General features: G+C 37.7%; 3 protein-coding genes across 4 annotated transcripts; 1 reads left to right on the top strand and 2 right to left on the bottom strand.

Annotated features, from left to right (window-relative positions):
• The first annotated feature begins 13,249 nt into the window (after nucleotides 1–13,249).
• On the top strand, nucleotides 13,250–39,210 carry PCYOX1 (prenylcysteine oxidase 1). 2 transcript variants are annotated; one of them, XM_031950635.1, is made up of 6 exons: nucleotides 13,250–13,545; nucleotides 18,834–19,040; nucleotides 21,538–21,712; nucleotides 28,244–28,455; nucleotides 28,864–29,016; nucleotides 35,402–39,210. In XM_031950635.1, the coding sequence occupies exons 1-6, from the start codon at nucleotides 13,374–13,376 to the stop codon at nucleotides 36,061–36,063; spliced, it is 1,581 nt and encodes a 526-aa protein (XP_031806495.1). In that variant the 5' UTR covers nucleotides 13,250–13,373; the 3' UTR covers nucleotides 36,064–39,210. The 2 variants fall into 2 exon arrangements, with proteins under 2 accessions (XP_031806495.1, XP_031806496.1); XM_031950636.1 differs by lacking the exon at nucleotides 13,250–13,545 and adding an exon at nucleotides 13,772–14,056.
• SNRPG (small nuclear ribonucleoprotein polypeptide G) lies at nucleotides 39,207–48,148 on the bottom strand. Its single transcript, XM_003757954.4, has 4 exons — nucleotides 48,018–48,148; nucleotides 42,606–42,628; nucleotides 41,919–42,043; nucleotides 39,207–39,399 (listed from the first exon to the last, which is right to left on the bottom strand). The coding sequence occupies exons 1-4, from the start codon at nucleotides 48,047–48,049 to the stop codon at nucleotides 39,349–39,351; spliced, it is 231 nt and encodes a 76-aa protein (XP_003758002.1). The 5' UTR covers nucleotides 48,050–48,148; the 3' UTR covers nucleotides 39,207–39,348.
• A 2,491-nt stretch (nucleotides 48,149–50,639) lies between these two features.
• On the bottom strand, nucleotides 50,640–60,498 carry FAM136A (family with sequence similarity 136 member A). Its single transcript, XM_003757953.4, has 3 exons — nucleotides 60,295–60,498; nucleotides 57,468–57,608; nucleotides 50,640–52,158 (listed from the first exon to the last, which is right to left on the bottom strand). Exons 1-3 carry the CDS (start codon nucleotides 60,379–60,381, stop codon nucleotides 51,970–51,972), a joined length of 417 nt encoding a protein of 138 aa, XP_003758001.1. The 5' UTR covers nucleotides 60,382–60,498; the 3' UTR covers nucleotides 50,640–51,969.
• Between the last annotated feature and the right edge of the window lie 11,414 nt (nucleotides 60,499–71,912).

Genomic DNA, 71,912 nt, shown 5'->3' with positions numbered 1-71,912 from the left:
TATACTCAGATGAATTTTTGCCATTGGCTCCCAGAAAGACTAAGAGGTTGGATTCTCCTTGTCCTTTGTACCCAAATTCTTTGAGTCTAAAGTTAATCTTTCCAAGCTGTAGATTGATGAGTCTGTCTTGGTTTACCCCTAAGTTATTTTTTTTTCTTTTAAGGGAGTTAAGAAAATTATTTTAGCTGGCTGAAAAAGAAAAACTAGTGGTTTCAATGCTGATTTCCACTAGTCAATCCTTTTTAACAAAAAGAAAAAGAAAATAGAAGGGAAAAGAGCATTAGCTTCTGTTTCAAGCATTAAAATTATATATAATGTAATTTTTATAAAGAATAGAATTTCTGTGCTCCAGAGTTCATAATCCCATATGGATTAGATAAAAATTCAGATAGTTCCTCTTAACCCAACTGGGGAACTTCCTTAAGAGAAAAAAAATAATAATTTAGGGGTAAACCAAGACAATACCTGTTGGCAAAGTTAAAATAGATTTTTGTCTTTAAATTCTTTTAACAATAAATAATTGAATTATTCTTGTCATTAGTAGAGAAATTCTTTATATAGGTTCAGGGAGTACTCTGAGTGGCTCACAGCATAGCCAAGAATCTTATAACCTGTTCTGTTTCTTGGGTAGCGATTCCTCAACATGAGGACTCTGACATGACCTAGAGGGAGCAATAATTTGGGCCAAATCTGATAGTCTTAGGGGGAGACATTTCCCCCTTCAGTTATAAGCTATCAAGGCACATCACCATTGAAGAAAATTTCACCCTCCTATTTAAGAAAAGCTCTTTTTCAGTGAGTGAATGAGGTTATTTTGAAGTTCAAAAGTCACTACTCCAGTCATCTAACCTGGCCAATACTGGGGAAGCTATGCCCCATATGCAAAATGCTTTGGTTCCTTTTGGGAGGTGATTGAACAGATATTTACCATCTGACTAAATCGGTCACTGACAACCAAAACTAAGTTTTTAGGAAGTTTTAAAGGAAAGTATGTATAAATTTTGATAATCACTCATAAAAGATTTTTTGGGTCTTAGGGGATTGATCCTAGAATGAAATTAAAATTAAAGGAATTAGAGAATTTACCCCCCAAAAAAATAATAATCCTTGAATATTTGAGTGCTAGCTACAGGAAAGAACCCACTTTAGTGCAAAAGAAAATGACCTTTTAGAGAAGGTTAATTTTATTTGTTGGTTGGTTCTTTAAATAGGGAACCACTACATTAGTGGGGAAATTCCTAGTTGAAGATGGCCACAGGAGAAATAGTGTCAGACATAAAGCATTCCTACCAGGCTCTCCATTGGTTAAGTTAATAGCCTGAGATAAGGGCAGATTTCCTATCTAGCAGGGGATGACAAAAAACAGAGCTGTTAAATTATATAAAATCTGTTTTGAAAATACAAACTTCTCAGGAGAATTGTTTTGGCCAAAGTTTGGAACAGTTGATTACTTTTAAAAAGTACAGAATTTTATTGCACAATCTCCCAAAACTAATTTAGAACAAATGAATTATTGGTATTCTTGGGAGGTGCCGCCAGAAAGCAGCTAATTCTCATCTCTCTATCCATCTTTACCAGACCTTTTTCTTCCTCCTTCTTTCTCTGTCCCTCCTGCTTATGCACCTTCCTCTGAAACAGCCTCTCTTTTAACAAAATTCAGGAAACAGAGAAGTCTGCTGGTATTTTTCCTCTTATAAAGTGCATCAAGTAGCAGGAGGAGGTTTTGTGTATATTAAAAAAGATCATTCTTTTAGGTCATCAGACCTCTCTAATTAAAGGAAAGCCATACCTAGATTAGATGATGATCCTACTGCAATTATTAATCAATTTTAATCCAAGTTACATGGCAATAACTGGGAAGATGCGACTGATGGAGATTCTGTTATCCTCAAATGAAACGACAGGTGTTATTAAGATTATAAATAAACAAATTGTGGGTCCAATAGATCAGGGAAATTGGCTAATACAAAATCCCCATTGGGATTCTAACTAACCTGCATATCAAAATGAGGGAACTGAGTTGCAAAAGCTAGAGATATCTTACTTAGACATACAGGACTTTTTGCAGAATGAATAAATAATTCTCCTAGCAACTACCATTATGGACACAAAATCTCTAGATCAAAAGTACAGTGATACCAACCTAAGATAAAGTATCTTGGTTTTATTTTTAATCTGCTGGAAAGCATTCTATTTCTCAGAAATGCACTTAGATAATTCAGTAGTGGTCAGTTCCCAAGAGAAAAAAGCAGGTACCTGCCATTTTGGGAGCTGCAGGATATTGCCATTAGTGGATCTTATCATTCCATGAAATTATTAAACCTCTTGTTGCACTAACTAAAGGACAAATTCCTGAACATCTCTATATTTTGAGTCTGAACATTTCATTACTCTCATGGAGTTGAAGAAAGCACTAATGTCTGTTCAGCCTCTAGGGTATGAATGAAGGAGAGAAAGTAGTTTTTGGTGTTCTTACACAATCACTGGGACCTATAATGTGCCCTGTGGCTTATTAATCAGCTAATTGGGCAATATAGTTGGGAGTGTTCCATTCTATCTGTTAGTTGTTGCAGCCACTGCCTTCCTATTAGAGAAGGCTTCTGATCTTACAATAGGAATTTCATTAACTATTCAGTGCTCTCATGATTTTGAATCTTTGCAGTTGTATCACTGAACTCAAGCCTTTTCTGATCAAAGACTTGCTAAATAAGAAGTGATTTTACTTGGAAGAGCAGTTTCTTAATAAGACTTTTAGACATAAAGGAATTACCTCTGCCTTTATGACTGTGGGTAACTTTCATTCTAATGTACTCATTAGCCTATTATACTTTGGTTGTGCTTTTAATGTTGCTCCCTGGTGCTTGCTGTGATGACTCTACTCCAAATGCTGTCAGTGTTATTTGTTATTAGAGTAAAGAGACAGAAAATTTCTTTTGCCTCCCATATCTAATAGAACCGATTTCTCCATTTCTCTCAGATTAATTAAGGGAGTAGCTAGAGACTGTTTGCTATCTAGTAACCTCAATATTTCTAATTAAGATATGGGTAAGATATAGGCCTCCCTTTTACACAATTCCATGCTAATTGTGGCTACAATACTCTTGCTCTGTTCAGGTACCTATACTACTAATTGCAAGGCTAAGCAAATGGAAGCCTTTCTTGTGATCTTAACATGATATACTGGAAGCAGATGGATAGATCTCTTTTTTGTTACCCTGGAAAATCTTTCTCCTTTAAAGAGGGAAAGCACAGTCACCAGTGCTACTAAAACCTACCCATGAAAGTGCAAATTTTCAAGACAGGATTAGGAAGTGCATAACACATACTCATATTTCTTTCTTTTGGCAAATTGCATTCTATAGATGAGCCCATTAAATCCATGTCCAAGTCTATAAAGAATCCTAGTGGAAATACCCTCTTATTAAAAGGAGCACTTAGATACCTAGGTTTTAACGTAATCTCTAGCTATGAAATCAGCAGGGATCTTTTCACAATGACTCTTGGACCTACTATAACTTGGAACTTTTCTGACCCATTGACTTGCTATAACTTGACTCCTAACGAACCTTCCTATAATAAATTTGCTAATAATTTGCCTTGAAACAATTTTATTAGTAATCCTACCAATTTAGTGATTGATTTTGCTATAACTATCAAGGGAAACAAAAATTCTCATTCTTCAAATTGTTATTTTGGAGGATGGGGACTGTCTCTATCAATTGGAATGCTACTACCATTAATGGTAGTTATTGATTTAAGTGGTTTGGGAATTACTATTGCTATAAATGTTTTGTTGCTTGGGACAGCTAAGGATTCATCTTGAGACCTGATCCAGCTAAGAGTGATATGTTTCATGACTTGACACAATCCCATATAGTTTTTATTAAATACAACTGCACTAGCAAAAATCCTTTTATGATAGGTAAAATAGATTTTGAGACTAAAATTTCCAAGGATATAGATGCAGGTGATGTCTGATATTTTCTAATCCCTGAAGTTCAAAAGAGAACAGGTGATATAGAATACGTTGGAGGAACTAATAAGCTGAAAACTATAGAAAAGCTGCAACCTCATAGAATGGAGGGGCCTCCTCCAGGAGGAGCTGTTGAAGCTGTTTGACATTTTAATTCCGTGCTATATTGGACTGATTTTCTTATTTTTACCCCTTGTTCTGGAAAATAGGGAAATCTAGCCTCCTCAAAATATAACATGTGATCACTTTTTAGGGCATAAAGAGGCTACATTCCTATTTAGGGAAAAGGAAGAAATTGATGATCATAATGAAGAGTACATTGATGAACAAAATCTTTTTAATGACATCATACACAGTTGTGCCCCTAATAGTACTGGGAGCCTTATTTGTGCTAGTGTCAGGTCAAGACTTCAGCTAAATCCTAGTCCAAAGAGAACAAGAATTGTCTGGTAACTATTTGATTGAAGATGCTTATACATTCAAAAATAAATAGGTCCTAAATAATCATATTATTGAATGCTTAGTCAAATAGGCCATAAACTGCATTATGCTAAGGTTATTGGAACACATGGGTACTAGTTTTGTCAGTGTATCCATAGAAATTCACCTGAGCCTTGGGGGGTTGTCCCTGTTGAAGCAGGAGAAACTAAGCCACAAGTATGCAGCAACAACATTTCATTCACTGGGTCATTTATTCCTTTTACCTTTGCGCCAAGCATGTCATTAATGACAGCTCCTCTAACCTACAAAATGGAATAATCCTCTTTCTATGAGAATTAGAGCTCTTACATTTTTTTAAAGTGAAGTTTCACACATTGACCTATAGCAATGTGACCTGAGTTAGTTTAAAAGCTAAGTTTCCCCCAGTGACCATAGTTCATCCTATGCCAAATTCTACTCTTTGTGTAAACAAAAATAAGACTGCAAATTCTGGAATAAATGTGGGCAATTTAATGAGAAATAATTTCACTTTTGCTACTTCTGAACCTAAAATTGTTCCTTCTTTTGTATGTACCCTAACAAAGAACTTATGTGGGGCTACCATAATTTTTCTTTTGCAAATTACCTATAGTACACTTCATTTTACTGAGTTGTCAAACTTCCTGAGATATCATGGGGTTTAGTGACCCAGGTTAGTTTTTTTTTTTTTTTCCTCTGTGCTAGTTTTGCTTTTTCTTCCCTCTCTCAAATCCTAGTAGTATGAGACTTGTGGAAAAGCATATTTAGTCTTACTTGTGATTGTGACAAATCATTCCATAGGATTTATGGGAATAAGAACAAACAGAAATATGGAAGCATGTATCACTTCCTTGCGGGCTTTTCTTCCTACTTTAAATATGACTTAAGTAATGGACTGTCAGTAACCTAACTGTGGAACTAGAAAATCTTGTTTAGGACACCTCTGCTATTATTGAACATACTGCTGCAGCTATTTTAGGGTTGCAAGTCAAAACTGAATCTGTGGTTCATATGGCAGTAGAAAGTTAAGTGACTTTGAATATGCTGACTGCTACACGGGGAGTCAGGTACCTATGCTGTCATTAATCACCCTTATTGTTCTTATGTTAATCACTCAGGTGATATTATTGCTAACATTGAGAAATTCAAAAAATCCTAAATGGCAATGAGCAAATGGTACAACAGACTCACGGCATGTATCTGCAAGTAGTGTAGGATGTTGAGACCTTTCCTCATGGGGCTCCTGGAGAGAAGGAATTTTCTCTCATCTAAATACTGCTTTGTCTGTTTGGATATGTTATCTCAATATTGTAATTTCATCTAATGAAATTCATTGTTTGTGTGATTAGTTTTTGTTTTGCTTTTGCTATCCATTTTCTTAGGATTGTTATTTAGTACAACATAAATTTTAATCCTTTATTCAATGGCTCTTCACTAAATATATCATAGTTACTAAAGGATGTTTGTAATATTTCTGTTCTTATAAACTTAATTGTGAGGTTTTATGCCAAAATACATGATCAATTTTTGTAAATATATCATGAAATACTGAAAAAAACTTAGGCTTTTTTTCAGTTTCTATTCAGTAATCATCGATTGGAGTTCTATAATTTCTATTTTTTTCTCAAATTCTATGCTAGTTCTTAACTTCTTTCTTGTGAATTTTTTTTGGTTAGATGTGTCTACATCTGAAAGGAGTACATTGAAGTCCCAACTGTGTTTGCTATATATATTTTTCATTGCAATTCATTTAATTTTGTCTTTAAGTATTCAGATGATATATATTTTGATGTATATATGCTAAGAATTCATATTAATTTAATGTACATGGTATCCTTAAGCAAAATGTAGTTTCTTCATCGACCTTTATTCATAAAATCTATTTTTGTTTTTGCTAATTGGTACCATTTCTCACATTTGAGTTCGGCTGAAGTAAGTATAATATATTGTACTCCAAACCCTTATTTTAAATGTGTGAATCTTTATAATCCAGATGCTATTAATAATTCCCTGAAGTAGTTTAATTTACTCTACATATTTCTATTGTGCTTGAACTATTTACTCTATTATACATAAGTATAACTTTGAATTCATATACATGTGACTACTTCAGGGGATGTATTATTTGAACTAATAATAACCTGTCTGTACTTCAAATGTATTTTTTTTGTAAAGAGTATATTGTTTGATTCTACTTATATATTTCTATATATCTTATACTTTATATGTAGATTGTGTTACATCTAATAGATCTATGTGTCTACATAATAGGTTTCCACCTCTCTATATTGCATATATATCATATATATCTTTAAATTTTAAATATCTTAGAAATTAGATCTTTTTTTAATTTAATTTAATTTTTTTTTACAAGTGAATTCTCCCAAATATTTATTTATTTATTTTTTATTTAATAACCTTTTATTTACAGGATATATACATGGGTAACTTTACAGCATTAACAATTGCCAAACCTCTTGTTCCAATTTTTCACCTCTTACCCCCCCCACCCCCTCCCCTAGATGGCAGGATGACCAGTAGATGTTAAATATATTAAAATATAAATTAGATACACAATAAGTATACCTGACCAAAACGTTATTTTGCTGTAGAAAAAGAATCAGACTCTGAAATATTGTACAATTAGCTTGTGAAGGAAATCAAAAATGCAGGTGTGCATAAATATAGGGATTGGGAATTCAATGTAATGGTTTTTTAGTCATCTCCCAGAGTTCTTTTTCTGGGCATAGCTAGTTCAGTTCATTACTGCTCCATTAGAAATGATTTGGTTGATCTCGTTGCTGAGGATGGCCTGATCCATCAGAACTGGTCATCATCTAGTATTGTTGTTGAAGTATATAATGATCTCCTGGTCCTCCTCATAGAAATTAGATCTTTATCAGAGATATTTACTACCAAGGTAATTTTCCTCAGTTGCTTGTACTTCTTCTAATTTTAGCTGCATTGGGGTTTATGCAAAAAATTTTTTGTTTTATGCAATCAAAATCATTCATTTTACCACATATGAATCCATTCTCTATTTTGCTTGAACATAATCTCTTACTTTTCCATATGTATGACAGATAATTTACTTCTTGATCTCTAATTTATTTATCATGTAACTCTTTATGGAGGTTATTTTGGTATACCTTATGATATTTTGATCTATACCTAGTTTCTGCCAGAGTACTTTTCAGTTTTCTCAACAGTTTTTGTGGAATAATGAGTTCTTGCTTCAGTAGTTGGGATATTTATATTTATCAAAGACTAGGCTGCTATACTAATTTATTTCTGTACATTGAGTACCTAGTCTGTTCCATTAATAAATCTCCCCATTTCCTATCTGGTACCAAATTATTTTATTACAGCTTTGTAGTATAGTTTGAGATCTAGTACTTTTAGGGCTTTTTAAAAAAAATCTTTGAAAAAAAATTGATTCCTTTAACATTCTTGATGTTTTGCTTTACCAAGTGAATTTTGTTGGGTATAAAATTGCTTTGTTAGTTTGGCATGGCACTAAATAAGTAAATTAATTTAGGTAGCATTGCAACTTTTCTTGTTGTATTGGCTTGTGCTACAATGAACAATTAATATTCTAATTGTTTATATTTGCCTTTGTGTAAAGAACATTTTGTAATTCTGTTCATATAGTTCCTTTGTGTGTGTATGTGTGTGTGTGTGTGTGTGTGTGTGTGTGTGTGTGTGTCTGGAAGCAAACTCCCAAGTACTTCATGTTATTTGTAGTTATTTAAAATAGGATTTCTTTTTTCTATGTTTTCCTATTGGATTTTGTTGCCAAGAGGCAAAGATGATCATTTGTATGGCTTTATTTTATATCCTACTACTTTGCTGAAGTGGTTAGCTAGTTTCAACTACTTTTTAGCTGATTCCTTAGGACTCTATAAGTAAATCCATATGTTATCTGCAAAATGAGTTGTTTCTTTTTTGCCTATGTTTATTCTCTTATTTTTAACTCCTAGCATTCTAGCATTATATTAAATAATAATGGTGATAATGGACAACTTTACCCCTGATTTTATTGGAAACACCTTTACTTTATTTTCATTACAAATAATGCTGGCTTTTGGTTTTTAAATAGCTAATACATATCATTTTAAGGAAAATTATATTTCCATGCTTTCTATTTTTTAATAAGAGTGAATGCTATACCAGATCAAATATTTTTCTGCATCTATTAATATAAACATATAATTTTTGTAGGTTTTGATATCCATATGATTATTTATATTGACCATTTTCTTAATACTGAACTAGTCCTGCATTGTTGGTATAAATCCAGCCTGGTCATAGTTTATGATCGCTGTGCTATGTTGCAATAGTTTCTTTGCTAATATTTCATTTAATTTTTACATCAATATTTACTAGACATATTGATTTTTTAAAATTCTCCCTCTGTTTTAATTCTCCTTTGTTTTTAGGTATAATGACCAGATTTGTATCATATTGGGAATTTGGTAGGATTCTTTTTGTTCCTATTTCTTCAAGCAGTTTATATAATGTTGAACTTAACTATTCTTTATGTGTTGTTAGAATTTTCTTGTAAATGCATCTGGTGTCTCCTACCTCCCTCTCCTTTTGTAGTTCATTTATGGTTTGTTTAATTTCTTTTTTTTAAATAGGCATAATCAAGTATTCTATTTCCTATTCTATTAATCTGGGCATTTCTTATTTTTATAAATATTCATCATTTCATTTAGATTGTAAGTTTTATTAGCTTACAACTGAGTGGGATAGCTTCTAATAGTTTTTTTTATTGATTGTTAATTCACCTTTTTCATTTTTGACTCTGATTTTACTTTTCTTCTTGTTTTTAAAATAAAATTAGGAAATGGCTTATCTATTTTTTTTTTCAAAAAAGCTCCTACTTTTATTAATTCAATTTTTTTGTTTTCAATTTTAATTTCTCCTTTTCTTTTTTTAGTGCTTCTCTATTTTGTTTTTTTTTTCTGTTTAGTATTTCATTTCATCCCAGTTATATATAAAAGCAATTTTTAACATTTGTTTTTAAAATTCTTTTTTTCAAACTCTCTCCCTTCCTCTTCCCCTCCCCCTCATTGAGAAAGCAAACAATTAAACATATTATACATGTATAGTCATATAAAATATTTTCATATTAATCATGTTGTGAAAGAAAACATAGACCAAAAAAAACCCCAAGAAAAACAAAGCAAAAAAAAAAAGTATGCTTCAATTTGTGTTCAGATACCATCAGTTCTTTTTCTGGGTAAGTTTTGTACCTGTTGTGTTAAAGTTGTTAATTCCCCCTCCAAGTCTTTCCTCAGGCATTTTAATATAGTTTTTCTATTTTTTTCTTCTAAAGATCTTATTTTATTTATTTAAACCCCTTGCTTCATCTTTTCCAATACATTTTCATTGCCATCTGACCAAGTTGTGTTGTTCTTTGACATTTCACTTTTAGATGTTGTTATATAGGAGTAATTTAGGAGTGATTTTGTACTTGGATATCTCTTGCTCCACAACTTTTCATCATAGATTCCTCTCAATTTTTAGATCTTTTTCCAGTTGAACTATAGGATTATATGTTTGTCCCAGGTTCTGCACACTTCTAGGGGGAATGTCAGGAACTTTTCTGGAATATGATTTATATTCATGGGGGTCCTGCTGCTGCTTTCTTCATAAATCAAGACCTCTATTCTTCAAGGAATTCAGAGTGATTGAGTTCGGGGATTTTCAACACTTTTAGAATGCTTTATGTGGTGTAATCTAGCATGAAATCTAATAGCTTTCTTTTTCATTTGAATTTCTGATGTTAATCTTGGCAATACAACTACAAGTTTGCCTTCAGTTGGAGTTCCAGTAAACTGCCACTGTCTCCAATTCCTGTAAACTAGGTTAAAGGCTCCATAGGTTTAAGGTGATGAAGCTACAATTACTCCTCTTTCTGCCTGAAAGGTATAGCCTTATGTCCTACACCATTCCTCACCATAATCTAAGATTCAGTATTGGGGCCCCAACCTTGCTCTGAGGTCAGAGCAACCTACCTGCCACCTGGCTAATTTTCCTGCTTCCTACATAAGATAAAGAGTCATACTCTGTCCACACAGTGAACCTGCTCCTTGCTATGGGCCCCAGTCTTGGTCCAGCCTGGATCTTAGTCAAGCTCTGAAGCCAAAGCAACAAGGCTGGCTCCCTTCTGCTTGTTTCCTTGTACAGGACACAGTCTTAAAATCTCAGCTCTGCTATTCTCATCAGACTGTTCTGTGCCCTGCTGCAAACTTCAAGGAATTTTGGGAGTCTCAGTCTGACTTCCAATATTTCTAGCATGCCCTAAGTAATATGATCTAGCATGAAGTCTGATTGTTGCTCTCCACTTGCTGTCTTCAATCCATTCCCCTTAATTGGAGGGTCTGAATTGAAAATCTGAAAACAAAAGTGGATTGGGAAGATGGAGTGTATATAGTTTCTTGTGCCCAAGTCAGTACTACAAAACAAATATGTGAGACAGAGATGAAGACAGAGATAGTAGTTGGATGATGTCAGGGGTATGTAACATAAAAAAAGAAGTTCTGAGTGAATGACTTCAGTTTTAAAGGTAAAATACAAGATAAGGTTCTCAAATAAGGGAGTGGTGAAGATAGATATTCTTTAAGTTATTTGAAGAAAGGAGAAAAGGATTGGAATAGCAACTGTGTTTTAGTGAGGAATAGAAGGATTGTTTTGCCCCAGTGAGGGCCTACCTGAGGTTAGATAATACAAATTTATAGGGGACCCAGTCAGCATGATTTTTTTGACTTTCTAATAGTTTATTCTTAATGCTCATCTATTTAATACTTTATATGTACTTCTACTTGAACACCCACATTATATGAGACAATACGTTTCTCCATCCTTTCTCCCAATTTTCCTCAAATGCAATCTACTTTCTTCTCTTAGCATTATCGAAATATGGGAAAAAATAATTTATAAATTATTTTATAATAATATTATATATTAATATAAATATATAATAATAAATGAGGCACTTCTGCCTCATTTGACAACCTCTATGACCCTTTGTGACATTAATATTCCAAAGGAACATTTTTATCATATTCTCTATAAAAATATAAACAGTCTATTCAGTTCCTTTTGATTGTTCATTTGAATTTAAATTTTTCTTTGTATTTATATTTGTATTTCACAGCGGTACTTTCCACCCTGCTCTGGATCGCATAGATATCAAATACTTTCCCCATGTTGTCCACAATACCAAGTGCAGTCTGAACCAGATTAAATGTAGTTGGTAAGTATTTAACAAAATAAATAATGAGCATAGATAATGTTAATATGTAATTTTTCTAAGTCAATGCATGGCCATCATCTGACACACTTTTATAAAGTCATGCAAGTCTGCCTAAAGTCAAGAGAATCCTCTGTGCTGCTACTTGTCCATTTGATTACCTAAGAAAGAAGCAGTTTACTGGACTAGAAGTGAGAACATATAGGTTGGAATCTTTGCTCTGTCACTTCCTAGACATATATACTTAGGTAAGTGACTTAAAAACTAGCAGATATTTATCAAAGTGCTCCCTATATGCCAGACACTATGTGGGTGCAAAGCTTACAAAGACATAAAACAGATCTGAACTGCAAGAAGCTTGTAATCCACTGAGGGGAGAATCTACCTACATAAAGATATAAATATAAGCATATACAAACTAGATGCCAAAGAAATACAGAATAATTTTTTGACTATCATTGTCATTATAGAAATGAGATAACTGGGTTCCAAAGAGGGCAAATCTATGCCTTCTGCCTGTAAAGAGAAAAAAAAAAAAAAGCTGGCTAGGTGACATGGTGCATTGATGATTATTTTGCCTCAGATCTTCTTAGCTGTGTGACCCTGATCAATTCACTTGACCTGATTCCATTTCCTCACCACTGTAAAATGGAGATAACAATAGCATCTATGTCCCAGGGTTATTGTGTGTGTGTGTGTGGGAGGAGATGAGATAACATCTATAAAGTTCTTTGTAAACCTCAAAGTGTTATATAAATGTTAGTATCATATAGTAACACATTTGTGAACATGTGGCGTCCATATGACTATTCCAAGGTTCTGCTCTCTCAACTGTTGCTTCTTTGTTACTGTTACCCACACCCTACTTCCAACTCTAAGATGAATGAATGTCTTTCCGTGAGTACTTCCTGAGCCTTCTTTGACCTTAACTCAGGGAGTCCAAGTCCTGCGTGGGCCACTTTCTAGCTGCGGGGGCCTGGGGCAATGTACTTCACCTTTTCCAGCCTCAAGTTCCCATCTACAAAAGGTAGCCCTCCCTCCCGGGACTCTTGGGAGCCTCTAGTAAAGGACACAAGGCGCGTTGTGCGAAGGATGCACTGTGTGCGAAGGACGCACTGTGTGCGAGCGCTAGCGATTTCGCCATTTCTCTCCTTGCTGGTTCTACCACTGCGGGACCCTGCTTTTTCCCTCGCTCAGACGTGTTTAAGCGACGCTGGCATAGGAGGAGATAAAACAAATACACAAATCCGACACTGACTGATAAGAAGTCATTTCTGCCACGCCCACAGTGCTATCCGATCCCTTCCCGGACCGCGAGCCAGTTTAAGAAGCTTTGGGCCCGATGACCTTAGTGTTTCCTTGCGCCTCTTTGCAGAATGCGCGGGGAGTTGGGAACGATGCGCTCTGGTTTTTTGCTTACAGTTGCATTTCTCCCTCGGCCACCCTAACTTTTCCCGGGTTTCCCATTCCGCTCTCCCGCATGCGCAGCACACACACCCGGGGGGGGGAGGTTCCAGCGGGTGGGCGGGGCTGGCGGCTGCCGGGGCCCAAGGAAGAGGCGAGGGAGCGAAGAAAGGAAGGCCGGGGAAAGGGAGGGGCGGGGCGTTCAGGCTCCGCCTCCCCCCGGTCACCTGGCTGCACCCCCGGCACTTGTGCGCGAGCTAGCGAGCGTGTAAGGCCATGGAAGACGCGGGTGTTGGGCGCGCGCGTCGAGGCAGCCCGGCGCTCCTCGGGCGTGTGGCCGCCTTCCGGGGCCTCCCGGGGCCTCGCCTGACGCTGCTGCCGCCGCTGCCGCTGCTGCTGCTCTGCGGGCCGGTCCTGGGAGAACTGCGCGCCCCTCCGGAAAAGCTTGGTAGGAGAGCCGGGCACGCCGACTGCGGGAGGACGGGGGGGAGTGCATGCCCATCCCCCAGCCCCCGCCCCGTCCCCGGCGCAGCCCCCGCCCCGTCCCCGGCGCAGCCCCCGCCCCGTCCCCGGCGCAGCCCCCGCCCCGTCCCCGGCGCAGCCCCCGCCCCGTCCCCGGCGCAGCCCCCGCCCCGTCCCCGGCGCGGCCCCCTTTTGCATACCCAGAGCGGGAAGAAACGGGGCCCGTGCCGGGGCAGAGCGCTCCAGCTGCCCGAGGGGAAACAGTGATTAGAGCCGGCCAGCCCCGACCAATCGTGCATGGGCTCGGAGTACAGATGAGGAAACTGAGACCGCCGGGGAGTCAGTGGCCGAGTCGGGACTACTCCTGATTCTGGGGGTGGCGGCGGGAGAGAGGGAGGATCGTGGAAGGCGTGACTCCGGCCCTGCCCGTTGTATGATTTTAGGCGGATCTCTTGAGACGACTGGGCCTCAGTGGTCCTTCTCTGCCTGCTCTAAAGGTGATGGAGTGAGGGGCGGACGTTAATATCGCACTTTTTTTATTTCTTTAATTTGCATCCGAGTTGTGATTTCCCTAGCCGTGCGGAAAGGCGTCTTTCCACTGACACTGTTGCTCCCCATGCAATGCTCTTTTCTGCTTTACTGCGCTGGGGGCGGTCTGTGTCGGACGTCGGAGCTGACAGCCGAGGCTTAGGTGGTCCTAGGGTTGGAGCTGGAGGAGACCTGAAGCCGTCTAGTCCGAGCTCATTCCTGGACCTCAGTTTCTTGTTCTGTAAGGCAGCAGGGCATTTCTTCAAGTCCTAGACATTTATGTGCACCCCCACTTTACAGAAGGTGAACCAGACCTCTGTGGGTTCCTGAGTTGGGGAATATGAGAAGGAAGGAGAATAGGTTCTCCATAGGACCCTTGAGCATCCTGAATTCGGAGCAGAGAGGCGGCTTTGTGAGGATCTTTTCTGCAGGCAAACATGGTACTAACTCAGATTTATTCCATGCCATTCCTTGTTTCTCGGAAGGCCTCTCTCGGAAGTGGGACATGCAAAAGTCTATTTGTCCATTTTACAGATAAGGATGAGCCAGAGGCTGAAAGTTTTAGAGCTGGTATTGGAATCTCAATCTTCTGACTCCCAGTTGGACAGCTTCTTCCTCTCCTCCCTCTCCCCTCATTACTATAGTAGATTGCCTTTCTTCATGGCCCCAAACTCTAGCATTTGTAGTGAGCTCATGGGGCTGGAGTAGCACAAAGTAGGTCACTTGTTTTGACTCTTGGACCTCAGAAGCCTTTTCCCTAACCCTTTGGAGTAAACTCAGCCAGGAGCACAGATTGTTCTTTGGATACAGCTTGGATACTCCTGTGTATGGGTGATAACTAAATAGATCTGGAGTAACACTTAAGTAATTATTTTGATACAGAAGAAAGTGAGCCGGGGATTGTTTCTTCCTGGTTCTTGGTGGTAACAAGGTCTTCTAGAATCAGAGGTTTAGGAGGGTGGGAGAGAGGTATTGGACTGCTGAAGATGAAATGAGAAGAATAAGTGAAGTGAGTGGCATATTTTAATATTATTTTTTTAAAAATTAGATTTGTTCTTTCTTTAGTATAGATAATTTACCCTACCAACGTTGAGCCACACTTCTCTGTTTATAATAAAACTTATATTGTTTTAAGGGAGTAGCCTGATGCATGTTAAAGTTAAATGATTTGTTTAAGGCCAGATAGAAAACATAGTATAGGGGGAATAGAGAGGCCTTATAGAGAGCCATTGAGTGAGAAAACCTCCAAGTCTCTATTCTGATAAGTAATCCCTAAATATGCACACACAAAAAAAGTTCTTCTGGACACTAAGGTGTTTTACCATTTTTTTTTTTAAATTTTAATAGCCTTTTATTTACAGGTTATATGTATGGATAACTTTACAGCATTGACAATTGCCAAACCTCTTGTTCCAATTTTTCCCCTCCTTCCCCCCTACCCCCTCCCCCAGATGGCAGGATGACCAGTAGATGTTAAATATATTAAAGTATAAATTAGATACACAATAAGTATACATGACCAAACCGTTATTTTGCTGTACAAAAAGAATCAGACTCTGAAATATTGTACAATTAGCCTGTGAAGGAAATCAAAAATCAGGTGGGCAAAATATAGGGATTGGGAATTCAATGTAATGGTTTTTAGTCATCTCCCAGAGTTCTTTTGCTGGGCGTAGCTGGTTCAGTTCATTACTGCTCCATTGGAACTGATTTGGTTCATCTCATTGCTGAGAATGGCCAGGTCTATCAGAATTGATCATCATATAGTATTGTTGTTGAAGTATATAATGATCTCCTGGTCCTGCTCATTTCACTCAGCATCAGTTCGTGTAAGTCTCTCCAGGCCTTTCTGAAATCATCCTGCTGGTCATTTCTTACAGAACGATAATATTCCATAACATTCATATAAAAGGTGTTTTACTTTATGGAAAGTCTGATTAAATTTATTGCCTAAAAGACCTCTGCGCAGTTGGCAGGCCTTGCTCGGACTTTATTCTATTCAAAACTAAATCCTTAAGTTGCCTTAGATAAGTCTATTTTTGTCTTAGGTCACATTACCTTATTAGTTACCTCTCCAGTCTCTCCTGTGAAATGGTATCCTGTGGAGTCATTAACATATGTTTATCTGTATACTTATGTAAAGTCTTTCAATGCCTCATCACGTTGGAGTGTAACCCTAGTTTTCCCTAAGGGCTATGTCAGCAAATTCTGTCAGGACCTACCAAGCTGGAAAAGCTTGACTACAAAGCTCAGTGATGGAGCTCCATGTCTGTATAGAATGTCTATTGTTTGAGCATCAGACTGGCCAAGACTAGAGAAAGTTATCATCAGAACATAATGTGTTATATTCTACCACACATTCAAGGCCGTGCAGTCAGTGAAAACTTTCTTTGCCAAAGTTGTATTCAGTACCAGGTATTTCATTGTTTATTCTATTCTCATGGACTGACCTCAGGGAAAAGTTTGACAAATGCATAAAAAACAATATTGTTGCTGAATCTACTAGTATTTGATTCTTATCAGTTGATACATCTCTGCTTTTGTATAGGGTGGAGCATTTTATTTAAAAGTGTCAATTACTGTTCTTCCCCTATCCTTTTTGTCACAAAATTTGAAAATTACACAATTCCTTCTCCCTTCTTCTGTACCTCTTAAGAATTTTACTCTCATTCATGAAACTTTGAGCCTCTCTGATAAGTGAATATAACTTAGTACAAAATAAATCTCTATGGGCTGTGGTTGGGATTTTCTGTTATTAGAAATTATCTGTATCGCACATATTTAACTTATATCATATTTCTTGCTGGCTTGAGGAGGGAGGGAGAAAAATTTGGAACGAAGTTTTATAAAAATGAATGTTTGAAAATTATCTGTACATGTATTTGGAAAAATCAAATACTAACAAAAAAATTCACAAAAAAGAAATTATGTATATAAAGAATAATATTTAAAATTTTGTTTTAGTTAATAAGCATTTAATTTTTTTCCTTCCTGTCTCTCCTTTGGGCTTCCCATTGGAAAAAGAAAAACCAATCCATGTAAAAAATTATGCCTACTCAAACAAATTGGACATTTCTAGAAGTGTCATATTTTTCACATTTAGTCCATCACCTTTCTGTCAGGAGTAGAGTAGGGATGAGATTCATCATCACTGGTCATTTAGAATCTGGAAATTCCACTGGTTGTCTGGAAAGACTGAGAAGTGATACAAAGTGAAATGAACAGAACCCAGGAGAACAATTTATATTGTAAAAATTATAAACAATTTGAAAGATTTAAGAATTCTAATCAAAACAATGGATAATCCTCTGAAATCTTCCCTTTTATTAAATTTATGGCCTAACATTGTTATATCTATATTCTATAATTTGCTTAGCCATTCCTCAATTAATAAGCAACCTTTTTATTTATTTCCAGTTCTTTGCTAGTGGGCAAAGGGCTGATATATGTATATCTGTGTACTTATGAAAAATATGTTCAAAATAGATATAATAAAATACAAAATAAACTTAATAAGAGAGGAATTTTTCTTCTGTAATGAGTAATGTTAAAAAGTGTTCCAAGTTACACATTCCTACAAATACCACCTTCCTGAGCTTTTCTTACTTATTTGTAGTCTGGAATTCATAGGCTCATTCATAGAGCTGAAAGAGACTTAATAGAGTTTTGCCTTGATCAATTCCCTTTGTTTTATAGATGAGGAAAATTAAAACTGAAAACTAAATGATTTGTTGAATATCATAGTAACAGAATCACATTTTAAACCCAAGAGCTACTGGTTTTTTCATCTCCCTTCATGCTACCTGGTTCTGTTGCCAATATCAATATCTACTTACCAGTGTCTGTTTCAAGTCTCTGTTGCCACCATATTTCCTGCCTCTTAATTCCAGTTAATAATAACTGAAATTTAAAAGAAAAATTCAATATTTAATTTTCCTAATTATATGTAAAGGTAGTTTTCAATGTTAATTTTTGTAAGATTTTGAGTTCCAAATTTTTATTGTCCTCCCTTCTTTACCTCCTCCCTCCCCAAGCCAGCAAGCTATCTGATATAATAATAACTGAAATGTTAATAACACTTTTAATTTTATGAAGTGCTTTATCTCTCTCTTCACCTGTAATAACATGTGAGAGAAGTGATAGGAATATTCTCTAGTACTTAGCCCAGTGCTCATGTCTTAATTGCTTCATAAATATTTGCTTTATTTAATTTTTAAAGATGAGGAATGTAAAATTTATCCTAAGTGATTTGCCCAAGTCATACAGCTTGTAAGCAATAAATCTGGACTTCACAACATAGTCTCCTGACCCCAGATTCACTGTTTTATTTACTGCACTAGAAATGCCTCAACAACCACCTAATAAAGCTTAGGGAGAATGTGTAGTATAGTGGGGAGAGAACCTACCCCAGCATTAGGAAGAGCTGGATTCAGGTCCTGCCTCTAGCATATTCTGACTTCATGACATTTCCAAATCCCTATTTCTCAGGGTTTCAGGTGGCTTTCTTTAAAACAATAAGTTGGAGAAGACTTGCTCATCCATGTTGGTAGAAAGAGTTTCCTCACATTGAGGAAACTTTATTTAAAAAATTAAATTGCATAAATATATAAAATTCCCTATAAAAATAAAATCACAAGTTTGGACAAAAACAGTAATAACAATACAAAACTTGAAAACAAAAAGATAAACTACCTATTAACATTGGTTTCAGGAAGGAATATAATTCATTTTTTTTTTCCCTTTCAGCTGTTATTGGAGCTGGGATTGGGGGCACTTCAGCATCCTACTACCTGCGGCAGAAATTTGGGAAAGACGTGAAGATCCATGTATTTGAGAGAGGAAAGGTTGGAGGCCGCCTAGCTACTGTCAATGTTGAAGGGCAAGACTACGAGGCTGGGGGTTCTGTCATCCATCCCCTCAATCTGCACATGAAACGCTTTGTCAAGGAACTGGGTACATAGAGTTTTCTGTTCTTAGAGACAGGATGATGTTGTCTGATGACCTATGGCTATTTTTAACTCATTGGGACTGAAACTCTAACATTCTTGAGATTTTTCTATCTTTCTTTTTCTCTCAAAAGAAGTTAGTTGGGGAAAAAAACTATTTTATCATATTTTCCTTAACAACCAAGGGAAATATCTTTGCTATTTCAAGTATGGTGATAGTAGGGAGATTGTTTTGTTAATTTAAACCTGTTCTCAGAATGAATGAGAGCAGCCACAGGGAAATTGCTGTGGTGACTGTCGAGGATATGTTCATTAGCCACTGATTTTGCATCTTAAAATCATGATATTCTAAAGTGGGAAACCCCCTTATTTTTCTGATGGGGAAGTGACAGAGAATTAGAACAAGTAGTACAAAGGTATGTAGCAGAGACACTTCTAGTGCCAGTTCACTCTGGACCCTATATCTTGTGATTCCACATAGTGTTCCTTATAATAATAAAAACAACAGCAACAATAATAGTGACATAATAAAATTATAAATATTATTTATATATGTGTGCAAATGTATAAAATTATGTTTACTCATGATTACTTATATGATGATTATTAATAATTATAATAATGAATGATAATGCCTGGATTAGGGACTACATCTGTGATTTCATTGGCATAATGGACTCCTAGATGAGGAAATACCATTTAACACTGTTGGTCTGCAGCTTCTCTGCAATTTATAGTGTTACATGGTTTTACAGATGACTGAGAGGTTAAGAGACTTTACTACAGTCAAATATTAGAGACAGGACTTGAACCCATGTTTTAAGGCTTTATGGCTTGCTTTCTGTACACTATAATGATGCAGCTTCTATAGAAGCAAGAATAATTGCTAGCATTTAAATATAATTTTAAAATTTGCAAAATGCTTTATAATATTATCTTATTTGATCCTCCAAAGTTCTTTGTAAAGTGGTAGCTATTTTACAAATAAGGAAACTGAAGCAGAGAAATTTTTTTTTAATGACTTGGATCACACAGCTAATAAATATCTGAGGTGGGATTTTAATTCAGTTCTTCTGAATTTTCCACCACATTTTTAGTCTTCCTATTTAAAAGTGAGGGGTGGGGTAGACAAAGCTTGGAATTGAGAGATCTATCCAAGTAGTGAAGGGGATTTAGGGATACAGTGCAAGATGTTAGAGCTTTGTATTATATTTGGTCTTCATTCAGTTATCCAAAGGATTCATTTATGCAGATTTGTGGTGTGTGTGTTGTGAAAAAATGCTGTTAGTGACCCGCTGCCTTTAGACCTTGCCAAAAGTCATACAGTTAGTAAGAGATTTGAACCCAGGACCACTGGCTCCAGAACTGCTGTTATTTTTACCTACCTCATGTTGCTTGGCTTAGAACTGAACAAAATAGCACACCACTAGGTAAGCAAATATCAAATAGCAGATGTTCTAATCAGGGAGTGGATATATCTACTTTACAGATATAACTAGAGGAGACTATTTACAGATATATCTGTAAATTCAATTAAAGATTGATAGGAAAAGTTTTCAGGGAATTTAGTGTCTTAGACCCACAATATTGGCTACTTTTTGGGCAAATATTTATGACAGATTTAATGTTGAAATCTAAGAAAACATCAGTATAAATCATTCCAAAAAATTTGCTAAGCCTTTGGCTTTTAGCAAATTGTTTTATTTCTTGGACTTTTAATTTCCTTTCTCTGGATATTAGCTAATAGCAATCAAGAATCACAGTGTATCCACCTTGAAGCACCTTGGTGATCATCAAGCTTAATTAACTCTGTCCTGTTACAAATAAAGAAATTGAGACCTGCAAAGGTTTTATGGCTTACTAAGGGCACATACACAGGATTTTAGCCTCTGAGGATCCTTTTGTGTATCCTGGTTCTGTGATTTGGTGGATCCTGTCACCGTCACAGAGCATCTAGAGTTTTTGTAGCTGGTTCTCAATGTTCCATATTAGAAAGAACACTGATCAAGTGGAGCATATCTGAGGAGGGTGACTAGTTCCAAGAAAAGCCCACCAGCCATAATATAGGAAAGAGAGCGTAAGTAACTTGAAAGTATTGAGCCTGGAGGAGACTTAAGGGGGACTTGTTAGCTTATCTTTTGCAAGATATTTATTCATCTTGAAAAGAGATTAGAATGAAACTCTGTGGTTCCAGAGGTCAGGATTGGGATTAATAAGCAGATATACTAGGGAATACTTGATACTTGGGGCAGCTAGGTGGTACAGTGGATAGAGTGTTGGCCTGGAGTCAGGAAAACCTGAGTTCAAATGCAGTCTTAGACACTAGCTGTGTGACTTTGGGCAAGTCATTTAATTCTGTTCATCATTGTGGTCATTATGTACATTGTCCTTTTGGTCCTACTTATTGTGTTCTACCATCAATTTATGCAAATGTATTAAACTACTTTAAAGTGATCTCCAAGGTGCAGCAAAATCACTGGCTTTCCCTCTCTCCATTTTTGCAGATCTCTCCACTGTTCAGAGTGTTGATGGCCTCATGGGTATTTATAATGGAGAGGATCTTGTATTTGAAGAGAGCAGTTGGTTCATCATTAACATGATTAAGCTTGTCTGGCATTATGGATTTCAGTTTCTCCGGATGCATATGTGGATAGAAGATATCTTAGACAAATTTATGAGGTAATTGTTTTATCATAAGAAACATTTTTAAATTTTATGAACGTTAGGAATTCTAGTTTCTGGATTTTGCTTCCCAGAGACTTAATAGGATTGTCATAAAAATTGTAGGGACTACTGGAGGGATTTTTTTTATTCACAAAGCAGAGAGGGATTGTTCCAATTGAAGAAATGTTTTCAGGGAATATGGCAACCTTAAAGCCAGGCTAGCAGGGGTAGAAAGAGTTCAGGCTTTTTCTGGCTTGCCCATATTAAATGGTACCACCATATTGAGATGAGTCAGCAGCTATAACAGCTTGAAGAGTTTTGTAACCCTTTAAAGTTTCCAAAACAAAAGTTTCCAAAATACTTTTTCACCCAACCGTTTGAGATGGGAAATGTAGTCATCAGAAATGTAGTTATTGGTACTCTCATTTCTTAGAGAAAAGTGAGATGATGACCCAAAACCACATAACAAGGATCAAATCTGGATTCATATTCAAGTCTCCTGACTTCCAGGTCAGATGCTCTTTCTGTAATGCTCAGATACCTCTTTATGGGTTTTATGTAATTAAGAATTTTTATTAAGATATGATATTTATACACAACCTAATTTTCTTTCAAAACAAAGCCCAATTTGGGGTAAGGTTAGACTTAGGGATGGATGCTGGTTACATGCATATTGGAATGGCTAATTTTGAACTTTGTGGAGAAAGAGGCCTGTGCATACAAGATGGTGGCAGAAGTAATAATTTATTACCACAATTGTCCTGCCAACTGAATAAACTAAGTGCCATATTATCAAATTACATACCACTTAACATAACCCACTCCTTAGTTCAAGTGGGATAAACTTGCTGCTATTTCTTTTTTTTTTTAGATTAATAAAGGAGGTTTATTATTGAGTTTAGAAGTAGGAGATAGGTGAAGGTAGAGATAAGGAGGGCACTGGACAGAGGGTCCAGTGGACAGAGGGTCCTCACACGGTGACCATGTTTGGAATCTCTGCAAAGAGGGGTTCCCAGTGTGGTCTTTGGGGTGTAGCCCCAAAGTTGGCTCAGATCCGGGTGGGGCTGGGACAGGTCCGGACCTTCTATTGGAATTCAAAGGGACCAGGATTTGTGAGTCAAAGGGTAATTTACATTAGCTAGGGGGGTTGGGAATCAAAGAATGGAATCTTTCCCGCATCATTCCCCCCTCAAGCAGTTGGAACTTAAATTCATTTAAGGAAAAAGACATTGGGCAAAGTCAGTTATTGAGACAGAATTGAAGATTTTCTCCTTCCAGGATTTTCCAAGTTCAGGGGTCCCCTCTTCATCTCCCCCTCAAGCAGTAACCTCCAAAGGCATGTGGGAAAAGGGGCGCTGATCTCCTCTTAACTGCTTCGAGCTGGCAAGGGTCGTAGAGATTTGGGGTTCATGCCAGGAGGTGAGGCGTGAGGTATGGGATTTGGGGATGGCAGCAGGGCATTTAAGGGGTGCTTGTCCCGGTCAGTTGTTCCCAGTCAATTGTCCCATGTTCTCCAGGCTGAAGGGCTGCTATTTCTTTAACCTGCTAAGTCTCATAGATTTCTCTTTTCCTCAAATCTTAATTGCTGGGAAATTGAGCTTTGTTGTTTCTTTGGAGTCCATGAAGTCTCACAACAAGGGATTTTCTTTTGAAGTATCTTTTAGAGCCACTGAAATCATTAATTAGAAAGAACAAACGTTTGTAAATCATTCATCAACCCAGAGACAAACTTCTTTTAAAAGTCAGTAGTTAACTTGTTCCTACAAGCCCTGGAAGCTAGGCAGGAAGGGCTGGGCTGCTGTTCAGGTACCTTATCTCAGGTACTTTTTAGCAAGTAGAGAATTGCTTATTTGAGAAGGGTCACCTCTCTTGGGCTGCTGTAGCAGTGAATGTTGTTTGTCCTTCACTCTTGAAGTACATCAAAGAGGTGATGCCATGAGTTGTGAGTGAATTGGATTTAAGTGAGTTTGGACTGTGCAAAGTCATCTGCTTCACTTTCCCCTCCAGAACCATATGAGTCCAGTGGCAAGATATAAATCAGGGTGACTGAATAAGCTTTAAATAAAAGCCAGCAACAGCAATAGATAAACATGTTTCAAGAGGAGTTTCAGAGTTTTGCAAGTTGTGCAAATTCAGTTAAGCAGGACACATTTAGCTACTATATGTCACATAGCTAGTAGGAGTCTAAGGTTGGACTCAGGTCTTCTTGTCTTGAGGGCCAGTGCTCCATCTGTTGAGGTCAGGAACCGAATGTTGAGGTGTAGACCACATGTTGAGGTCTACATTTGGGGTACCTAAATGAAATTAGGGTTTAGTTAAGGTCTAGTGGCAGGTTTGGGGTACAGGGAGTCAAACAGAGTTCCCCTGCAACCCCCTTAGATTCGGCGCAAGGATACGGCGGTATATGAGGTCTAGAAGCGGGGTGGATTCCCAATAAAAGCATTTATTAGCCCAGAGAGCTAGATTAATAAAAGAGGTTTATTATTGAGTTTAGAAGTAGGAGATAGGTGAAGGTAGAGATAAAGAGGGCACTGGACAGAGGGTCCAGTGGATAGAGGGTCCTCACATGGCAACCATGTTTGGAATCTCTGCAAAGAGGGGTTCCCAGTGTGGTCCTTTTAAGTCGGAGACTTAGCTCGAGGGGCTTTGGGGTGTAGCCCCAAAGTTGGCTCAGATCTGGGTGGGGCTGGGATAGGTCCGGACCTTCTATTGGAATTCAAAGGGACCAGGATTTGTGAGTCAAAGGGTAATTTACATTAGCTAGGGGGGTTGGGAATCAAAGATTGGAATCTTTCCCGCATCACATCAACTTTACTGCCTAGCTGTCCCAAGATAATGTGTATTTTATATGTACCTATTTTCATTATGTTTCCTTCATTAAAATTTAATATTCTTGAAAGCAGGTACTATTTGCTTTTCATTGAATACCTAGCACTTGATATGGTACCTAACATTAGTAAATGCTTAATTTTGTTGCTTAATTTGTTGATAGGTTGAAAGGAACTGTATGGTATTTTTATTATTAAAGCAATTTTCTTTTCAGAATTCACAGTATTCCCTGGAATATCTGGGGAAATCTCATGTTAGGACACAGCTAGGGTTAGGAATTACCCAAGCAAATCTGGGGCCAGTGAAGAAGCTAGGCGCCTGATTCACCTGCATTTCATCTCATCATAATTCTTGCCAAACCTGAATATCATATAATTGCAAAATATTTTCTCCACTTTCAGTTTCTTTGAGTAGGACAGAAACTTAAAGCTGTTCACATTGTTTTGAATGGAAATGGTGATAGTAGAAGAAGTGTTAGAAAATTTGGCCACAAAAGAATCCATTAGCATCCCCTGAAACTGGCCTGGTTAATCTATTTTCCTTCAGGATGTCTTTTTGTCTCATTGATAGTCTTTAAGAGGGAGTATTTGTTCCCTTGATTTCATAAAGGGCGTATGGGGGGGGGAGAAGGGAAGAGAGAGGGAAAGAGAGGGAGAGAAACAGATAGATACTATTAAGGAAGTTAGAGAAGCACAGGAATCTGTGTTCAAAATTAATTTATAGTCCTAGAATGTACCATGGAGCAGCGTCTGCCAACTCATTGATAAAGTCAGCAAGGAAGACTAGTGAACTACATTTAGCATTGGGCTGACTCATTTTGTGGGAAAGTCTGGTGTTAGCTTACTGGTTTTCCAGGTCCTCCATAGGCTGGTTCACCCTTCTTCTCTTTCTTTCCTCCTCACTGTTACACAATTTTCCACTACATATTTTATTGGGCCTTTCACTTCTCTCAAACTATCCAAATCCCAATACCTACCTATTTCATGAAATTTTTCTTTCTTCCTTCCTTCCTTCCTTCTTTTCTTTCCTTCCTTCCTTCCTTCCTTCCTTCCTTCCTTCCTTCCTTCCTTCCTTCCTTCCTTCCTTCCTTCCTTTCCTTCCTTCCTTCCTTCCTTCCTTCCTTCCTTTTTCTCTCTTTCTTCTCTTTCTTTTCCTTTTCTTCCCCCTTTCCCTCCCTCTCTCCCTCCCTTCTCCCTTCCCTCTCCTTATTTCCCTCCCTTTCCAAACGACAAGGTCTAGATTTAGGGAACCAAAATGAGATTAGTGTTCCTTGTGGTCAGAGAGTTAAATGATAAAGTCTAGTGGCAGGTTCAGTGTTCAGGGAACCAAATGGAGAGATTTGGCTCCCCTGTACCCCCTTGGGATTCAGCACAAGGGTAGGGAGTTTTGGGGAACCCCCCTTCTGGTGGCACAGAGATTCTCTGTAAAGGAATTTACAGACCCAAAAACCTAGATTGATAAAAGAAGTTAATTATAGGAATTGGGAAGTAAGGTTAGAAATCCTGACAGAAAGGCATAAAGTCTCGTTAGGGATATAGGTGAGGGTAAAGAAAGGGTAGTACTGGAAAAGACTATTATTCCAGTGGGCAGAAGCCTCCTTGGCATAGCATGACATGTTTAGAACCTCTGCAAAGAAATGAGTTTTTAATTGCCATTTTTATAAGGAGGTCTTTGGCTGCAATCGAGGCCTGCTCCCCCCCCCCCCCCAATGAAGCCTATGGGTGGAGTTTGAATTGAATAGAAGATCTTTAATTGAATAGGGTTGGAATTCTTTTAGCTCAGGACTGAACCAACCCCATCTAGGTAACAGAATGAAACTGTTTTGTTTCCCTCATTGGGGGTGGGGGAATGGGGTTGAAGGAGATTTTGGAGTTTCCGGATCCCTTCTTCATTCCCCCCTCAAGCCTCCAAATGCATTTGGGATAAAGGAACATAGATCTCTTCTTCAATAGCTGCTTTGAGCTGGCAAGGGTCATAGAGATTTGGGGGGAGGTTCATGCCAGGAAGGTGAGGCATGAGATGTGAAAATGGCAGTAGGGTATCTAAGGGATGTTTGTCCCAGTCAGTTATCCCATGTTCTCCTGGCTGAAGGGCAGTTGAAAATCCAAAGCTTGAGGCTTAGAGAAAACAGATATCAGGAGCAGATTAAAAGTGGGGTGTCATCCAGGGTTAAAATGGTGACATTTAATGGGGCCTTTTGCAGGAAATGCATCACTTCCTTCCTTTCCTCCCTCTCTTCTTTCTTTCCTTTCTCCTTCCTTCCTTTCCTTCCTCCCTCCCTCTCTTCCTTTCTCCCTCCCTTTTTTCCTCCCTCCCTCCTTTCCTTCCTCTCTTCCTCTTTCCCTCCTTTCCTCCTTTCCTTCTTTCCTTTTTTCTTTCCTTCCTCCCTTCCTCCTTCCCTCCCTCCTTTCTTTGCTCCATTCTTCCCCCATTATCTCCCTTTATTTCTTCTTTCCTTTCCTTTCCCCGTTCCCCTTCCCTTTCCCTTTCTCTTTCCGTTTCCCCTTCTCCTTTCCTTTTCTTTCTCTCTTCCTGTCTTCCTCTCCTTCCCTTCCTCTCTTTTCTCTACCCCTCTACCTCTCCCTCCTTTCTTTGTCTCTGCCTCTTTATCTTTTTCCCTCTCTGCAGAGGAATATGAACTTGATTTTGACGAGGGGAGCCTGAAACTGAAGGGAGGACCTCAAAACTTTCTGAAAACTCCTTCAAGGAGAAATTCTCCTTGAACCCTGCCTCTCTGTGAAACCTGCCCCAAGGAACCAAGATAAAGTGGTTTATCTTGGTGGGACTAGTTGAAGTTGGACATCTAGATTTCTATTGACCCCTATTGTTGGCTCAAAACCATTCCCAGTAAGTGATCTCATCTAGGCTTGGGGGCAGTGACACATTGAGGGAATCTCATTCAATTGAAACTTCTGTCTCAGATTTCCTTATAAAAATGGTAACTTGGGGCTCCATCCTTGCAGAGGACCTAGAAGAGAACCAAGAAAGAGAGCATCTTCTGTTCTTCATGGACCTTGCTATGCATGGCATGGCAGCAACCTCTGTCTGCTGGAATGATATTCTCTTTCAGCGTTACCCTCTCTTTATCTTCTCCTATTTCCCTAATGAGACTTTTATATCTCTCTGTTGGGATTTCTCTGCTAGAAACTTTACTTCTCTGTTGGGACCTTGCCACTAAGGAATTGCATAGCAAAGGCTGACTTCCCAATGCCAATGATAAACTTCTTTTTATCAGTCTAGCTTTTCAGGTTCATAAATTCCTTTACAAAAGACCTCTGCACCACCAGAAGGGGTTCCCACAACTCCCTGCCCTGTGCCGAATCCTAGGGGAATCTGGGGGAGCCAAACCTCTTCATTTGTTTCTCTGAACCCCAAACTTGCCACTAACTTCATCATTTAACTCTCTGAGCACCAGGAATCCTAATCTCACCACTTTTGGAAACATATTGGATGTATAGTGATTGTAGAACCAAAAAAGGGTAGATATAGCCAGCAAGCAGTAGATACCAGGGAATGAAACCCAGGAGAGGCCCTAGGACTAGAAATATTCAACCCTCTATTGGTTTTGATTGCATAATACCATTTCTTCCTTCTTTCTTTTACCTCTACTTATCCTTTCCTCACCTTCTCACATTGACAGCTTCTGGAGCACAAGCTGTGGGGCCAGGAATTATTTTTTTTGGTGCTTAATGACTCTTTCCCCTCTTTTCAATAAAGGATTTACCGCTATCAGTCCCATGACTACTCTTTTAGTAGTGTGGAAGGCTTGCTACATGCCCTAGGAGGGGACGAATTCACTGGAATGCTCAACCGGACCATTCTCCAGTCCCTTCAGAAAGCAGGTTTCTCAGAGAAATTCCTCAATGAAATTGTTACTCCCGCCATGAGGGTCAATTATGGCCAGAGCACAAGCATCAATGGCTTTGTAGGTAAGTCAGCATATTCTGTTTGCTTTGGATCTACTCAAAGAAATATGTTTTCTCAAAGGGTCGTGCTGTGGTTGGAACAGCCTTGACCTCTCTGTACCATCTCCATGTTAGAATGATTCTTATTCCACAAGGTCCATGAAGAACAGAAAATGCTCTTTCTTGACTCTCTGTTTAGAGAAGATCTAGCAAATATCTAATGGAAATAAAGATGAAACTTACATAGAATCAGTCTTCTCCTACTCTTAGTCGTTATATGAAGACCCATGAAAGATCTAAACATAACTTCATCCACTCCATTGCTATTCTGAGCTGTGGAACAATGTTGACCAATTTGGGGAAAGTGGATGGAGGGAAGCCTTCTTGTGTGGCCTGTCTTCTTTTTTAAACACTTTTTTCTCCCTCTGACAGGTGCAGTGTCCTTGTCAGGTACAGATTCTGGACTGTGGTCTGTGGAAGGTGGAAATAAACGTGTTTGTGAAGAGCTCCTTCAGTTTTCCAAAGCTTTGCTTATCTCTGGCTCAGTCATGCACATAGAGGAGAAAGCAAGGATGACACAGACAGGTAAGCTTCTTTGCAAGTTTTTCAGTTTTTTTCCTCCTAAACTTTTCCAGAAGATGATTATTTAGTGTTTGGGGGACCAGGGGTAAGGTAGTCAGAGAAATCTTTCTTTTCCTTTCTACCCCATCATCCCAAATTTACCATTTATGTGTTCATTTCAGTTTGACAGACATTGGTCAAGCATTGACTATATGCAGGACACTAGACACTCAGAATACAGAACCAAAATTTAAGCAGTCAGTCCCTACCCTAAAAGAAGGAGACACAATTATGGTATAAAACCCGTGCTCAGATAGGTAAATTCAAAACAATTTGAAAGCACAAGAAATATTAACAACTAGAGGCTGAAGGATGAGGTGGAATGACCTAAGGCATCAAAAAGGAAGTGGCTACTAACCTGAGTCTTGAAGGAAGATAACCTTTCTGAGAATTAGAGAAGTTGTTGTTGTTGAGTCTTTTCCATTCTGTGACTTCATTTGGTTTTTTGTTTTGTTTTGTTTTGTTTTGGCAGAGATACTGGAGTGGTTTGCCATTTCCTCCTCCAACTCATTTTATGGATGAGGAAATAGGTTTAATATTTAACAGGGTTAAATGATTTGCTCAGGACAAGCGCTGAGTAAGTGTCTTGAGGTTGGATTTGAATTCATGAAAATGAATCTTCTTGTGACTCAAGGGCCAGCATTCTATCCAGTTTGCCATCTAGCTACTCTGGAGATGAGGTATATTTTAGCTGTGGGGGGAACACTTTAGGTAAGTGCCCATAGAAGGGAGTTGAACTGTCAGTTTTAGACCATAGTTCCTGGGCTAATATGATTAAAACATAGAGAATGTAAAGATGAATTAATGAAAAAATTATCCTGCTTACTCTTGAAGAGCCCTATTCTCCCAATCACAAAAATTCTTAAAATTGATAATCTTCCTTTCCCTCTCCCTCACCACCCTCATCCATATCTAACCTATTGACAAGTCTTATTGAGTTTATATCTGCATCTTTTTCATCAATAGTTAATCTCCATGTATACCCCCCCTTATTTAGGCCTTCAGAATTTCTTGTCTCACCTATAATAATTTGTTAAATAGTCCTCTTCAATTCACCCTCCAGATAACTCACAATATTCTTTTTCTATGGCACATGTTTGACCATATCATCATATCAGATAAATTCAAAACTAGATAACCTTTAAGATGTTACTTATTCAGTGATTATTTTGAATTTAGCACTGTGATAAGCTTTGTAGATTCATGGACAAAGGTAGTTCTTGCCCTTAGGGAATTTACATTCTAATAGAAGGAGACAACACTTTGATAGTAAATTAGAAATGGGGGAGGGATGTTTTGGTTTTGATTGTCTTACCTAAGGCAAATAGAGCAAGAGGGGAGTAGATTAACATCCTTTTCCATTGGAAATAGTGATTTGACTTAGTTCCAGATAAAAGGAGATGATGATGATTGAAGAGTAAAGTAAAGCATAATTGGAGATGGGCCTAGGTATAATTGGGTGACTGAGATAAAAATGAAAAGAGGATGAAAATGTAGGTTGGAACAGATTGTAGTGGGCCTTAAATATGAGACTAAGATATAAAGTATTTGTGTATTTTTTTCTCTAAAGGCAATAGAGAACCTCTAAAGATTCTTCTTAAAAATATTTTTATTATAATAATAATTGTCAACAAAAACAAGTAGTATAATAAACATTCAAAGTAAAACAAAGATTAGAACATTCTATTTAAAAACTCCTTAAAAGTCAGAACTAAATGAATTATAAACAAAAAAGCTTTTGTCTTATGTCTTCTTTGTTTGATCTGAAATTCTGTAATTTATGCTTTTGCTTTCTTTTGAAAAAATATAATTGGCTTGTGTATACACAGTTCTGGATCTGCCATTCTTCTCTGATTTGTGGAATTCTTTAAAAATTTCCTTGTATGCTTCAGATGTAATGTTTTTATGGCACTATAATATTTTGTTAGATTAGTAAACCATAATTTATTCAGCCACTCATCAGTTGTATATATAGATTGCTGTAGTTTTTGTTGTTGTTAATGTTATCATTTTAGTAGATAATAAGGTAACATCTTAAAGGTTGTCTCAATTTGAATTTTTCTGATTGTTAGAGTGATATGGTCAAACATGTGCTTTAGGAAGAGAATATTGGGAGCTATCTGGAAGGTGAATTGAAGAAAACTATTTAACAAATTATTATAATAATTGAGGCAAGAAATTTTGAGAGCCTGAACTAAGTGGAATGTACATGGAGATAATAGTATTGATGAAAGAGATGCAGAAGTAGACTCAATAAGACTTGTCAGTAGGTTGGATATGGATGAGGGTGGTGAGGAAAAAGTCTTTAAGATGATAATCTGGTTAAGAATTTTCATAATTGGGGGAATGAGACTCCTTAAAGGTGAGCAGAATTTTTGGTTTGTAAAATTTGAGAGAGGGAGATGGAACAGCTAGTAGGCAATTAAAAATGTGGGACTGAATTTCAAAAGTGATTGGAGCTGAGGTGATTGAAAATATGGAAGCCATGAGTTCAGTAATGTAAAGAATGTAAAGTTACAAAAGGAGAGGAACCAGGACAGTCTTAGAGCAAGTTAAGTTTAGGGGGTAGAAGCTAAATGATGAACCAATAAAGAAGACTGAAAAAAGAACATGGAGGAGGAGAACCAGGGGAGAGTAGTATTACTAAAGTCAGGAGAGGTGAGAATGTCAATAGTATCAGGAAATAAGAAAGGTTAAAGAGGATGTGGACTGGAAGAAGTTCACTAGATTTTCATAAGGAATCTTGGAGAGAACAGTTTGGTAGAGTTGTATGGGTGAAAGCCATATTGGTAGAGCTTTTATAAGATAATGAACTCTGGGGATGGTAGTGTCAAGTGTAGGTTTTTCAGGGATGGAGAATCCCTGGGTAGATTTTAAAGCATTATTGATGGAGGGGATAGATAAGGAGAGATTGAAAATGAAATAAGGAGAATAATTTGTAGGGCAAGCTTGCAAAAAATAGAAGGGAATTGGGATCATGTACACAGATGGCGGGATTGGCATTGATAAGGAACAAAGCCAGTTCTTCCTGGGTGATAAGAGCAAAGTAGCAGAGGATAAGTAAAGATTTAGATGAGTTTCAAGATTTTGAGTAAGGGAGATAAAACTCATGATGAATAGCTTAATTTTCTCAATAATGTGAAAAGGCAAGATCACAAAATTCAAATTGGAAGGGACCTCTCAGAGACATCTAATCCAACCCATATGTGAACAATGGTCCTACAATCTTCACTTGACTTATATAGCATGAAAAATCTATTATCTGGAGCAGCCTATTCCATTTTTGAATCAATCTAATTGTTGGGGCAGCTGGGTGGCACAGTGGATAGAACACCAGATCTGGAGTCAAGAAGACATCTTCTTGAGTTCAAATCTGACCTCGGACACTTATTTACTAACTCTGTGAGCATAGGCAAGTCATTCAACTATTCGCCTCAGTTCCTCATCTGTAAAAGGAACTGGGGAAGGAAATGGCAAACCACTGTAGTATCTTTGCCAAGAAAACTCCAAAAGAGGTCACAAAGAGTTGGACGCGATTGAAAAGAGATTCAGCAACAACAATTGTTAGGAAGTTTTGTCTTATACCATGCTGAAATCTGCACATTTTGACTTCCATATATTGTTCTTAGTTTTGGCCTCTGAGTATCTCTGACATCAACAAGTCTGATATTTCTTTTACAAGATGTTAATATTGTAATATTTACAATATTTACAAAAATATGTAAAATCCTTTAAATATTTTAAGTCCTTTTTCGTGTCCTGACTCCTTCTCCCTTTCCACTTCCAGTCACTGATCCCATAATTCTTGTTCTGTAAGTCTTCTTTTTTCATCATTTCCAGTTCCATTTATCCTGATCCCAATATGACATAAACTTTATCACCATCGTGGTCCTTTTTATCTGGATATTCTTCACTTTCTTATGAAGGTGTTTTTTTAAAATGTGGTGCCCAGAACAGATGTAGTACTTCAAATGTGATCTGATCAGGACAGAGTATAATGGGGCTATCACTTGCTTAATCCTGCCACTATGACTTTTTAAAAAATTATTATTATTATTATTATTTTTGCTGAGGCAATTGGGGTTAAGTGACTTGCCCAGGGTCACACAACTAGGAAGCGTTAAGTTTCTGAGGTCAGATTTGAAATTAGGTCCTCCTAATTTCAGGGCTGATGCTCTATTCACTGCACTACCTAGCTTGCCCCTACCATTATGACTTTTAATAAATACTGAGTTCTCCTTAGCTTTTTGAAATATTATATCCCATATTGAGTTTATAGTTCACCAACATCCTCAGGTCTTTTTTAGAATAATAGTTATATTCGGATGATTTCCCTATCTTAATGCTTGATTTAAAAAAACCACACATTTAAAATTATTAATATTTATCCCCTAAATTTTTTAACTTTAAATTTATTAGAGCCAACCTCTAGATTATATATAGCCTATTGGGAACTTTTGGATCCTGACTTTGTCAGCCCATGTATTATTTATCCCTCCTGGATTTGTGTTATTTGAAAGTCTTGTAAGGTAACTATAACAAGATTCCCTTATCCCTGTTGTCTTGATTTTGTCAAACCAAAAGTTTTTTAATTTTATGGAATCAGAATTTTATATTTTAACTTTTTTGATAATCTCTTATCCTTTGGTTAGGAAAGCTTACTTTAGCCATTGCCAGCCAAGGTACCTGATTTGATTTTCTTCTGATTTTTTAATGGTATGACTTTATACTCTGTTCCAACTTATCCCAAGTTGGTAGGAAAGAAGGCATATTCATAAAGTTACCCCATAAGTGGAACGATCCCATGTATTGTAGGCCTTCCACAGGCCTTATGCACCAGAAGGCTCTGGATCTGATAGTTCTGAGTTCTAATGGCAACTCTAGTGTTTACATCCCTACAGGCAAGAATAAACAAATATGAATTCATTGCCATCTCTGTAAGTTCATGCCAAGATGACAAAGAATAAAGTACATGTAAAATAATCTGCATGTGATTAGTGCTAGAATTTAGTGGTTCCAGGGACCTGTTGGCATGAATTTAACTAATATCTACTCAGAGGCTTGAAATCTTTGGTCATTGTGAGATTCTTAGTGAGTGTTCTCAGATGTTCAACTGAATTCATCATTTATTGGTTGCCTACTTAGTATGCAGATATTAAGTACGTACTTTATACAGACTATTTATACAGAGCTTGGAAGAATAAGAAATTTAAGGTATGGTCCCTACTTCCATGAAACTCACAGTCTCAAAGAAGCATAATGATAAAGTTCATTGTGATCCTCAGAATTACATAAAAGAGAGCAAGGGAGAAGTATATTGTGCTCTGGGAAGTTTGAAGAGGTAGAGGAGCGGAGGCGGGAAGGCATTTCAGATCATCTCATTTAGTGCCCTCGTTTTACATATGAAAAAGCAGACTAGAAAGACTTAAGTAAGTTGGTCAGTCACACTATTAATAAATGTCTGAGGCAAGGTTTGAATTTAGGTCTTTGCCTTCCAGTCAAGAACTCTGAGGACACATCCTTGAAAAAAACATTGAGAAACACATGGTGAGGTTAAAGAGGAAATAATCACAAAGGAATATAGAGAAATAGTGGAAAGTGGTGTTGATTACATCTATGTAATCACAAATGTATTAATATATAAGAAGAGATCATTTTTATTCCTGCAATATGATGTTATCCCCCAAAGTAAAAGCGCTGTGATATTTTAACATTTGTTGGCAGGGCATTGTAATTTCTCTCCTGATTTGTTCTGTTGAGGGGAGAACAAAGTGTTATGGTCCGAACTAGCTTTATGGAGGATCTCGGTACCAGCCTGAGTCCTTGATCTTGGGAGAGGAGTGAAGAGTCAGAAACCCATATGAATGGTCACGCATTTAGTCCATTTATTTCAAGTTCTCTCAGCCTTAAATACCTTAGTACAATTACATCACTACAACACACTGCACATGTGCTAACTGTAAGCACCTTGCTATTATTATGTAAATGCTTCTTTGCTGCAAGTATCTGTTTCAAGTAGAACATAGGTTGTTGTCACGTCCCCTGACTTCTCAGGAAGGCTGAGATGCCCCAAAGGGGAGATGAGAGCCAAATCAGACATTGTCAGCAGATTCCCTCTGGGCTGAAAGGTCTTATTCCTCACCCAGTTTCCACTATCCATGGCCCTCTATAACAAAGAACAGCCTTTTATCTTTTAAGGATTAAAAATTCCTGAATTCCCTTGTAGTAAAAATCAAGCCATTGAGAAACTAGTCCTATAAAAATGGTGTTCCAGACATTGTGAAATGGTATGGTGTCATTATTTCTTTGTTATAGAAAATTTTCATGAAAATATGATTTTTCCCTACAGGAGGACCAAAAAAGGCATATGAAGTCACCTATAAAACAGATTCAGGGATAAATAAAGATCTCTACGACATTGTCTTGGTGGCTACTCCATTGAACCGCAAAATGTCCAATATCACTTTTCTCAACTTTGATCCACCCATCCCAGAATTTCATCAATACTACCATCACTTGGTGACCACTTTTGTTCATGGGAGACTAAATGCATCTTTCTTTGGCTTAATGGCAACTGATAGCTTGCATCTTACTGACATTTTAACCACCGATAACCCAAATCTGTTTATTAATAGCATCTCACAAGTGTCCCCTGTAAAAAGAGAGGCTGATCTTCAGTCTAAGCCAGCAACTGGTTCAGCTGTTTGGAAAATCTTTTCCTCAGAATTTCTTACTAAGGAGCAGCTTAATTTGCTATTTGCATCTCATGATTCTGTTCAGGAGAAGGAATGGCTTGCATACCCTCACTATAAGCCTCCAGAGAAGTGCCCTCCCATCATACTCCATGATCGCATATACTATCTCAATGGCATAGAGTGGGCAGCAAGTGCAATGGAAATGAGTGCCATTGCAGCCCATAATGCAGCGCTCCTTGCCTACCACCGTTGGTATGGGAACACAGAGATGATTGACCAAGAAGGATTGTATGAGAAACTCAAAACAGAGCTTTGAAGTGTCACCAACATCCTTTTTTTCATCCTTCCTCCCATGCTCCCAAATGAAATCCCAAGATGACAAGACAGGGTTGAGTCCCTCCGAGCCAGGGATGATGGCATTGGATTAGATATAGTTGATTTGTTATTATCCTTACTTGAACGAAAGTAAATCAGTGGTGGGTTTGAAGGAGGTAGAGGGTTCAGTCAAGGATGAACACATAATCATTGCCTGTAATTCTGTCTTTAAAATTGCTGTGTGAATCTTTGAGGACCTTTTTCAGTTAAGGCTGAAACTAGGTGCAAAAGTAAGGAATTTGATATACCAGTTGTGTTTATCAATTAATTTGGAAACTTTCCCAACTTTGGAATAGTCTTCATTGCTTTGTGGAAATTGTGGAGAGAGCACTGGAGTTGGAGGTAAGAGTTACTAGTTTGTGTGACCTTGGGCACGAGGCTCTTTTTTGAGCCTTATTTTTCCTCATCTGGGAAATGAAAGGACTGGGAAAATAATCTCTAAAGTCCTTTCCTTCCTAGCTCTGAGACATAATTTAGTACCTGAAGGCTCTCAGTAATGGGATAAACTCATTTTCTTTTTCAATACTATATACCTTCTCCCTCTTCATTGTAACTGTGCCATTGCCAAACATTTCTTTTCCTCTTTGAAAGCCAAATTCTCAATTCTGTTGCTCTATTTGTGGTTTTCTTTTCTTTTTCTTTTTTAAAGGATAAGGCTCAGGTACTTATTAATAATATAGCCTCAAAGATATTAAGACAGAAGTCAATAGAATTCAGTTTTGAAGGAAAACCAACATTGAGAAAGTATTATTTGTCATTTGATCTGTACTCAGGTCCACTTCTAAAGTTTGACTTAACCACTATTTCTCTTTAGTGTTATTATTCAGTATAGTGAGTATATTTCACAAGTCCATTTTAAGAATGAGAAAAGTGTATGCTTTTAAAACTGTTCTTGCCTTTGTATTTTTTTAACTAGGTAGCTATATACGGAATTTTTAAAAGTTCTACCCCACTGAATACTATTGAAAAATCTCATTCCTACATCTAAAACATTAGAACCAACTTTCTATTTGAAGGATTTGAGTTAAGGCTGGAAGTAGCCTAACCACATCTGAATCAGACCAAATTGAAGCATGTTGTAGAAGACAGAATATTGGACTTGGCATAAGACCAGGATTTGAATCCTGCCTCAGATAATTACTGAGTGTGTCAACCCTTAGGAACCTATGTAACCTTTCTGGGCTTGAGTTTATTTATAAAGATGGTGGAGTTGGCCTCCACACCTTAAGATACTCTTCAGCTTTTAATCCCCATCAAGTGTATTTTTTTATAGCTTTGGGGTAACCCAGAGGGGTTGCTACAGCCTTCAAATCTCTGACTACAGTGGGCAAAACAGATCAAAATTAGCCAGTGGATGATAATATCCATAGTAGGCTAGTATGTACTTGGAGAAAAATAGATGGCAAATAGCTTGCCCTATGTCTATATAAGATCTTGTTATAATGGAAGTCCAAAAATAGTAAAGAAAAACAAATTACAAAATACACATTGAGATTCATGCGAAAAAGATATTCCATACTAAGTTTTTCCAGAATTCCTTTAACCCATTAGGGATTTGAGAAGGAGAAAGAACATTGGGATAATTGATATAATTTAGTTTGAGAGAATTGCCACTTAGAAGAATGGAAAATTCAAATAGAGCCAATTCCCAATTTGCCTACTGTCAGAGAAGATCAGGTACTTAATTAGAATTAGTTATATGAATGATAACTAGCAAAACCTTAGGTTATATACAAAAAGCAGATTTGAATTACTGCTTTATTACATTAGGGAATTTTTATCAACAAAGCACTTGAGGAGAGCTCTCCAAAGAGTTGTGGAAATCAATCCTACCACAGAAGTCAAATTAGCTTAATTAATTTTGCCTTTCACAACTATGTATACTGAGCTGTAATTAGTCGGTCATTATTTAAAATTGTATGTAAAGCTATATAGATGGTTGACATTCTTTAGTGGCAGATATTGAACTTATACCTAATGTGGTTGTTAAAGGGTGCTATATCCTTTTATCATTCATAGACTAATTATTAAAATCAAGAAATGGTTTAAAAACTATTTTTTCTCCTTTTATAGATTCTTCCAGATGATGGCTATAGAGCATAACATCCCATGTATATATGCTAAAGGTTGACTGATGAGTAATATAACAAGATTTGAGTAAAAAAAAAAAAAAAATCATGTTTGTCATTAACACTGCTTTTAGCTATTTTTTTCTTTGAAAAAACATACCAATTGTATATTTATTAAAGTACAAGTAGTTTTTGCTGTCACTGTTAATAAAGTTAGGACAGAGATGCAAGTTATCAGTAGAAACCTTGCTCTTGATGCAGTGGATCTTCAGTATGTGTTTCTAGAGGGTTATTTTGTGAAAAGTGTCACCAATGTTCAGAGGGCTTGTAGCAAAACAGAACTATTCTTGGTTAAAAGATTTGTGGACTGATTCTTTTTCATGGTGAGTCTCCTTCTGGATAAGTTGGGGTGGAGGTAAGGGGTGGATAATTTATCTTGTGTCCTGTCCCCAGAACAAGTTTTATCCTATTTGATTGTTCTGCTTCTTATTACACTGTTTAAAAAATAGGCCTAGGCCATGTCACTTTAATTCTAACTCAGGGGCCTAAATATTAGAACCTATATATGAATCCTAGTCTGAGCTTTTAGAGGAAGAAATACTATACCCTGCTCTTCTCCTTTTCCCTTCCCCAATAGTCCACCCAAACCCCCCTAACCCTACAAATGATTTCCTGTGGAGTTTTTATCTAATTAAAGCCTGGTTAAGGATTTGTCTTCATTACCTCCCCCCCCCCCCTTTTTTTTCTTGCTCACAGTGAACTGAAAATAAACAAATATGCCATTCTGTCCAGTGTCTTTATTTTACCTGTAGAAATGTAAATAGAATACAAAAGCCAAAATGGCTGTAGTATTTATGCTCCAGTTTCCTGGGTTTCAGTTTAACAGTTTTGAAATTTAAAGGAACTCTCTGATTATCCTTAACTTGTAGCATCAAACAAAACTGAAGAATTAAAGAAAAGGCATCATTACCATGTGGTTTTTCTTTTAGAAGTACCCATGAGAAAGAAGATAATCTAAACATCTTACAAAAAGTTTATTTTCAAAAAGTTAAACAAAGAATATACAATGACTAATTTTATGTATCAAAAGAAAAAAAAAAGAGGCTCTTGGGAATGTAAAGGATAATCGGAGACCCAGGGCATCAGTGCTTCATTCCTTATACTCGTTCCAAGGCTTCTAACATAATGATACTGTTTCCTCGAATTACCTACAAAAAAACAAGGCTGTTAATAAAGTAGTATATCAAACCCTGCTATGGAATTGCAAATGAATTTTTAAAAAATCACTAATTAAAAATGAGAATTCACCTCTATCAAATATTCTCTAAGTGAAAACTTTTTGCTATTATACCTCATGTTAAAGTTAGTTTTCTGCACCCCCCCCCCAATGCAATTGGGGTCAAGTGACTTGCCCAAGGTCATACAGCTAGGTAGTGTTAAATGTCTAAGATCACATTTGAACTCAGGTCCTCCTGACTTCAGGGCTGGTGCTATATTCACTGTGCCATCTAGCTGCCCCTTAGAGTTAGTTTTTTAATGAGAGTTTCTGGAGCCTATGAGGACCATTTTGTATACTTGCATGTAACTAAACCAGCACCTGAATTTCATGTAGAAGTTTATTTTTCCCTCTTGTGCATAAGAATGACAGAATTTGAATGTAGTATGCGTTCAGATGCCAGAAACCTTTTGGAAAGAGGAGGTCTGGGGTCATATCTGAATCCTGACATTTGTTGGCTTAATTTATGAGATTATCAATGTCAAACTAACCAATAAAAACTCATTAGATACCTACTGTGCCATTGCCATGAGGTCCCCCCATTAAGGGCAGAACAGATGGCACCTGCACTATTTTCATCACTTAACCTCCCCTTTTGTTCTATTAGGTCTTAAAGACTTTGCTTTTTCCATCTTTAAAAAGGTGAGCACCAGCCCTGAAGTCAGGAGGGACCCGAGTTCAAATGTGATTTAACACTTCCTGGCTATGTGGCTCTGGGCAAGTCACTTAACCCCAATTGCCTCAGGAAAAAAAAAAGGTGACTGCTTGGCAGAACTACATAAGCAATCAATTAGAACTTCTCAGTTATAACTAAGTTAATAAATATTCATTTGCAAGCAGATCAAAGTCAAAGAACCCAGAACTTTTTTTGATTGGGAGGCCTGGAAGATAGGGGAGAAATAGCTCAGTGCAAATCAAACTCCAAATCCCCAATACTTCCTACTGAGGGTTAATACTAGCCCCTCAATGCCAATTCAGATCTCTCTGCTCCAAAGCCATGCTTGTAAGAATTACCTGGTTCCATCATTATCAAAACTCACAGTTACTATAAATTCCTGGATCTCCTGATAACACCAATGACATGCACTTTCTCCTTAGAACAGAAAATTGGTACCATAAGCACCCATATAGCCATATGTCCAGGAAATAACCACTAATAAATTTTAAGCCAACAATTACTATAGGGCAATGTAGTAGCTAACCTAAAGTATAAAATTCAGTTTCAGATTGTCCCTATTAATGGTGACAGGAATGATAGAATGATTAACAATAACAATTCTGACATGAAAATGTGCAACAGAATGACAAGAGTAGAGTAGTTGAGGTTGAATTAGTTGAAATTGTAACATTAGCCAATTTAGTCATCCTGCCTCAAAGAATCAATTTTGGCAGAAAGCATCAGAAATACAAAGACCTATCTCTCAAGAAACGTTAAATTTTAATGAGAAGGAAAGGAAGTGATGGGGAATATGTATATAAATAATACTTCAAGGCAAAGTGCTGAAAAATTAGAGGAAGGAGATAACTTTTAGTTTGGAAAAGTGTGGGAATGTTTCATGGAGGAAGCTAACACCTGCTTTGTTAAAGCTTTTTAGAGGAAAGAGGGGTAGAAATTGGAAATTTCTTCAGGCCCATAAGGGACAACATGAATGTAGGCACTTAAACACCAAATAATCTAGTTAGAAAATCTGACCTCTACAATTAGGTTTTATTACAGTTTAAAAGATTTGCTTGGGACAAACCATAAAGTGGCTAGACCTTGACTGCAATCTGCTTTTCATTTGTCCATATGTGAGTTTGAAAGAAGCTAGAAAGCCCATCTAATATAACATCTAAATCAAGCAAAGAGAATTAGGTTTACAGAAATAGAAAGTTACTAAAGATGAAGGATAAATTAGTAATTATCTTTCAGAAATACAGGTATGTTTAAATGATTTACACTGTTAGCCTGATATGAATGACTTTTTTGTATTCCCCAAGTTTGTTACAGAAGAGATGTTCATCAAAGACAAGATCTAACTTAGTTTCAATTGCTCAAGGATGGACAGAAGCAGCTACACCCAAAGAAAAAAACACTAGGAAATGAATGTAAACTGCTTGCATTTTTGTTCTTCTTCCCAGGTTATTTATACCTTCTAAATCCAATTCTTCCTGAGCAACAAGAAAACTGCTCGGTTCTGCACACATATATTGTATCCAAGATCTACTGTAATCTATTTAACATGTATAGGACTGCTTGCCATCTTTGGGGAGAGGGTGGAGGGAGGGAGGGGAAAAATCAGAACAGAAGTGAGTGCAAGGGGTAATGTTGTAAAAAATTACCTGGCATAGGTTCTGTCAATAAAAAGTTATTTAATTAAAGGAAAAAAAAAAAAAAAAAAAAAGAGAGATGTTCATGACATAAGCATTGTGCCTATTATGCTTAATAAATGCTTAATAACTGCTACTTACCACCATTCCAATATTGTTCTGTTGCCCACCTGGTGCCATTTCTACACATTCATCAATCACAAGATTCATAAATGGATCAAATCCCCGTAATATTCCTTGAACGTGCCTTCCACCATTTAATTTCACTAAGGAAAAAAAAAGTGAAATTTTAGTAAAACTGTCCATTAAGTAATGTAAGGAAAAAAGTAATATAAATCACAAATATGTGAAATAAGGTCACCTCTTGCCCAAATTAAGATACTGTGCCAAAGTAGTTCACTGAACTTTGAAAAAGTAACTTTTTATTGAAAGAAAATCCATTTAATTGGTGATTAAAAAAAGAAATTAAATTATTTCAGTATATTCAGAAAAATTGAAGTTAATCAAGTGTTATTATATGGAGAGTCTAGTAAGTATCTTAGTATGAAGAATGATCAGAGGCACATAAGTTATTTTTGAAGCTTTTAAAGAGGTTATAAAAAAACATTAATTTGAATAGTTTGAACTTTAAACATTCCCTCTAATATGATCTATTAATTTGTACTTAGTATGACTTTAACAGAGATAGATTGCCATTCTACCCCCCTACAAATAGTTGAGACTGAATTAGGTTTTATTGCAATTTCAATTTTAACCAACTGTACTACCACCAAACCCACATAAACAAAAACTTTATTTTGTTAGTAAAAATCATCTTAAATAACTTACATGATAGCTTCTTGTCCATAAATCTGAAAAAGCAAAAAGGAAAAAGAAAGATAAAACTCTTAAACGTTTTTATAAGCATAAGAATGAATGTTCAAAAAACCAACCACCAGTTATGCTTAAATCAGTTGTTCAAATCTTATGAAGAACCTGTAAAGGTACCTGAACTTCTCAAACTGGTATACCTGTCTTGTTGAAAGAGCTGGGGTGTCAAACTAATGTAAATTTGGATCACACTGCTATCAAATCACTCTTAGCATTGATTTTTATAAACCTTAAGTGTACTACGTAAATCCCCAAAATAGTCCCCTTTGAAATTACTCTAATTTTTCAGATTTGGAAACAAAGGTCAGCTGTGGTTAATATTATTTTAATATAAAACTGTAGTTTTAAAAAAAAAGAAAAAGAAAGATAAACTCAGGGGCAACTAAATAATGTAGTGGATAGAGCATTGGCCTGGAGTTAGGAGGATCTGCATTCAAATCCTGCCTCAGACACTGTGTGACCTTGGGCAAGTGACTTAACCATGATTGCTTCAAAAAACAACAACTCAAACCACAAGATGAATTATTTCATCAAGTACTTTGATATTTTCCAACACCATATGTGTTAATAGTGTTTTGGGAAGATCAGAGGATTAACTAAATTAATAAATATTAATTGTATGATTTTTTTATTTAAAAAAACGAACATCTCACTCAGGTTAACACTTGAAACTTAAAGTACTAAATTATGTTATTAATTTTGTCTTTACCTTTTTCTTTTAGGTGTTCACTTATTGGAAAGTTTTCCTACTTTTCTGAACTCCCAAAATATATATATTTTTTTTACAATCAATTAGTCCAAATGAAGAAAAATCATTTCTCCAAGTGTAAAATATTATTAATGAAGGTTAGATTAGTAATAATAGTTTGAGAAATCCCAATATATTTGATTGATTTACAGCAGTAGCCTGAAATGACCCTAAAAACCAACAGTTTTCTCATATTCCACAAATATAGGAAAAACACGACATAAGCAACTTTTGAATTAATCTATAAGCAGTTCAGGATTGATCCTGGTAGCAAATATAAATAACAGAAAAATTGAGCTGGAAAGATTACCTATTGTGTCCTTTTATGTATTTTCCCCTACAAGAGTTTATAATACTTGGATTATAAACTTTGTTATTTTAATGGTGGGAAAACTGAAGCCTACTTAAAAACTTCTATTTTTATCCATGACATTAACTCAGATTCTTCTCACTATCTTTCCCTTTCCAGACCCCAACCCAGGATTGTTGTGAAGATTTGGTCTTTACACCAAATTTTTTTTTTTAAACAGTAATTTTTAGTGCTGTCAAAGGACCAGAGATCAAATATAATCTATACTTAATATTTTTTTCACAACTCATGACCAGCATTCATCTAGCCTGTGGTTGAAGCCTTCACTGGGAATGCTACCCCACTTCATTTTTGTTAGAAATTCTGACATCAGGAGTAAGTGCCTTTTTTGGTAACTCCCCACTGCTCTTGGTTTTATTGTTTGGGCCAAATGTGCTTTAGAATAGCTCCAACTTAAAAATGTCCTCCATAAATTGTGGTGGACTCAGAGCAGGCCAATTACAGCCATTACTGAAAGTAACGTCCATCTATCCTAATGCCACCAGACACTGCACCAATTTTTGATTCCCCTATCAAACTGAAAATTCACATGGAGTTTTCAAAAATCAAAGATATGATACCACAACCATTTCTGTCTGTCCTGGCCTTGATCTCAAATCTAATATTTAGAATTTCATCTTATTGGATTTTGCCCAACATTCTAGCCTGACAAGAGCTTTCTGTTCCCCATTTGTTGTCCAGCATATTAATTATCACCTGCTCCCTTCAAGCTCCTTTCCACAAAAATCCTTTGCAAAATTTAAAGCATCATATAAATGTCAGTATTATTCCTTTTCTTTGCTTCCACATCTCAAAACTCATCTACCATATGCCTCTCTCTTTCTTAGTCTCCCCTTAGCACCAAGGCATAAGTTTCTTGATGCTATCCCCCTTCCACTTCTTTCAGCCTTTCATTTGATTTACCCTAGTTCTAAAAGCATTTCCTTCCTGACACCAGGATATAAACTGAGGTGGACAAATTTACAGCTGTCAGTAACTTAACTTTCCTTAAAAAAAAAAAAAAAAAAAAAAAAAGTTATTTTCCCAATTAAATGTAAAAATAGTTTTCAAATTCATTATGCATTTCTTTTTTCTCCTCCCTCCTGATCTCTCTCCTCCCCAGGATAGGAAGCAATCTCACATAGGATAATCTACCTTTCTCTTTATGTACTCTATGTTCTGGCCCAAACACCCCACTCAATCTCTGAATCTATTATCTTACATCTCACTTCTATATAATCAGACAAGTTTTCTCTTGCCAGTCCTCTGTCCCCCTCCCCATACAGGGCCTCATCTCAGCTGTCACAATTCTCATCTTCCTCTGAAACCAATTCAGCTGCTCTCTTCTTTCTGAAGCTTCTGCTGATCCCTCCAGTTCTTTAATACTTGAAAAGAGGAAAACTCATCAAATTACTAGTTTTTAACTTATGTTTACACATTGTATCTCAGAGTAGACTAAGTTTCTAGAGATAGGGAACTGTTAATTTTGTCTCTTTATCCCCATGTCTTGCACATAGGTGGTGGTTACTTTTTACAAGTTTTGTTAAATTAGACTCCTAAAATTTGGAGCTGGAAATAGATTTACAAATTATCTGGTCTAATGTTCTTATTTTACAGATGAGGAAACAGCCTCAAAGATGGAATGATTTGCCCCAGGTTGCATAGTGGTAGACTTAGAAGACTGGGCATCTGCCTCCCAGTCCAATAGCTTTCAAGGCACTCAAGTTATCATAGGGCTTCTTCCTCTTTATGTTCAGGTGTTTCCTATCTTAAAATGCCAACCAAAAGCTTTGCCAAATTCTTTCCATTCCCTTAAATTACTTCATCTTCCTAAATTCACTAAAAATGTTTACTGAGTCTCTGCTATATGGAAATGATTCTAGCTCTTAAGAAACTTCTAGGAAGGGGGGGGCAGCTAGGTGGTGCAGTGGATAGAACACCAGCCCTGAAATCAGGAGTACCGGAGTTCATATGTGGTCTCAGACACTCAACACTTTCTGGCTGTGTGACCCTGGGCAAGTCACTTAACCCCAGTTGCCTGGGGGGTGGGGGGAGAGAAACTTCTAGGGAGAAAGAAAATATATATATAGTGCTAACTATGTGCAAGACAAAGTGCTAAGCAGTTCATTAATATATAATTTGGCCCTCACAACAGCTTGCTGTGATCCTAACAACACTTGTTAAGCAAATGCTTTTATGACAGTGAAGGAAATTGGACAGACATCAAGCGTCCCAAAGGTTGAATTTGAACTGTTTTCCTGCCTCCAGTTTAAGGGCTTGGTCTACTTTACTAACTAATTGTAATGGGAAAAGTGGAAAGTACAATACAAGGAAAACTTGAGTGAGGAGAACTCTGAAAAGCTTCATGGAAGGGATGGAACTAGAACTGAATCCTTAATACTTGAAACTTTTTAGTTGCTTAAACAAAATGCTTTTACTTCTTCATTACTCAAGCATGTGCAATCTGCTTCCCACACCTAACTACTTAATGAAAATTGCTTTCTAAAAGTTCACCAATGGTATCCTACTGGCCAAAACCAATTTTTGGGGAGAGAGATAAATAAGAGGAACTCGATCTAGTGAAGCATTTAAGTGTTCACTTCTTTCGTTATCCTTTCTTCCCTTGGCTTTCAAGATATTTCACTCCAGATTCTTCTAATATGCCTAATGACCTTTTCCTTTTCCACCTGATTTTACTCCTCTTGCTCACTTAACCCGGCCATTGTCCAAGGTTCTTTACTGAGCCATATCCTTTTTCCTTTTATACGCCTTTGCATCAAATTCACTTCCAGCTTCAATGGTAATTGTATGAGACCGACTCCCGAATTTATATTTAGTTATGAATTGTACTGGGTTCCCTTATAATAATACCCAGCATTTACATAGCTTGGTAAAGCACATCACACAAACATCTAATGATGCTTAAAACAATCCTGAAAGGCAGGTTTATTAAGATTTCACTTTACAAATGAGACAAGAAGGCAGCAGTCAAGTAATCTGCCTACAAGCACACAGCTAGGAAGCATTTGAAGTAAGACTGGAACTCAGGTTCTCCTAAATTTAAGGTCAGCATCCTTACTTACCTACTCAATCATCTAGCTGCTCTAGATGTCCCCATTCTACCAGCACTTCAAAGCAAGTATTCAAACTTATTTTTCCTTCCAAACCTGCTATTAATCTTGACTTCCCTATTTCTGTTAATAGCTGCACTACTCCCTTCAATCTATGTTTAAAATCACAGCGCGCTCTCCAGTTCCTCTCTGGACCTTAGTTTCTTTGCAGGAACGAGAGCAGGAGAAAGGTAAAGAGGACAGAAATGCTGCTTCCGTCACTTTCTATAAAACTACTTTTTTGTGTGGATCACTTTTGCTCGGCTGAGCGTCTCCCCTACCTCGCTTTTCTTTCTTATTCTTTATTATAAGGGATGGCTCTCCTGGACATGAAGGGAAAAGGACTATATTGGGAAAAGACGGCAATGGTAGAAACAAATAATGAAGGCATTTTAAAAAAGAAGAGAAACGATAAGGGATACTTCGCAACCCGTTCGGTCAGCCAGTCCTCAATTTCCACATCTGTGACAAAGGCCTGAATTAGATGGGCCTCTTTCCTATCTGGTTAGGTCTTAGGTACTCATTCACTTTAAGCTCTGGCATCCTTCCACCATGTCATTCTAAATGCTACAAAAAAAGAACATGCCCTAAGGGTGTGTGTGAGATAAAAAAATAAAAAAAAATGTATGTATTTGGGAAATCTGACTAAATCACTCCCGACCAGTCACTGTTCCTTCCCGAGCCTCAGTTTACTCTCCTGCCACATAAAGTGGCAGGGACGACCTCTAACTCGTATCTAGTTTTAAATTCCGTTTTCCAAACAGACAGCCCTGGGATTCCACTCAGCAAGCGGTTTTTTTTAACATCCAGAGAAGTGCTGAGGTAATCTTAAGTGCAACGCATGACTATTCCGACTGCCGGTCAAGCTACGCGTCCATTTACTCTTCCCGGCCGCACCCAGCACCGCGCCACTCAACCGCAGCGCGCAGAAAGAATGAATGAATGAATGGAGAGCGAGGCCCCGCCAGAGGCGGGCGGGCGAGCGCGCGCGCGCGCGCCCCTCCTCCGCCCCACGTGGCCGGGATCGGAGGCAAGGCCAAGAACGCGGCGCATGCTGGGAAGCAGAAGTCTCTAATCGGCTTCCTCAGGCCTCCCTCACCGACTATGCCGTGCAGTTTGAGCTGAAATCCCGGGCCCTCCAATAGCTGGGTCACCGTACTCACTTTTTTAGCTCGGGCGGGTGTGCTTTGCTCATTTTGTTTCGGTTGCGGCCCTTCGCCTTCTCCCTCTGCAATCCTCAGCTTCGCTCACGCTCTCCCGGCCGCCACTGACGCCACTTTACGTCTGGCATCACCAGCCCCGGCGAACCAATCATAAGCCGAGCAGCCCCCCCCCTCGCGCCGAGGCAGCCAACCGAAGCCTGGTACGCATGCGCCCTGACGCTGCAGTGGGCGGGGTCGGGAACTAGCCCGGTAATTGAACAGTTTGTAGAATTTCAGCGGGGAACCCATAGCTTGGAGTCTGTTATCTTTGGGGAAGGGAGCCGGTAATCCAGATAAAGGGGAGGAATTTCTCTTAAGCAGAGGCAAATAAACCCTGAGTGGGAAAGACTCAAACATTCCATTCCCAGTGTTATTTCATCCCCATTTCGTGCTTCCCTAAATACATGAGTGTCTTACTGAAACGAGAGAGAAACACTGAATAGCACCATAAAGGAGCTAGGACTGCGGGGGCGCTTAGAGAAGAAGTGCCCTTGCTCGAGTGCTGACTGCACTTAGAAAATTGCCAGTTATGAGGATGAGCCTCTCTGAATTGAAGATCCTCTATGACAAACATGCAGACTCCAAGGCTGTGCTCGTACGAGAGGCGGGCCCACATCAACGAGAAGGGGGCGGGAGAATCACGTTTATATCAATAAGTCAGGAAGGGTGTGGGAATTGTAATGATGATCGACCCGGGAATACCCCAAAGATCTAATCTATCAAAAAGTTTAACTTCCTCCACCAGGAATAAATCAATCTGAATCACAGAATCAGAAAACCCGACAACTGGGAGGTTTTCTTAGTAACCATCTAGTCCAATCCGTCCATAAATGAAATTCCCATTATAGCCGAGAAGTGATCATCTTCATTAGATAACCTCTGCTTCTGAGGAGGAACTTTTACTTGGACAGCTCTATTTTTTCGGAATTTTCCCCTTACATCAAGCCTAAATTTGTTTCTTTGCCACCGCCCTCTGTAATCAATGAACCACTCTTTCTTCTGTGTAACAAAACTACAAAATGTTCTGTGAAGACATCACTTATAAAGTATCAATGACAAATCAGTTTGCAAATCTTAAAATACTATATAATTTCTAGCTAATAGCATTAATCCTATTTTAATACATCTCTAGATCATAACTTTTTTTGTTGTTGTTGTTAAATCACACTGCTGGTTTACATTTGCCTCGTATCACCTGGCAGGATAAAATACCTGATACAAAGACTAAACTGCCAAGAACTCAAACTCTATTGGAGAGTGCACAACTCCATTGGGTTGGCCACATTGTTCCAATGCTAAATGTATGCTTGTGGAAAACACTTGTGGAGAACTCACACAAGTGCTCACATGGTGGTCAGAAAAAGCCATACAAGTACACTTTCAAGAACTTTGGAATTAATTGTATGACCCAGGAGACATTGGCACAAGACTGCCCTGGATTGACTGTGTGTGCTCATCAGAGAAGATACTGTGCACAAAATTAGAGAATTCCCTTCCTCCCCGAAAACATTCATAGGGGGATTATGTGTTTGATCTCTGTTAGTCTGATCAGTCACAATCAGACACACTAACTTAACTCTAACATAGTGATGTAACTTTTGGTCTTCCTTGAGCATGGACAACAACCAAATCAAACCCCAAACAATCCACTAAAACCCACAGATGTTTTCCTAACAGCTGCTATCTAAATGACTTTTTTTTACTTCTGTAAGACGTTATGTACTCAAGTGTAGGTAGGTACAACTCCACAAGCCTGAAAATTAATTCTCTCCTATAATTTATGGTCTCCAATCAGAAGGCATCCACCACCTTGCATGGCAGTTTATTTCACTTTTGAATAGTTCTCTAATTATTTGAAAATTTTTCCTGACATCAAATTTTAATTTCCTCTGCAATTTCCACCTTTGTACAGATGAGGAAATGAAGGCCCAGGGAAGTTGCTTGAGCGCTGACACTTACAAAGTAGTCCATATGGTGATGAGTCTCTCTGAATAGTTAGGATTATTTTAGGACAAATATGAAACCTCTTGGACTTCACCTGCATGGACAGAATTATACAACCACAAGGGAAAACTATCTTTTCTCTGGGGTCAAGGAGAACAAATCTAATTCTTCTTCCATATTACAGCTTTCAGATACTTAAAGATGGCTATCATTTCCCCTAAACATTCTCTGCTCCAAGATAAATATCCTTGATTCCTAGAGGTTAAAGTGTTGGATTTGGAATCAAGAAGATTCAGGTTTGAATTTTGACTCTGACACTGTAGTTGTGTAAGCCTGGGAAAATAAATATCACTCCTTCAGTTTCCTCCTTTTGTAATAGTACCTACCATACCAGGTTTTGGTTTAAATGGGGAGAGAGGGGGGGTAGAAGAGGGAGTGGAAGGGAAGGTCAACCTTTGCAACCTTAAAGTATAAACAATGTCTCAATGGCCAGAATTTGGTTTAGGTGTAAATGGGCTAGTTCCTGCATATATGCTGTTTCAGATACCTGCATAAATATATTCCTCAAAAATTACGAGAAAACAGAATCAAATGGAAAAAAAAAAAGATTCAGATGTAAAGAGAAAAACAGTCCACTAATGGGGGAAGTAAAAAAGTCAAACTTTTTTTTTTTAATCAAAACACCAGGAAAATACGACATAGCCTTGAAACATTGAACAGTAAGGCTATGTTAATTGCATTCAATAAGAAGTTGGTATAAAGAGAACAAGATCTTTTCCAACACAATGTCTGGTACTAACATGTTGCTCAAAGTTTTAACTGGATAATTGGTGCTAGCTGCCTGTACTCTGGGGTAGAAAAAAGCTCTCCCTTGCAACCTGCCTTTGCCCCAGAGGTTTAAGTTGTCTCCCTACTTCTTCCGGTCTTAAGAGTGTGCTCTCAACACAGGTTGTTTCCATTGAAGAGGGCAAATCAGAAGGACCAGGGTCAGGTAACATTTTTTTTTTTCTGCTTTGGGGAAAATTAACTTTCCCCCAAATTTCAGCCATCCATCATCCCATTAAACAAGAGGCTTAATTAAGTTGCTCTGCAAGCAAAGAGAGACGTCTTTGGCCTTAATTCAAAATATTTCATTAGTCTCAAAAAACACTTTAATTGAAGTGTTGCCTCTGTAGTACCTTCCTTAAGGGCAAGAAAAGGTAACCTGAACAGTGGTCCTAGAGAAGCCAATATCAAGGAACCAGCGCTTCACCTGCCTGGTGAGAGATTCCCTTTTTCTGCTTTCGCTTGGTGTCCCAGCAGAAAGTCAGCATGAGCACTATCTTCCTTAAAGGAGAGAACAGGGATGCTGCTCAGTGCTCTAATCCAAGTAACCCTTTCTCCCAGACTCCCCTCTGCATGCTAGGTTCCTGTTCTGAAGAGAAAAGCACAACTATGCTTCTCTTTTCCAACCAGTAGTGAACTCATGGCTGCAGCTTTATGGGCTATGGGAAATGGCTCAATCAGGTAGATGTGAAGTTGGCACTAAACAAAAGTGGATGCTGCCTCAGGGATTCATACCAGTTGAAGATAGACTGGGGAGGAGAACAGCTAATATCTTTAAACCCAAAGGGTTATTCCAGCTTAAAGGAATGGAATACCTCTAAACCAGTGGAAAGCTGTTAAAGGTGCCAACAGATAGAATAGGGATCATCGTCACTGAAGGGATGGATCTGGATACTGTCAGCCCTCCATGCTACTTCCAATCCAGATCTGAGCACCAGTTTTTTTCCATTTTTTCATTTATGGACTAAAACATATAATGGAACCAACAGAGTCCAGAGGCAGATGCTTAATTCCCATAAAGGTATTCTTAAAACTTGCTCTCAGCCTCTATTTCTTCATCCTTAAATTTTCACTGAAAGGCAAAAATTTCCATATAATTTTATAAGCAGACCCATTCTCCCACCCCAGATGGCTGACAATGACTCTATTTTGCAATAGATGCCAGGGAATCCTTCATCTTCTTAGTCATGGTGGGGATGAGGTGCATGTGGTCATCAACACATTTGGTCACACAGGATTCTAGCTGTCTCTTCACCTGTTGCTCCTTGCTCCCAGCATCCATCAAGTCTTTGGCTTTGTCATTGCAGTGCATGGTGCATCGAGCCAGGCGGTCCTGTAATCGGAAACCACAAGGTAGGGATATAATTAATATCATGGTAATATGATGTCAGCTAACAACCTGAATAGTATTAGCAAAGCAAATGGGAACCAGGGGATGGAATAAACAATTAGCTCAGAATACTTTTCCTGGAAACATTGAGAGGTTAACTTAGTCCAAGAGTCTTTAGTCAACAACTACATCTCTGACAGATAAGGGAAGAGTAATAGCCTTGGAGTTAAGAGAATCTTGGTCTAGACCTGCATTAGTGACCTTGGGCAAGGTACTGGAGCTTCCCAAGTCACTTATCTCTAAATTGTGGGGATTGGGCCTAACAGTACCTTTTAGGCATCATACTAGGATTCCATGGCTAGTACTCTTAAATCTTTCGTACTAGAGAACTATGATAACACCTTTGTAGATTTGTCATCATAGGTTTTAGTTTTTTAACCTACAGAGCACTTACTTCCTAAAGCCCTTGTTGTTCTGTATCAAACTCCCTTTTTAGGGCTACCAAAATTATTTTTTTTTTAGCTTTTTGTTTTCAAAATACTTGAGTTTTTAATATTCATCCTTGCAAAACTTTGTGTTCCAAATTTTTCTCCCTCCCTTCCCCCTCACATCCTTCCCTAGTTGGCAAGTAATCCAATATACATTAAACACGTGCAATTCTTCTATACATATTTCCACAATTATCATGCTGCACAAAAAAAAAATGAGATCAAAAACGAAAAAAATGAGAAACAAAAACAAAAACCAAGCAAACAGTAACAAAAAAGGTGAAAAGATGTTGAGATCCATAGTCCCCACAGTTTTCTCTTTGATTGCAGAAAGCTACAATCATAAGACCATTGGAACTGGCCTGAATCACCTCATTAGGGCCACGTCCACCAGAATTGATCATTGTATAATCTTGCTGTTGCCATGTACAATGATTCTTGGTTCTGCTCATTTCACTTAGCATCAGTTCATTTAAGTTTTTCTAGGTTTCCCTGCTGATTGTTTCTTATACAACAATAATATTCCATAACATTCAGATACCATAACTTATTCAGCCATTCTCCAATTGATGGGCATCCATTCAGTTTCCATTTTCTTGCCACTACAAAAAAAGATGATACAAACATTTTTGCACATATGGGCCCTTGCCCTTTTTATGATCCCTTTGGGATACAGACCCAGTAGACACTGCTGGATCAAAGGGTATGCACAATTTGATTGGGCTATCAATTTTTAAAGGGTTTCTTTCAGTGAATAGTCAAAGGCAATTGAGTGTCCTGCAATGTCAAAGGAAGCTTTTTCTTAGTCTCACATAGCTTTCAAGATTTCCCAGACTACAACTGTAAAGGACCTTAGAAGACATCTATTCTAACTCTAACTCACTAAGAATTTCTTTTATAGCATCTGGTACAGAAGAGAATTAATAGAGTATTTGCCTGAATGTACTCTGAATGAGCTCTCCTATCTGAGCTTCAGTCCACAACTTATTCCAAGGCACTAGAGGGAAATAGAAAACAAAAAAGGGGAAAAACCCATAACCTCTGAGTTAATAATCACAAAACCAGAATGTTTACTTGCCAGGAGGAAGGAAATATGATCTGTCACAGCAGAGCTGAAATAGGGCCTATGGTGATAAAATGGAAATTAGACTAATTTCTGGCTAACATCATAAAGGGGAATCAACAGTATTACTCAATTCATTCTATTCCAACAGATCATTCAACTTAAAAGGCTGGCTACATAGATTATGTATTTCCTTTTGTTACTTGCTGTGATGTTACCATGGCCACAAATAAGTGACAAACAAGACATCAAGGAAGAACTTTTTTTTTTTTTTATGACAGTTATTATATAGAGCAAAGTCCTAAATTTGGAGTAAGAAGACAGGTGCAAGTTCCTTCATCCCTTTGGGCTTCAGTTTCCATCTTAAAAGTGAGGGGTTGGAAAAGATAATTTCATTCCCCCCCCCCCCCCAAGACTCTGCTTTTTTTAAATTAAAATTTATAAATTATTTATCTTTAACTTTCAGATTTGAACTCAGGAAGATGATTCTTCTTAATTCCAGGCCCAGTACTCTAAAGGATAACTTTTAAGGTTCCATTCAACTGTAATTCTGGCCATCATTGTATAGTACATAAAATGAGCGAAGGTAGTCCCTGTGTTCAACTTTATTATCCAGGTAGAAGACAAGGCTCACACATGCAAAAAAGAAAAAAAAATAAGAATATAAATACTCAAATGCTAAGTGATAGTTTTATAGCCTGTTCCAGAAATGGAAGAGATTACTAGGAATTATATTGTACCAGACACTGCATTTTGGGTCTTTTATTCACATGTTGCTGAAGGAATTCCTATATAGGGGAAAATTTAGACTAGATTGAGCTCAAATGTTCTAATTCTAACTCTACACTGAGAAGAGTAGATGGGAACAGTTAAGACTTGGTTATAACACAAATAGGATTTGGACAAATAAACAGAAAGCAGCGCTCAGCTTCAGGGACTCCCCAAGCCCTTTGGAGCAGCTAGATGGCACAATGGATAGAGTACTGGCCCTGAAGTCAGGAGGACCGGAGTTCAAATCTGGCCTCAGACACTTAATGCTTCCTACCTGTGTGACTCTAGGAAAGTCACTTAACTTCAATTGCCTCAACAAACAAAACAAAACAATACCTCTTTAAAAACCTATATCCCTGATAAAAGTATTTCTTTTGTCCTGGTTTGAGACAGTATAAAAAATGAAGCTTGGAATTTATAAAGCTCAGGGTTGCAAAGTAGGAAGAAGTTAGAGTGTTAGAATCAGAGAGATCTAAGTTAGAATGCTATCTCAGACTAGCTATGTGACCCTGGGAAAGTAATTTTTCAAATCTATAAAAATGGAAATAACAGCACTTATCTCACAGAGCTATTATGAAGGTCAATTGAGATAACTTGTAAAGTGCTTTGCCAACTTAAAAGTGAAATCAAAATGTTAGCTTTCATTAGACCTTCTCACTTCAAATCCAATGCTCTCCACATGGCATCTCTCTGTTGCTGGAAGAAACCACAGAAATCAAATCTGACTCCATCATTTTATATGTATATTTCAAAATGGCTTTATATTCCATGGGGACTGAGGAAGAAGTTTCAAAGTTTACAGAGGGCTTGTCAACTAATCTCAGTCTTATATGCAATTATACATAGGACTAAGCAGCCCAACTTCTTTTGTTTTTACATACACTCATTCTTCTGTACTACAATAAGACATTCCCAACCACTGAACATGCCTTGTTTCCAGAATATGTGTGTGTGTGTGTGTGTGTGTGTGTATGTGCGTGCGCATGCATAAGATAGTACTTTTAAGGCTGGCAAAGTGCTTTATATACATTAATGATTTTGATCCTGACAACATCCTGGGAAGCAACAATAGAGTAATAATGATAAACTTTTTTGGGTATGGAGGCAATTGGGGTCACGTGCCATGTCCATAGTTACAGAGCTAGTAAGTGTGGGAGGTCGAATTTGAATTTAGGTCCTCCTGACTTCAGGGTCTGTGTTCTGTGCACTACGGCGCCATCTAGCTGCTTCCATGATAAGTTGTTTTTTTTTTTAAAGTTTCTTATGGACTTTTATCTGAGATTTGAAAAAAGAAAGGCGGAGATAAGGAAAAAAGATTCTGTTTTAGTAGCCTTAGTATTCCTAATGATTTAGAATACAAATCTTGGTAAAAGCTCTGTTCCTTTGACCCCAATTGCCAATTAGTTATTCATATTATTTGGTCTGCCTGATTTGGTGAAATGAAGCTTTGACCAAAAGAGACTCCTGTGCTAGTGCTTTCATTCTGACTCCAAACCAAACACTACCATAGCAATCGCATTGCAAATAATGTTACATATATTTTTACATACACGGTTCTTTTCCCTCTGAATAAGGTAATCTCTGAGTCAAAGGATATGAACAATCTGGCAAGCACTCTTGTTTAATTTCAAAATGTTCTCCAGAAAGATTAAACCAATTTATAATTTCAGCAAGACTGAATTAATGTGCCTTTCTTCCCATAGTTTTTCCAACAATAAAATTTCTAATCTTTGCTTACTTGGCAAGGTCATACCCCAAGGTTGTTTTAATTTACATTTCTAGGATTGTTATCGATTCTGAACATTTTACTCAGGTTCTTATTTTGAAAAAATTGTTCATATCTTTTGACCACCTGTTTGGAATACATTTTTACTGGCAGCCCCTATACTTACTTATCTCCGCCTTTCTTTTTTCAAATCTCAGATAAAAGTCCATAAGAAACTTTTTCTAGTTCTCTTTAATCTTAGTGCCTTCTCTATGAGATTACCTCCAATTTATCTTGTGTTTTTAAAATTTTTTACATGGTCGTCTATATGTTGTTCTCCCTGTCACCCTTGCATAAGATTTTTGTCTTTCTTTTTATCTCCATCATTTAGCAGTATCTAACACATAATGAGTACTCAATATAATGCTTACTGGCTTGATTAACTGGTTTAATTTCTTTCATCTATATATTTCTTTCATTATATATATATAATTAAAAATGAGATTCATAGTTTTCCCTCAATCTTTTCTTTTAATTCTTAATTGATTTTTCTTGGGAAAAATATATTTATATAAAAGAGATTATATTTTACAAACTTGTACATTGTATGTCTGGTTCCCATATTCCAGATATTGTTCTCTATTTTTTAATGTATTACATGACCTTTATGTATTTATCCGTTTGGAATTTATGGTGTATACAGCATTAATAATGCTATTCCAATTCAAACCTGTTTTGTTTTTGAGCAGATAGTCTTCTATTTTTCCAGCAGTTCTCACAGAATAAAGAATTTCTTTTCCAATAATGTATATTCTTGACCCAATTCCCCATCATAGAGAAAACTGAAAATGTGTACTATAGAAAGTGTAGTTGAGAAAGGGCAGAGTGAAAAGAGTCTGGAGTCAGAATACCTGAATTAAAACCCCTCACTTTGCTATTTCCTATTTGTGTAACCTTAGGCATGTCACTTATTATGGCTTATTCTTAGTTAAATAAGACTCATTCCAACTCTAAATACTATGAACTAAGTAGGTATGCTGCTTATGATCATCTTTTAAAAAATGGTCATCAGGTTTTTAGCTAGGTACCTGATTATAATTGTTCCTATGAGAAAATCACTTTCAGTTTATGTCACATTTTCTACTTTTTCCAGGAAGATAAGGCACTATAAATCTGGAAACTGCCAGTACTAACATAAATGTTAAGAGAATCAACAAATCTAGAGATGGAAGTTGGGAATTCTGTACTTCAAGCTTTTAATCTCTGATGAGGAAATGATGCCAACCTGGAATTTTTCCAGTTCACTGGTCACAAGAGCCTGAGCCTGGGCCAAGGGAGCGTGGCAGCGCTCAATGCACTGATGAACCTGCTGCATGGAAGCCTGGGTATCCTCACAGCAACTGGCACTGCACCGGAACATGGTACCCTAGGAAAGACACAGAAGGGGGAGAGGTCAAGCAGGAACACATTGTTCAGCCCTGGGTAAAAGATATGGAAGAAGTATAAATCTAAAACCAGAAAATACATTATTGCACGATAGAAAACATGCAAAACTGAAGTTAAGAGGAATCTTGCGTTTAAATGCTGTCAATGACACTTATTAATGTCGTGATTATAGACAAAGCGCTTAATCTCTTTATGCATCAATTTCCTCATTTGTCAAATGAAAATAATATACCGTTACAGTACCTACCCATAGAGGGCTAAGGTAAGGAACAAATCAGAATAAGTACAATGAAGTACTTGGGAAACATTAAGTTTTTTGCAATGCAAGTATTAGTGAAAAGTATACTTTTGTATCAATTTCATTCAAATACTGTTCTCTAAAAAGACTATCCTTCCCATTCATAAAACAGGGAGACTACAGAATCTCAAAGTCAGGACTAAAATCATAGACTAACCTAGTTCAACCCATTCAATCTCACTTAAAGATCTCTTGTAACAGAGAATTTTCTAACCCTGCTACCTCCAAGGCAGACCAGCCCAAACCACTTTGGGCTAAGTCTAATTATTGGGAAGTTTTTTCCCCTTCTATTAAATCCAAGCATGGCTTTCTATAACTGTTACCCATTGCCCCTGCTCTGTGCCTTTGGGCCCAAACAAAATAACAAAATAATTTTTCTTCCATGAAAAGCCTCCAAGGAAAATAACTAACATTTACATAGTATTTTAAATTCTACAGTTTATGGCTAATTTGAGCTAGGTGTCAAAATAAAGAGAGTGCTGAACCTGGATCCAGACAATCTGAATTCAAATACAGGCTCAGATACTGACTATCCCTGTGACAGTGGCCAAATCATTTAAACCTCAATTCCATAATCTGTAAAATGGGATAACAACACCCATCTCCTAAATTTGTTGTCAGGATCAAATGAGATCATATTTAAGCCCCTTTATAAATGTGAGCTATCCTTACAAGGAGGAAGATAGTAAACATTTACATGGCACTTACTATATGTCGGGGATTGTGCTAAACAGTACCTGTAAAGAGCATGATATCTTGGTCTCTTAAGTATTAAAAGTTTACCATGAAGTACTATTTAGTGTAGATAAGCTATACTCTTTGGTCTCATAAAGTTGATCATACTTTTTGAATGGTTGTTGAGTAGAGAAGGAATTACAGAAAAGACAGGTGGTCAGAGGATTGATGTAGGATCTAGCCCAAGAGTCAAAAAAGCATCATTAAACTGAAACAGGTGCCACCCAACCAACAAATATCCCTTATTTGTGTATCAATTTCCTCATTTGTCAAATGAAAATTAAAATACTGTTACAGTCCCTAAGCCTAGAAGGTTAAGGTAAGGAACAAATCAGGCAATAAACACAATGAAGTACGAGGGAGACATTAAAAGTCTCCCTACAGTCTGCGTCCAGCAGGACAGACAATACCAGAACTGTATGACATGGTTTTCAGGCACATAGCAAAGACACTATAAAGGAAGGGATTTCTGCATGGAGATTAGGAGCTATTGCAAAAGGTTTCTGTATTCCTCTATGGCACTATAAATCCTATTTGTGCAAAGGACTTACTTCAATGTCATACACAAGGCTTTTTAAGGGAAAGCGCTTAATGCTTCCATTCTGGTGTCCGTAAGTGAGCAGGGGCTCTGCATTATAGGTTCTTTTATCACATTCTGCGCAGCCCTAGACCATTATTCCTTAGGTAAAGAAACACTAGCCGAATGAAGCATTTCCCGAGTAAAAATACCCCTAACCCGGACGCTCACACTTTCAAATCCAGTAACGTTTATTGAACATCTACCGGATGCAAAAGGGAGGGAAGTCCCCGGGGGGCACACCCCCACGCCCCCTTTCCCGGGGGGCTCATTCCCGGTTTTAACGCGGTTTCTCCCACGCCGGGCGCACAGCGCGGGGCCGCCCGTCCTTCGCCCCTCCGGACCCGAGGGAGGAGGAGTCCGGCGGCAGCGGGAGCCTGACGGGCTGAGCAGGGCTCCCGCCTCAGGCCCGCGAGCGGGGACTGGGCCCGGGGATCAGCTTTCGTGGCTCCCTCCGGACAGGACCCAGTCCTGGATTTCACCTCGCCCACCCGCGGCTCATACAGCCCTTAGTCCCCGGGGCTGAGGAGGGCGGGGTTCCCTCCGACCTCCTCTGCCCGCCTCCCCCCCCACACTCCAGCTCCCGATCCCGTCCGTTTTATGGAAGAAGGAGGTAACAGACCCTCGGGAGGGGAGGGGAGGGAAGGGACCAGTGCAGGTCAGTGCACCGGCCAGGCTCCTGTGCCCTTCTGTGACCTTGGCGGCCTCCTTCCTCTCCGCCTCAGTCTCCCCGTGCGTAAAACTAAGGGGGGCGGGGGAGGGTTCGCTCGGTCTCCCGTAAGCCTCGGCTTCCCCGTGTGTAAAGCGAGGCGAGATTTAAGCTTGTGTTAACCAGGGGCGGGATGCTCTGCGCGTTTCCCGGGCCGGGGGGCGGACTTGGTGCTGCTGGCCTCAGTTTCTCCGGGTATAAGACGAGGGGAAGGGCTGGGCCGGGCGCTGCGCGCCTCCGTTTTCTCCGGGGCGGAGCGAGGGGGCGGTGGCTCCCCAAGGGCCCTTCCGTGACTCAGTAGTTTTGTCTTGAGGGAGGGCTCCCTCCTGCCCTCCCGCCGCCGCTACCTGCATCTTGCGGATATTCTCCCGCTCCAGCCCTTTCACCATGGTGTCCACCGCCTCCTGCACCCGCAGCTGCTGCGACTCCGCCATGGCGTACACCCCCAGCCCCGGCCCCTCGCCCTGCCCGGCTCGGCCTGAGAGTTCTAGCTCGGCGTCCACATGGAGCCCCAGGAGCGGCCCCGCCCCCTGGCTCGCCCACTTCCGGCGTGCGGCGGCCGCGGCGCTTCCTGACCAATCAGCGAGTCCCGGCCGAGCGACCCTTCCTTGCGTCTTAGCTACGCGGGGCGGTTCTGCCCCTCGCTGGCGGAGCGGAGGAACTGCGGCATCTGCTCCCCTGGCTAGTTCCTCTGACGGCGCAGGCTCCCTCTCCTGGCCTTCTTAAGGGAGCTCACCCAGCGCAACTCTTCTTTCCCGGTGGGGAAACTGAGGACCACAGATGTGCAGCGAGTGGTCCAGGCCCTAATGCTTCACCTCCAGACTCCCTCCTTATAGTTAGCGAGCATCATTCATGTAGGGCTTTTATTAAAGCTCATCTGTGGCTTTGAGATTCCTGGAGCCTTACGGGAGGCAAGTGTTCATAGCATCAGTAGAAGGAGGGTCACTTAGTTCTTACATCAGCATCTTTTCTTTTCTTTGATTTTTTTTTAAATTTAAAGCTTTTTATTTCGAAATATATGCATAATTTTATTTTCTTTCTTATTTTTTCCTTTTGAATCTGATTTTTCTTGTGCAGCGTGATAATTGTGGAAATGCTTATGGAAAAAGTGCGCATGTTTAACGTATATTGCATTACTTGCCTTCTAGGGGAAGGGAGAAGGGAAGGGAAGGAAAAAAATTAGGGCGCAAGATTTTGCAAGGGTGAATGTTGAAAATTATCTTTTATCAAGCTTTTTATTTTCAAAACATGTCTGGATAATTTTCAACATTCACCCTTGTAAAATCTTGTGTTTCAAATTTTTTCCAGACATGTTTTGAAAATAAAAAGCTTAATAAAAAAAAGATATGCATAGATAATTTTCAACATTTCACCCTCGCAAAATCTTGCGTCCCAAATTTTTTCCCCCTCCCTTTTCCTCACCCTCTCCCCTAGACGGCTAGTAATCCAATATAGATCAAATAGGAGCAATTGTTCCATCCATATTTCTACAATTGTTATGCTGCACAAAAGAAATCAGATTGAAAAGGGAAAAAAAATGAGAACGAGAAGAAAACGCAAGCAAACAACAAAAAGCAAAAATATTATCCTGTGATCCAGATTCAATCTCCATAGTCCTCTCCCTGGGTACAGATGACTCTCTCCATCACAAGACCATCAAAACTGGCTTGAATCACCTCAGTAGAACAGAATCTTTAAAAAAAAAAAAAAAAAAGGTTTTTAATTAACTTATTTTGCTTAAAAATAAGACATCATTATACTGTGTTCTGATATTTTTCTCTCTCCTCCCTAGAGAGCTAATGCATATAAAGATGTTTTCAAAGACAAAAGAAAAAAAAAGGATCAGCCAAATTAATCAACACAACACAGAAAATACTGTGTAGTAGTTGTTTGTTCTTTGTTCTGAAAAGAACCAATGACATCATGAGGTGATATCTTGACTTATGTTTGAGTTGAATTTAAGTGAGGCAGAATTGCGCAAAGTTGTCAGCCTCCCTCTCTCTTCCAATCATCCAAGTCCAGTAGCAAGACAAAATCAGGAGATTGTCTGATATCTCAGTTGGATGGCCCCTCCATGTATATTTTCAATATCATTTTAATCTATTGTTTAATAAAACATAGATTGTGCTAGATACTAGATGAAATATAAAATTTAGATAAAATACAACTGGTTCAATGTTGAAAAATATACCATTCTTGTCATTATGGAGAAAACATGTTAAATGTTGAAAAATATACTCTCCATGTCATCATTAGAGTACAATGAATCCACAGACAACTATTATATATAATAAGTACACAATATATAATAAACTTATAGAATAAGTGCACCAGACCACAGAGAGTGTATGTGAGGTGAAACATCATAGATTAAGATTGAGTTGTGAAATAGAAAATGTTCTATTAGGAGTGAGGAGCTCTATGTTTGAGTCTCAATTATGCTACTAAGTACATATAGACTTTCTCTTGCTACCTCAATTTAAAATGAGAAGGTTTGGGCTGCATGACCCTTGAAGTCCCTTCTAATTTTAATACTTTCCAAATCTAAGTGATTTTCCCTTGGTAAAGACCATATAATTAATAAGTAGAGGCCACACCTGGTAGAACCAGAATTCACGTTCAAGTTTCTCACTCCATGTCTGGTCCTGCTCTTTCCAATACCCTATTGCCTCGGGCTTCCTTCTCAACCTCATCTTTTCTCTGGACATCAAGACTTTGTAGAAAAGATGTAGGAAAACCTGCATGATTAAATGGGAAAGCCAATAGCAGGCTGATTTCAGAAAAGTTTGAACTGATGCTGAGTGAAGTGAGAACAAGAGGATATTGTATACAACAAGATTATATGACGATCAATTAATTAGGCTTAGCTCTTCTCAGCAATACATTGATCCAAGACAATTCCAATAGACTTGTGATGGAAAATACTATTCAGAGAAAGAGTTTTGGAGACTGAAAAATACTACATATTAGATTTCCACAAGATGTTGCAGTTTCAAGGTAGTGTAAGATAAGAAGTACATCAACCAAAGAGCTTTCAGAAGAAGAAAGTAGCTTAATTGCAAAGTTAGTGATAAAAGGGACCAGATATGACCAGCTAGGGTCAAAGACCAAGAGAAGGCTTTTCTTCACTGTGCTTGCTTAATTGGCTCCTTGAGTATTATCTGACACACCCTAAGAGTGGGATTAATCGCCATTTTTGAGCATGGAATGTATGACCAGAGAGGGAAAACATGTGTAGGAGCAACATGTAAGGGATAGGTGAGGAAGACTATAAATTGGAAGGGCAGGAGCCAACCAGAACTCTGAAAGGATGTGTAGATCTAATCTATAGAGTATAAAAACTTGTTTTCTTTTCTGTATCAGTGTGTGAACTCATATGGAGTTTTCACGTGCTTTTATAGAAATGTATTAAAAGTTTAAATTGCTTTACTCATCCTAAAGTTGTTCATTTACTATGCCTTTTTTGGGTGTTCAGAATTTTGTTTTCAACAGGACAATGAGGACTGAACCTTTTTTTTTTTTTTTTTTAACCTTTTTTGTTCTTGTTTTCTTTCTTTTTCTTATGGGTTTTCGTTCTGATTTTTCCTTCACAACATGACAAGTATGGGGATTTAAAATGATTGTGCATGTATAATCTGTATCATATTGTTTGCTGAATTGGGGAGGGGGGTGAATAAAGAAAAGAGGGAGAAAAAATTTGGAATTCAAAATCTTACAAAAACAAATGTTGGAAACTAACTTTATATGTAATTGGAAAAATAAAAATACTTCAGAAAATGAAGAACAACAAACATTACGAAAAGAAATGCTGTAAATATTACTTGTGGTTCCTTTTCCATTTTTTTTTTTTAATCTTCTTAGAGGACAGATCTAGTGGAGTGCCTTTGCTGGGTCAAAAGATATATATGCAGTTTAGTAAGTAGTAGTAGTAGTAGTAGTAATAGTAGTAAGGACTATACCAAATCACTTTTTAGTATAATGGGCTTGTTTGAACATCTTGGGTTTGCTACATGCCTTTGTATCCCATACCACATTGATGAAAGTAATCTCCTTTGATTGGTTGCCTGCATCTTTAAATCTGGTGGGCTCTTTTTTTTCTTCTCTTTTTTGCATCCAGAGAATAAAGATCATAGTTTATCATCTGCAGCTTGGGCTCCATCAATGAAACTGATGAGAGAGAAAGTACTTTTCTTTCCGGTTCTCTTTCGTTAACCCCAGTTCTAAGAAGTGGGCCTAGTGTTTGTTTCTCTTTTGTGTAGCTTGTCCTCCTCAGTTGTAGGTGCCAGTTTGTGCTATGGTGGCCTTGGAACCAGCATTGCAGGGGATGATGGTGCAGGAGTCAGTCTAACAGAGAAACCCTGAAAAGCCAGGTGCCTGGGGCAGCACTGTATGGTAACAGAGCTAGGCTTTGAACCTCATCCTTTTCTCTCTGCAGAGACTGGTATAGAGCAAAAGAGCAGAGAATTATGTTTCCCATATGATGGGGCAGTAAATTTTCATGTTTTCCATTATCTTTTGAAGTAATTAGTCCTTTATAAAAACTCCAGTGTTACACTAGAATGGGTGGACCAATTCATACTTCCATTGCCACACGGTCTCCTCACCTTGATCTCACAAAATCCTTATTTTCCTCTAAGACTTATCTAAAGTAGTCCCTTTTTTATTTTTTAAATTTTACTTCAATTTTATTTTATTTTCAGTTGAAAATTTTCTTCTTCCCACCTTCCCCTTTCTTGCCCACTGAAGAAACTAGAGTATTCTGCTCTACCCCAGACATTAATACTCTCTTCTTGATTAAAAGAAATTTATTTACCTATTTGTATGTGCTTGGTATATTATAAATCCCTTGAGGATGTTTCTTTTAATGTGTATTCCTAGGTTCTACCACATCTCTTTCACCTGTGAAGTACTATGATAAAATGTGGAATTTGGTATTAGGGGGATCTGTGTTCATCTCACCTCTAATGTTCATTAGAGTAGCACTATGGGTAAGCTACTTTATACAGTCCAACTACTTTTAAATTTATAGGACTTATGAGTACATGTTTATTTTTATCTAGTAGAATATAAGAATATATTCATTGGCAAACTAGATATAATAGCACCCTCCTCACAGGATCATTGTCAGGCACAAATGAGATAATATAAGCAAAGCATTTCCTAAATGTCAATTGTTGTTATTGTGTTTTAATATATATTGATTGATTAACATATATTGATTTTTCAAATGATATTGGAATTGCCCTCAATTGGTGAAAAGAGCCACGTTCGTCAGAATTGATCATCATATAATCTTGTTGCTGTGTACAGTGTTCTCTTGATTCTACTTGGTTCTACTCACTTCACCTAACATTAGTTCCATGTAAATCTCTCCAGGCCTTTCTGAAGTCATTCTGCTGATCATTCCTTATAGAACAATAATATTCCGTAACATTCATATGCCATAACTTATTCAGCCATTCCCCAACATGGGCATCCACTCAGATTCAATAAACTGAATTCTTTGAGAACAGGATCTGTCTTTTGTCTTTTTTTGTATCCCCAGCACTTAACACAGTGTCCGATATACAGCAAACACCTAATAAATGCTTGATTAAATATTATCAAACTGTGCATGCTCTTTGACCCAGCAGTGTTATTACTGGGCTTATATCCCAAAGTGATCTTAAAGAAGGGAAAGGGATCCACATGTGCAAAAATATTTGTGGCAGCCCTTTTTGTAGTGGCCAGAAGCTGGAAACTGAGTGGAGGCCCATCAATTAGAGAATGGCTGAATAAATTGTGGTATATGAATATTATGGATATTATTGTTCTGTAAGAAATGATCAGCAGGATGATTTTAAAGAGACCTGGAGAGACTTGATGCTAAGTGAAATGATCAGAATCAGGAGATCATTATACATGGCAACAATAAGACTATATGATGATCAATTCTGATGGATGTGGTTCTCTTCAACAATGAAGTAATGAAGAGAGTCGTCTACACCCAAAGAGAGGACTATGGGAAATGACCGTGGACTACAACATAGCATTTTCACTCTTTCTGTTATTGTTCACTTGCATTTTTGTTTTTTTCTCAGGGTTTTTTCTTTTTCTCTAGATCCAATTTTTCTTGTGCAGCAAGATAACTGAATAAATATGTATACATATTGTAAAGGGTTGAAACTCTTGAGTTCATGTACTGAGTTTCAGACAAGCAAGCACTTAAGGCTAATTACCAATTGGACAATATTCTATTAGCATTTGCTTGAAAAATGGCCCACCCCATCATTCTGTGCGTGTCACCATTCCATTCACAACCACAAAGAATAAAGATCAAGGACTTTTGCTGATCCTGACTCCAGCTGATTCTAAAGGATCCATGGTGCTAATGCGGTCACCACAACATATATTGGATTTAACATATATTTTAACATATTTAACATGTATTGGACTACCTGTCATCTAGGGGAGGGGATGGGGGGAAGGAGAGGAAAACTTGAAACAAGGTTTTGCAAGCGTCATTATTGAAAATTTACCCATGCATATGTTTTATAAATAAAAAGCTATAATAAAAATTTTAAAAAGAAAAAAATAAATGCTTGATTGATTATTACATCGTAGGAAATAATCAATATGAGGAATTTAGCAATACTTTGAGATTTGTATGAATTGATGAAGAGTGAAGAAACCAAGAAACATTGTATATAATGATTACACTGTATTTTTTAAAAAGGAAAACAAACCAAAACACATCAGAATTCATATTAATGCAGTGATTAATTTTTATTCTGGATGATTGATAATTATAGAATAATAGTGTACATTGTCAGATGTGGTCTTTGTCAGTTTGTTTTGCTTAATTCTCTATTTTATCTTTTATGAGAGAGGGTCCTATGGGAGAAGGAGAGGAATTGGAAAACAATAGTGATGTTAAAAAGCCATAACGAATCCATTTTTTTGTTATAAATGGAAATTTTTTAAAATAACATAGTTAGGTTTTCATTAACAATTTTCTATAACAGAATACATCTTTAAAGTCACATTGAAACGTACCAGATCCCATTGTGCTTATTGCCTTTTGACAAAACAAGCATTTGATCTGGGGAACTAAATGCCACTTAAAAGTTGTCCTCCAGTAATCTGTGCCCTAAACATATGTTAAAATTAATGTACCTTTAAAGGAGTTATAAAGTGGGAGAAAACTTTGATGACTTTGCTTATATTGACCATGTGGTTCTCCAAATGTTCTTCTTTGTGCATGGCATGCTGATTGCTTCAAGCCTTGAAAATAAAATTCATAGTTATTCAAAAGAGTTTGGCCTGATTATTGATATATAAAAAAACAAACCAACATCAAGCAAGTAGATGAAGAATGCTTATTGTTCAGTCTATGCTATACAGTTCAAGGGAAAGCCACACAGCATTAGTCTATCAGTATACAGATGTTGGAAAGATACTTCAGATAGGCAACAAACTGGGACTGGAATTGAAGAGTAGGAAGAGAGTAGGCTGCATTGCATTTGGAAAATGTGACAGTTCAGTGGTTTTAATGATCCCAAACTCAAAACAAAGATCTATCTTTTTAGCACTAATATTCTACCAGTGATGTTGTGTGGCTATGAGTCATGAAATACCACTGATTCCAAAGAATTAAAGTTTTGAGTCACTCAAAGGACAATGGAGATAAACATGGTGGATGTGAAAAGGTTGTCATTCATGCTAATATGCTAGAAGCCCACAGTTGAGGTGGGCTGGTCATGGAGTGAGAGTAAGAGGTAACCAATGGAAAGCTCAACCAGCTTCCTCTGGTGTCCAAACAATATCAAGATGCAGATGGTCCCCAGAATACCAGGAATACCCTCTGTGAAGGATTGATAGGAAAACATGGAAGAGAGCTGAACAGATTGAGAAGGCATGGATAGTTTGTGTTTTGTACTCTTGGAGAGAGTTTCCTTCTCAACGAGATCTCAGTAAAGCAGAAGTGAAATCTTTTTTTTTTTTTTTCAACTCAACTATTTCGCAGTTCATGTTTGTCTGAAAACTTTAGAAGGACTGACCATTTTTCAATGGACTTAATACATTTTGCTAAAAGATGTTGATTTTGATTTTTATTTTTTTTTCAGATGTATTAGAAACAAAATGGTAACACCAAAGGTTTTGTAATGTGCAGATCTGGGATTTTAAAAAAATATTCTGTTATTATTTTAATGACTCCAAAATTAACTCAATTCTCTTTTTCTTAGTATTTTCTTCATATTCTCTTCTATGTTTTTCATGTCACTTCTGTTTTCTAATTTATCATTAATTTATAAAGACTTAGAAGCCATTATTTATAATGAAGGAAATAAGCATTTATTAAGTACTACTCTATGCCAGGAACTAAATTAAGCACTTTTGGAAATATGTCATTTGATCCTGAAGACAACTTAAGGCAAGTGCTGTTATTATTTCATTCTACAGATGAAGGAACTGAAGCAGACAGAGATTAAGCCACTTTTCCAGGTCACATAGTTAGTATATATTTGAGGTCATAATTGAACTCAGCTTTTCCTGATTACAGACCCAGTGCTCTGGCCACTGTATCTCCTAGGAGCTTCTATTCAGAGGTACATGAAGGGAATTTTCTCCTAAGTATTGGTACTTTCAATGCAGATCTGTGATGTTTAATAAATTTCAATGAAGATTAGTTTATAAAAGGTAAGTAGATAGTTGATTGTTAGATCCATTAGTAGGTAGGCAGATAGACTACTTATTAAGTGCTTCCCAAATGCCAGGAACTGTGCTAAATTTTAAAGATACAAATCTAAGCCAAAAACACATGTTCTCCCTTCAAGGAGCTTACATTTTAATGGGAGTTGGTAAAGGGGAAGGGGAACTACCGATTAGCAGGTAGAGAATTTTAAAGAATGAGGAATACAGATGGTTATGAAATAAGCTTAGCCTACAAGCCTCAAGAAATGTTGGTCGAGGCCAGAGACTCACCAGTCAAAAGGAAAGGTCAAATAATGGAGATATCTTTAGGATAAGAAGGTGGCTATCTGAGAGTTGAAAAATAGAGAGTCAGGAGTGGAGTCTGGAATGGTATATTTCTTTTCAAGGTAGCCCATTCTATTATTGAACTATTTTAATTGTTGTTTATACTACTGCTGCTGCTGCTACTCCTACTGTTATTTATCTCTATTGATGATAAGAATAAATTTTCTAGAATAATAATAGCTTACCTTTAAATTCACTTTAAGATTTGCAAAGTGCTTTACATATATTATGTCATTTGATATGGGACATTCAGAAAGCTTTCATATTAAACTTGTATTTCCCTCCTCATTTTCTACTAATTGGACCCAGTTCTTTTTTGCTGGTGCTATTTAGAATGTCTTCCACAAAAGAGCCCTTTAGATGGTCAAAGATCACAACCTTTCTAAGACTATTTATTTCCAGGCTCCTGATTGCTAGCCCCTTCCACCATTTCTCCACGCCACTCTTTTCTAATCAATCAGTATGGTGACCTGGAATTTTTGTTTTGAATTCAATTACAATTTGTCTTCTGCCTTTCTCCAGATTCAACACTAGGTGGCAGAAAAATTCTGGGCTTGGGGCAGTAGAATAAAAGTTTTCAAAAGACGTCAGAAAAGAGAGCTGGAACAAATGAAAATGTTAATTTTGGTCTTTTGAAAATTGTCGTGTAAGGAGCCACCAACTTCCTCATGTGACAAACGCCATTTCTTCTTTTTTTGTTGTGTGTGTGTGTGTGTGTGTGTGTGTTTCCCCCCTTATGAGCTTAATAAGCATTAAACAAAATAAGCATTTGGACAAACTGGAACCAGTTGGTACTAGTTCTGAGCACTGATTGTTAAAGTTTCAATATGAGCATTTATATCTCAGAAATTGCCAAACACTACAAATCAAGGCTTCATCTATTGTTTTTTGATTGTAGAGATAACCTATTGTTTTTTGGTTATCTAGGAAAATGATGGAGAAAATTTTGATAATATAGAATAAAACTAAAAGTATCAGAGAGCTAGTTGTTAGACATTTGCCAGTACATTGCTAGGAATTTCCATTTATAAGTAAAACAGAAGAGGATTGTACATGAAAATGCCGGTTTCCATTACCTACAGCTTGATTTTATTTATAAGTATATAATGTGTTTAGATGCAGCTAGGTGGGTAAAGGTCAGACAGAATACTGGGCTTGGAGTCAGGAAGATCTGAATTCAAATGTGACTTGGACATTTACACAGCTGTGTGATCCTGGGCAAGTCACTTAACTGTTTGCCTCAGTTTCCTCATATGTCAAATGAGCAGAAGAAAGAAATGGAAAACTGGTCCAATATCTTTGCCAAGAAATCCCAAATGTCATTGGACATCTAGGTGGCTTAGTAGAGTGATTACTGGGCCTTAAATCAGGAAGATCTCAGACAATTAACTGGGGCAAGTCACTTAAACTTTGTTTAATTCATTGGAGAAGAAAATGGCAAATTACTCTAATATCTTTGCCAAGAAAACCCCATAGACACTGTGGTCCACAGGGTCATGAAGAGCTGAACACCACTGAATAACAACAATCTGTTGAAGTTGTCATGTTGATCTATAGTTCTTTATAAACTTCCCTCTGTCCTCTGAATTTTAGAAAAAGATACCTCAAAAACTATATTTTCTTTTGCTTCTTGCTCTCCCAATTTCATCCCTGTTGCCTTCTCGTCTTCAAACTCTCTCTCATCCCCCTTAAAAAATGGCAACAACAGTGACAATGACAACAAAGTCTGCCAAGTGACATTTCTTAAAAATCACAGAATCATGATATCACAGGATGTTACAGCTTGATTAGACTTTAGAGATTTCCAACTACAACTTCCTTATTTTATTGACTTAGACAAAGTAGTTTTGCTTAATTAGTTTTTGAAATAGGACTGCAAATACAGAGCTTTTGTTCCATCAGTTCCCCCCCACATTGCTTTTACTCCCTAATTTGAACTGCTTCATGAATGTCTGAAAAGCCTCTGAGTTTGAATGTAGACCTTAAAACACTGTATAAATATGAACTATTATTGTTACTGATAATGACATGACACATCACTTAAAAGTATAAAGTAATAACTTTGATTTTTACATGTGACTTCTAATAACAGCTGATCTCATTATTTTATATTCATACTGTACGTGTTCTCTAGAGCCTCAAGTTTAGCTTCGGTCTAAAATTCCTGATCTTTGCTCTCTCTCTTCCTCCTTCTTAATGAGGGATTAGATCTTGAGGAAAGACCCGAACGCATTAGATACTTCCACCACCCCAACTAACTTGTATGACTCTGCCAAGGAATGACTCACCCCTGAACAGAACTGTCACTGCAAAAAAAAAAAAAAAAAAAAAAAAAGGAATAATTAAGTCTCTGTGCTTTAAAAAAAGTAATTAATTAAAACCAAAACACATAACTGTCTTCTCCTCTTGTCTTTACAAAGTGTGTTCTTTAATGTGCGTGAGGTAATATTATTCCTGAATAAGACCCATTGAATGTTGCAATCTGAATGGAAATGGTGGTGATGGTAATGAGTACTGAACTCATTTTCAGGTGTTAGGAACTAATGTCAGTGTCATATTCTTAGTACTCTGGAAAGGACAAGTGAGACTTCTTTAAGAATTACAGAATCATAATGTCACATTACATTAGATGTCCTGGATCTGAGCTTTGGTGAGATTATGGTTGCTGTCAGTCTTGATTCCAGGGTTTTCTGGAGGCCTTTCATAGCCCTGAATTTCTAATTTAACTAGGATGTCCCCCAGTCCCTTCAATGTCCAATCTGCACTTCCAAGTTTGCTACTGGCATAGTAAAGTCTCAGAATGTCCATGGATACTGGTGTCAGAGGTAGGATGACTATCAGTGTGACACATTTCTTGTTCCCTAGTTTTCTTAATCAAAATTGAGGTAACACAATTAATGTGGGGTGAGGGGGGGGAGGAGAAAAGAGGCTAATGAATGAGGAGAAT

This window comes from Sarcophilus harrisii, chromosome 2, assembly GCF_902635505.1.
Source record: "Sarcophilus harrisii chromosome 2, mSarHar1.11, whole genome shotgun sequence".
NCBI classification, from domain to species: domain Eukaryota; kingdom Metazoa; phylum Chordata; class Mammalia; order Dasyuromorphia; family Dasyuridae; genus Sarcophilus; species Sarcophilus harrisii.
The sequence above is the reverse complement of the archived record's forward strand: the minus strand, read 5'-3'. Positions and strand labels throughout refer to the sequence as shown.

Bases quoted from the DNA above. Each gene is read 5' to 3' on its own strand.
- PCYOX1 (XM_031950635.1), top strand. From the start codon at position 13,374: ATGGAAGACGCGGGTGTTGGGCGCGCGCGTCGAGGCAGCCCGGCGCTC. The intron at 19,041-21,537 runs GTACATAGAGTT...CCATTTTTGCAG, and splicing joins ACGCTTTGTCAAGGAACTGG to ATCTCTCCACTGTTCAGAGT. The intron at 28,456-28,863 runs GTAAGTCAGCAT...TCCCTCTGACAG, and splicing joins AAGCATCAATGGCTTTGTAG to GTGCAGTGTCCTTGTCAGGT.
- SNRPG (XM_003757954.4), bottom strand. From the start codon at position 48,049: ATGAGCAAAGCACACCCGCCCGAGCTAAAAAA. The intron at 42,044-42,605 runs GTAAGTTATTTA...TTTTTTCCTTAG, and splicing joins TATGGACAAGAAGCTATCAT to TGAAATTAAATGGTGGAAGG. The intron at 39,400-41,918 runs GTAAGTAGCAGT...GTTTTTTTGTAG, and splicing joins AGAACAATATTGGAATGGTG to GTAATTCGAGGAAACAGTAT.
- FAM136A (XM_003757953.4), bottom strand. From the start codon at position 60,381: ATGGCGGAGTCGCAGCAGCTGCGGGTGCAGGAGGCGGTGGACACCATG. The intron at 57,609-60,294 runs GTAGCGGCGGCG...TGTCTTTCCTAG, and splicing joins AGAATATCCGCAAGATGCAG to GGTACCATGTTCCGGTGCAG. The intron at 52,159-57,467 runs GTTGGCATCATT...TTCCGATTACAG, and splicing joins GTGAACTGGAAAAATTCCAG to GACCGCCTGGCTCGATGCAC.